Source organism: Pygocentrus nattereri, chromosome 25 (genome assembly GCF_015220715.1).
Source record: "Pygocentrus nattereri isolate fPygNat1 chromosome 25, fPygNat1.pri, whole genome shotgun sequence".
NCBI classification, from domain to species: Eukaryota; Metazoa; Chordata; class Actinopteri; order Characiformes; family Serrasalmidae; genus Pygocentrus; species Pygocentrus nattereri.
In genome coordinates this window covers 16,252,463-16,324,551 of record NC_051235.1, presented here as the reverse complement: position 1 = coordinate 16,324,551, position 72,089 = coordinate 16,252,463, and the positions used below count along the sequence as shown (strand labels likewise).

General features: G+C 39.2%; 3 protein-coding genes and 1 long non-coding RNA gene across 9 annotated transcripts; 1 reads left to right on the top strand and 3 right to left on the bottom strand.

Moving 5' to 3' along the window:
* Window positions 1-42,618: 42,618 nt before the first annotated feature.
* Window positions 42,619-46,225, bottom strand: LOC108424925. Of its 2 annotated transcripts, none has more exons than XR_001857669.1 (3): window positions 46,192-46,225; window positions 45,014-45,132; window positions 42,619-42,705 (listed from the first exon to the last, which is right to left on the bottom strand). It is a non-coding gene; the product is annotated as an uncharacterized LOC108424925 (long non-coding RNA). The 2 variants fall into 2 exon arrangements; XR_001857668.1 differs by lacking the exon at window positions 46,192-46,225 and adding an exon at window positions 45,845-45,963.
* On the top strand, window positions 45,632-49,692 carry terb2 (telomere repeat binding bouquet formation protein 2). 2 transcript variants are annotated; one of them, XM_017693257.2, is made up of 7 exons: window positions 45,632-45,764; window positions 46,869-46,950; window positions 47,066-47,205; window positions 47,302-47,354; window positions 47,561-47,643; window positions 48,156-48,244; window positions 49,308-49,692. In XM_017693257.2, the coding sequence occupies exons 1-7, from the start codon at window positions 45,701-45,703 to the stop codon at window positions 49,436-49,438; spliced, it is 642 nt and encodes a 213-aa protein (XP_017548746.1). In that variant the 5' UTR covers window positions 45,632-45,700; the 3' UTR covers window positions 49,439-49,692. The 2 variants fall into 2 exon arrangements, with proteins under 2 accessions (XP_017548746.1, XP_017548745.1); XM_017693256.2 differs by having other exon boundaries at window positions 47,302-47,357.
* A 59-nt stretch (window positions 49,693-49,751) lies between these two features.
* On the bottom strand, window positions 49,752-55,599 carry cnep1r1 (CTD nuclear envelope phosphatase 1 regulatory subunit 1). Its single transcript, XM_017693259.2, has 6 exons — window positions 55,519-55,599; window positions 53,872-53,943; window positions 53,259-53,332; window positions 53,060-53,169; window positions 51,682-51,736; window positions 49,752-51,274 (listed from the first exon to the last, which is right to left on the bottom strand). Exons 1-6 carry the CDS (start codon window positions 55,541-55,543, stop codon window positions 51,233-51,235), a joined length of 378 nt encoding a protein of 125 aa, XP_017548748.1. The 5' UTR covers window positions 55,544-55,599; the 3' UTR covers window positions 49,752-51,232.
* A 1,079-nt stretch (window positions 55,600-56,678) lies between these two features.
* Window positions 56,679-71,562, bottom strand: LOC108424920 (arylamine N-acetyltransferase, pineal gland isozyme NAT-10-like). Of its 4 annotated transcripts, XM_017693252.2 has the most exons (5): window positions 71,468-71,562; window positions 66,728-69,763; window positions 66,243-66,269; window positions 58,112-58,197; window positions 56,679-57,829 (listed from the first exon to the last, which is right to left on the bottom strand). In XM_017693252.2, the coding sequence occupies exon 5, from the start codon at window positions 57,820-57,822 to the stop codon at window positions 56,950-56,952; it is 873 nt and encodes a 290-aa protein (XP_017548741.1). In that variant the 5' UTR covers window positions 57,823-57,829; window positions 58,112-58,197; window positions 66,243-66,269; window positions 66,728-69,763; window positions 71,468-71,562; the 3' UTR covers window positions 56,679-56,949. The 4 variants fall into 4 exon arrangements, with proteins under 4 accessions (XP_017548741.1, XP_017548742.1, XP_037390330.1 ...); XM_017693253.2 differs by lacking the exons at window positions 66,728-69,763; window positions 71,468-71,562 and having other exon boundaries at window positions 66,243-66,369; XM_037534433.1 differs by lacking the exons at window positions 66,243-66,269; window positions 66,728-69,763; window positions 71,468-71,562 and having other exon boundaries at window positions 58,112-64,960.
* Between the last annotated feature and the right edge of the window lie 527 nt (window positions 71,563-72,089).

Genomic DNA, 72,089 nt, shown 5'->3' with positions numbered 1-72,089 from the left:
AAAGAGCCACAGATAATAGTACAGGCTCGGCTCCAGCTAACCGATACTAAATGACAGTAGCTTAGAGGATAAAGACTCATATCTGACAGGGCAAAGTTCAGTGACTGGTGTTGGGGTGAAAGCCAAAGTGTGGAGGTGCTGTGTCCCTTCACTCTGTTCTACTCCTACATGGCCTGTGTGTGTCTGTGTTTGTATATGTGTGCATATGTGTAAGGGTGGACAACATAGACAGGCTGCTAACTAGCTACAGCTGCTAAAGGAGAACCCTACACTGACCACAAACATCTGGTACACTCCTGATCAAAATCTTAAGACTAGTAAAAAAATTGCAAGAAATTACATTTTGCACTGATAGATCTTAATAAGGTTCAAATTGGAGCTTCAGAATGCTAAAAGAAGAAATGGGAGCAAGAGAAAAGATTTTGAGCAGGCAATTTATTGACATCTGCATTTACACTCAAACATACTTTTTTCAGCTGATCAAAAGTTCATGTCATTTTCTGTCGTGTTCACACTGTCTAGACCTCCTGATGGCAAAAGCAAAAGCAAAAAAGCAAAAAGCAAAACAAACAAAAAAACAAAGCTCACTGACCTTGAACATGCTAGGATTGTTGAGCTGCATAAGCAAGGCTTCTCACAGCGTGCCATCGCTGCTGAGGTTGGATGCAGTAAGACAGTCATTTGGTGGCAAGTGGCAGATCCAAAAAAATTTCACTGGCTGAGCCACAGGATCCAATTGGCTGTCTGTCAAGACACAGGACGATCCTCGACCCAAATTAAGGCCATTACTGGTGCTGACTGCAGCTCAATAACCATCAGACGGCATCTGCAAGGGAAAGGCTTCAGAAACAAAAAATTTATTCAAAGGCCACATCTCCTTCAACGCCACAAAACTGCCTGTTTGGACTTTGCAAGGGAGCACCAAACATGGGACATTGAAAGGTGGAAGAAAGTTTTATTCTCTGATGAGAAAAAATTTAACCTTGACGGTACTGATGGTTTCCAACGTTACTGCCGTGACAAGGAGATCCCACCTGAGATGTTTTCTACGCGGCACAGTGGGGCCATCATAATTTAGAGTGCTTTTTTCCTTCAATGGAACACTGGAGCTTCAGGTTGTGCAGGGGCATCAAACAGCAGCTGGCTATGTGGAGATGTTGCAGCGGGCATCCCTCATGACTGAGGACCCTCGTCTGTGTGGTAATGACTGAGTTTTTTAATAGGACAATGCTGCAGTTCACAATGCCCACCTGACAAAGGACTTCTTCCAGGAGAATAACGTCACTCTTTTGGACCATCCTGCGTGCTTCCCTGATCTAAGTCTGATTGAGAACATTTGGGGATGGATGGCAAGGGAAGTTTACAAAAATGGACATCAGTTCCAGAGAGTGGATGCCCTACGTGAAGCCATCTTCAACATTTGGAGCAACATTCCCACTAGCCTCCTGGAAACACTTGCATCCAGCAAGCCTAAACAACTGTTTGACATGATCAACAAGAATAGTGGAGCTACTCATTACTGAGTCCTTTTTTTTGACACTTTGATTCCTGTTTTGAGGGAGGTTTGGGTTTTTTTTTTAGCTATGGTCTTAAACTTTTGACCAGCTGATGAACAGCCTATTTCAGTTAAATTGTTGTTTTCAATAAATTGCCTGCTCAAAATCTTCTGTCTCTTGCTCCCATTACTTCTTTTAGCATTGTCAAGCTCTACTTAGAACCTTAAGATCCAATAGTGCAAAATGTAAATTCTTGAAATTTTTTAACTGGTCTTAAGATTTTGATCAGGAGTGTATTTTTACATAAATTGTTAATAATGCGGTGGGTCCACCAGACCACTGATAACAAAAACATGAACACCACATAAGGAAAACTCATTAAACTCATTGACATACCATAAGCACATTGACAGTGACCCTCATTCACAATGTAGCCAAGCATCAAATATGTTCTGCTAAACATTCTTATGAGGTATTTTTTCTGGCTCTGATTTTACCCCATCTTTTTATCAGTACTGGACAGTACTAATCAGTCAGTCCCCCTTGAAATATGTTTAGTTGGCAGTTTCGTTGACACCTCGTAATTTAAAAACACCATCATTTTAAAATCCCGACATTTTTTAATGCTGTGGTGCACCTTATTACCCCTAATAATGCCCATCCATTAAGCTACCCTTCTTAAAAATTTTCCTTATTCATGAGCTGATGATGGCTGGCACTGTCATTACAAGGCAACATAAGTCTTAATATATTTGTACTCCATCTTGTCTTGACAGCAGTGAAGGGGAATGCAAATTGTTCTTGAGGCAAGCCCTATGCCTGCAGTCATTGGTAAATGAACTGTTTGAATATCAGCTAGGGCTGTAATGATTACTGCTACACTGTACTGTACGGTAGCATACTGACCACTGTGTTGGGCAAGTGACCACCACAACCACATATTTTCATGTGGTTTCATTTGCCCTTTATATTAGCCATGCATGACTAGCACTGCAACAGCAGGCATTCATGTGCACTGCATGTCTTTCTGTATAATATAAGTGAATATATATAACCCCATAGCCCCACCACCCAACTCATATCACAATGGTACCAAAACATAATTTGCTATCACAACATCCCTAAAATCATGAATGCATTCAAACAGAATAAAATACACTGCAATCTGGCTAAAAGGAAAGAAAAAGTTCACTGCTCATCTTATTCATTTTGAATGGTTGATGATTGAGAAGAAAGGACAGAGAAAGATTTTACCATGGAGTGTAATCAAATGTTTGAATTTGGAGTTGAACTAAGGGTGGTTGATATTATTATTATTATTATTATTATTATTATTATTATAGTAGTAAGTAGTAGCAGTAGTAGTAATCTGCAAATAAATTTGAATCTTTATGTTCTGAAAAATCTTGGTCTTAACTCTGTCTTCTCTACTTCTGGTCTTGGCCTTGACTATAACACTGTTAACAGACACAATCATTTGGAAGGTCAAGTTTAATTTGGTGTGCAGGAGGAATTGGCCTGTCATCATTTTAGGTATTTCAAAAATATTTCCCATTGCTTAGAACAGAAAAAGAATACATGGAATATTTTGTTTGTTGTATGCAACTACCATATGAGGTGATCTGTACCTGATTATTTGGATGAATTGGCAATGTATCTTTGTATTTCAATCATACGTGATCTACGAAACAATAAGTTAACTTGTGGAATGATGACTCAAAGTTAAAGCCCTACACAAATCTGTTTGAAATATTTCCATATCGTGACTTAGATTGTGCCTTTTCACTTAACGTGAGAACATCTATCAGCTGCTTCCATGCCCATCCAGGTTTGGTGGGGCCAACTCAAGCAGGATGTTTGGAGATTTTCGGAATCAAAAACCATGAATAAAAAGCAAAGGAAATTAATGCAACTAATGCAAGTCACAAAAAATATCCAGAAATAGTGACGTCAATATATAATAGGTATAATTTGTTGCTTATACTCATATCTAGGTATGTGCTGTAAACTACCTCATACCACTTAGTTCAATACCTGCTCTTATGTAAATACAACAAATCTGTCTTAAATGCTATGTAAATATGCAAATAGATATACTTTAACTTATGCCTATTTTTATTTATTATTTTTCTTTTTATTTCTGCCTAATATATGTAAGTTTATCTGCAAATATATATGTCTTGCTACTGTAACAATGCAATTACCCTTCAGGATCAATAAAGATCTGTCAATCTGTCTGTCTGTCTGTCTGTCTATCTAATAACAACAGTTAAAACAGTAACAATACATAAAATAATAAATGATAATATTTTTCACCTGATTTTTAAAGTGAATCATACTTTGTTTTCCTAACTCTTCTAGAATATTAAAATTTTGAGATAATACTTGATAGTGACAGCCCTCATTTCAATAAACCTGCTTATGTTGTTTCAGACAAACAGAATAAAATACACTGCACTCTGGCTAATAGGGAAAAAACAGTTCACTGCTCATCTTATTCATTATGAATGGTTTATGATTAAGAGGAGTTTAATTTGGTGTGCAGGAGGAATTGGCCTGTCATCATTTTAGGCATTTCAAAAATATTACCCATTGTCAATTCAGAATTTCAGTATTGACTAAGATATGCTTGTATGATAGTCACTGTTGTCATACTTCTGCCTGACACTGAGGAGCACTGGATGGGTCAGAGATTGAGAGTCCCCCCCAAGGGCACCTACGCTCCTCATGTGCTGCTTATTACCGGCCATAAATTACACCCTGGGGCAGCCCGTGGCCACGATTAATCACATGACTCCTTGCAATGGGATTAATTCAACGGCCTTGGTCTGTGGCCCCTCACACTTAATCACAAGCATACAAATAAACAAATAACTGCTCACATGTGCAGAGGGTGAGAGGAAGAGCCACACACTCACACCAGCACACCCCATACACACTGTATTGAGTCATACATGAACTAAAACACATTTACTTCCACAGCCACTTTAACATGACTTGAGTAAAGACAGGTATTAGACTGCATGGTGACCCAGGTGCCAGGTGTCAGGAAGTATGGCAGTAACTCAATACTCCACTGCAGCACTCGCTGTCCACTCCCCAGGGGCAACAGAGTGTGGCCGTGTCCATCATAATGCACCATGCATGTTCAAAACAACAACCTGTACAGTCCACAGCAACAGCCTAGCAAAGCATGTTATTTCCACTACATTACATGGATAGTAACACAGCTACAGCAAGTGGCCTTCTTTCACTCGTTTAAGTTTTTTTTTTTTAGCAGAATTAAAATAGGTAGAAATCTGTCTGATTTACAGAAGTCTGATGGCCTATGAGTAAGAGCTTTGTTTGTTTGCAACAAGCTGACATCACTTTGTCAGTAATTCTGTACTTCCGGCATACTCTAAATTCTGTACAGTACACATGCTCACAATCTTGTTCTATAGACATTTGGCATCACATTTCATCACAAGGCTTTCTTGTTACTGTATGAGGATGCTGATGTGAGCATTTTTGACCATATTTGCATTCTCCCATGGATGGATTTTAGATTTTTGAAAACAGAGGGCACAGAGATTTTTTTTTTAAACAGAAAAAAATAGTATAGAATCTAAAATATGGTCACTCCTCCATCTACTGGCATTATTTGACTTTGATGTTTTCAGATTTCCAGAAGAGAGCAACCTGTTCAGTGTGGCCAGATTCCCAGATTAGCATTTTATGTACTTCATATGAAAATAAGCATATATATATATATATATATATATATATATATATATATATATATATATATATATATATATATATATATGTATATATATATTTATATTTATTTATAAATATATTTCATTAGAAACCATGATTAAAAAGCAAAAGAAATTTATACAATTAACACAAGACACAAAATATATCCAGAAATAGTGATGTCAATATATAATTAGGTATACTTTGTTGTTTATACTCATATCCAGGTATATGCTGTAAACTACTTCATACCACTTAAGTGCAGTACCTGCTCCCATGTAAATACAACAAATCTGTCTCATATGCTATGTAAACATGCAAATAGATATACTTTAACTTATGCCTATTTTTTATTTATTATTTTTATTTTTATTTCTGCCATAGTTTATCGGCAAATATATGTCTTGCTACAGTAACAGTGCAATTATGCTTCAGGATCAATAAAGATCTGTCAATCTGTCCATCTATCTAATAACAACAACAACAACCTTCCCAGAAGGTTCAAGCCTTCCCAGAAGAGTTGAAGCTGTAAAGGGTGGGCCGACATCATATTAAACCCTATGTATTAAGAATGGGATGTCACTCAAATTCACATGCACGCGAAGGCAGATAAGCAAGTACTTTTGGCAATTTAGTATATGTCCTAATGCGATATATTAATCTTGCACAAAGCCAATACAATATGTATGAAAGCACTGGGCTGTATATCTGTATATCTTTTCTTCACCCATTCACATCAGCATTGCCTTGTTTTCAAAAGTGATTTATAGCCACAGATCAAGCATAGTCTTGGACTGAATGAAACTCTGGGGGTTTGTATTGAAGATTTATTAATCTAGGACTAATCTATTGCTCTGTTTCTAAGACTGTCCATGAAAAGACTGAATTTGGAAAGGTGGGAATTTGGAAGGGTGGAAGCTATAGTAATAACTAAGGTGGATGATATGGCAAAAGCACAACTTCACAAAACTTAAAGGGATTTTTGCTCTACATAATGTTCTTTTTTTTGAGGTTTGTAAGCAAGTTTAAATGAACAAAATGCACCAGCAAAGCAGTAGTGCTGCATTAAAAAAGGAGAAAAAAAACAATTCATAAAAATAAATGAAGAAAATTACACAACATCATAATGGGCTGATGTTGAGTACTCAGTTAACCTTTTGAGATGACAGTATTCAAATACTGAAATCACTGATCGGGTATTGGTTCTATTTTATCACAGAAATAGGGAGAAAACATGCAAACGATTTAGTGAAATGAGACATTTTAACAGGGTAAAATGCACTTATTTTAACCAAAACAGTGCCAGCTAAAATTAGCTGAAACTTAAAGTGTCCCAAAATGTAGTTTAGTCACTTTTTAGAGCTGTCGCACATCATAGCGATATGATCACTACGAGTTAAATAAACTTTGGCTGAGTGTGTTAATGCACAATAAAATTGTCAAACATATTGCACTGCTGCTGGATTTGCCTGGGATGGAAGCTGACCTCATTAAACACATGCTTATGAAAAGAAATAGATTACTAGTGATTAAAAAGAAACAAATACAGCAAACGTCATAAAGAAGATTACAGAGGAACTGTGCAGAAGACAGTACTGAAGAGCAACTGGAGTGGTCTACAAAATGAAAATTTTGAGCAATGTACTGAGAAAATCTCTCTTGTAGTCACAGTTTTACAAAAATGAACCAGAAAGAAAACTGTCATTTACAGGTTAACCACTTTAAAAATGTTTTCACTCCAGAGAGTGTGAGCAAGAGTGGTTGGGGATTGTGGGGAGAGATAAAACACTGTCTCTAAAGAGTAAATAAACACAATAGACACAGTTTTTCATCACAAGTTTATATATGTATGTCTGTATGTAACTGTATTAGGCTAAAGGGTGAATGTCAGTTTATGTGTGTAGACTTTGTCAACAAACTGCACATAAACATATATGAAAAATGAATGGTCCGGCTTTCTGACTGGCACACTGAAGTACTGTCATTTAGGATATAGCTTTTTTAAATCTACTAGCTTTGTTAGTTTTGTAAACTTTGATGATTTACAACAATTAACAAACATCAAATAAACAAACATTGCTCACCGCCACCCTCTAAACATGTTAACAAACCTCAAATAAACAAACATTACTCACCACTGCCCTTTAAACATGCTACTCACAAACATTAAATTAACAAATATTACTCACCACTGCCCTCTAAAGGTGTTACTGACAAATGTCAAATAAGCAAATATTAAAGGTGGTAAAAGGTGCCCACTAAAGGTGTTAGTAAAAAAAATCAAATAAACAAACATTACTCACCATTACCTTTTAAAGGTGTTATAACACCAGACTCAAAAAATGCGTTTTCAGCTTTTCATTTTATTTACGATTTTCCTTTCTCACACATACATACATACATTTGCCTGAACCCAATGGATGAAAATGTGCCCAAATCACATTGTGTTTGGTGCCATGCTTATAAAAGATAAACAGGCGGAAAATAATTATGAGCTTAAAAACGTGCTTTCATGTATTAACTGATTTATTAACTGACAGGCCTATAGCTAACATTATAAAAGTACTGTATTAACTCTTGCTGCTCACACGTTTTTAATGAATGGGACAAAATATACTTGGGGCAGGTGTCCTTGTACCAGGGCACACTGCCTAAGAACAACGTTTATGTGGCAGAGAGAGAAAGAGAGAGAGAGAGATTTACAATGATTCATGACTACTGTCCATGGGGGAAGGGGAAGAAGTTTGAGAAAAGTAAAAGGACAGTGCCAGGCGGGATGTGTTGCTGCGTTTCAGAACAGGTGGAAACAGCGGGGGCAGTGAGGCAGGACGCCACACAGCGCCTCTTTCTCTCTGTCAACTCTTCCACTCCTCCTTCCACCCCTCTCCTTCAATCTCTTTCCCCTATTACCCACCCCCCTCTCTCTTTCCAAACCACTGGCTCCAACAGCTCCACCACTGATAGAATAAATTAAATGTCATTTCAGGTGTTAAATAAAAATGAACAGGGATCTAAGTGGCAACATATGCTAAATCAGCATGTGACACTAATATTGTTCCAGATGTGTTTATTAGCAGAACACACCTCTTGCCATTGATGTTGCAGGGCAATGCATGAAAATAATGCTTAAAAAAATGCTTCGCCACAAGCTCTGTTTTATCCTGCATGTAAACACGGTCACTACAGTAGCTCTGTCATTTAAGAAATGTTTGAGAACAGCACTGCTGTGTCTGATCCACTCAGACCAGTGCAACACACACTAACACACCATCACCACGTCAGTGTCACTGCAGTGCTGAGAATGATCCATCACCCAAATAGAACCTGCTCTGTGAGGGTCCATGGGGGTCCTGACCACTGAAGAACAGGGTAAAAGGGGGCTAACAAACCATGCAGAGAAACAGATGGACTACAGTCTATAATTGTAGAACTACAAAGTGCGCCTATATAGTAAGTGAAGCTGATAAAATGGACAACGAGTGTAGAAATGAGGAAGTGGTCATAATGTTATGCCTGATCGGTGTATTTCATTAATGTAAAACCAATGTACACATTTGAACAGCACTGTCAAATAAATTCAAATCAGTGTTTTCTTACTGTTCCTTATATTTTACCTGCATTCAAAATAATATATCTATTAATTCCTTATAAATTTTCCTAACTCTATCTGCACAAAAACTAAACCCTAGTTTTTGAGAATGTGTGGAAAATCTTTGGTAGGCTATCCAAATAATCTTGGACCACATTATTTAGCACGCTGTGCAAAGTCCTCTCTAGTTCTCTATTAATTCTCTTTCCCAAAATGGCAGTCATCACCTTTGAAGCATTGTCAAAAGTGAAAAAACCACCTCTTGCCATGGACGTGGCCTGGCAATGCACTAAAATTGACAAAACAAACTCTTACAGTCTGCCGCTAGCCACAATGAAAATCTGGGATGATAAAACAAGACAATATTGGATATTACAGGTACAACCCCAATTCCAAAGAAGTTGGGACATTGTGTAAAACAAATAAAAACAGAATGCAATGATTTGCAAATCCTTTTCAACCTATATTCAATTGAATACACTACAAAGACAAGATATTTAATCAAACGGATAAACTTTATTGTTTTTTGCAAATGTTATCAATTCCACGTTTTGGAGTATGAAGTCTCTCTGGATAGTGGCAAGGCAATGAAGATAAGAACTCACAGATTTGCTAGTGTTTGCTCATTCAGTGCTTATAGTCCAAATGAGACAATTCTTACTGCTGTGAACACTGTGTCATAAAATGGTTTGCGGGAATAGAATCCTGAGATTTCAAGGTTTGTAACAGCATGCTGCATCAACAGACTGCTGGACGATTTGATGCATAACATGGTATATAAAAAAATGGAAGAGAACATTTTGACGGAAGGGTACCTGGAACAGTGATCTAGAGAAGGTAAATAATAAATATTTCCAAACATAACTGCCAATCGAGTTTCTCTGAAAATGAAACAGGAATGGGTATCAATGTGCTGAATACCAAAATTTTGCGAATGTGTCCTCAATCAGAAATCACAAAAGACCTTGCTACAACACTGCAACCACTGAAATGTAAAATATATGTATGTTTGTTGTATTAGTCCTGAGGCCACCACACAATCAGGAATTGCAGAAATATACCACAGCTGCTCCAGGGCCAGCTTTGAATTTGAAGAAACCTGGCCTAAAAGATAGTTTTAAGTATTCCCTAGTCAGCTTTCTCATTTCTCTTATCATAATTATTCTGTGTAGCCCAGAAGAAAATGTGTTCTCCTTCTGAGTCTTGGTTCTTCTCAGTGTTTCTTCTTCTTCCTCTTAGGGATTTTGTCTGACAATGACGCCCTCAGCTCGCTCATAAAGGTCTGTACTCAGATTTACATAAAGCTGCTTTGCGACAGTGTCTGTTATAGGAAGGACAATACAAATAAATTTGACTAGAACTGATCTGAATGGCTGAAGAGAGCCCGGAACTGGTATACGAATAATACATAAAATCAAGAAGAAAAAAAAGCGCCAAAGCTTAAAAACTGATTAAAATGATTTTTTCTCTCTGAAATAGCTTTAAAATGTGGATCTTTAGTTTCAGGACAGAAAATGTCACTTTTAGACCATAAATGACAAAGGAATAGCAGCTGTGTTGGGTTTAGAAATGAAGAGCAGAGGAACTCAAGCGTTGACTCCGAGCACGTTTAATTTAACACAGATCAGTCGGTGCTGGCTGGTATGGTGCCTTTGCATGTGCAAGGGTGTCGGATCCCAATCTGACAGTGTTTCCATGGTGATAGGAGAAGGGATTTTCTTCTCTTCCAGTAGTGCTGCGGAAATCCCCTGTGGGGGTTCAGCATCACTCCTCAGAGACAGAAAGCACTTGGCTGGTGTCCATGTCCACTCACATGCATCGTCAGTCAAAAGTTTAGGAACTCTTAGCTTTTCAAAATGATGTTAATATACACGTTTCCATTTTTGGTTTGCAAAGAATTAACATACTAAAGACAAAGTTAATAGTGTCCTCTGTATGCCTCTTTTTCCTTTCTTCCATGCTGTTAGGGAAATTGCTTTGAGTTTTTTGTTTTTTAAGATATCAGGGATATTTCAGGAATAGTTTTTCAAATCTCCAAAGTTCAGTCTTAGATGTTGGTTGCATTCCCTGTTTGTCACAAGCCAAGCAATTCCAAATACATTGTGTCCATCGCTCTGAGAATAACAGCAGCTTCTTGATTTGATCTTCAAACTTCTTTTTGTCCTTTTCTCATTCTAGGCCTCTTAACAGATAAACATCTGGAACTTTCTTCCCTAGAATTTTCTCTCTTTCAATTTAAGGCTTTAAGTACTATTTATCCAGACAGATTTTGGTAATCTACCATATCTTGCACAGTTGTTAGGAGTCCCGTTTTCACTATATCTTTAAAAAGTCTTTCCATTCATTCTCTAAGCACTGGCCATCTGGGCTGGGGGCTGTTTTCTAAACCACATTCTTGACTGCTATTTTTTTTTTTGCTACTACTAGCAGTATCTGTAAGAGACACCAACACTTATTGCTTAGTGTGATGTGTGGCTTCACTCCCAGAATTGCTAATAAGGAATCTTTGACTCTTTACTCAGACTGCCAATGAAAAGCCAGAAGAGAGCCTTGCCAAAAACACAAAATCTATGCTTTCTTGACACTCTCTCCAGCATCCACCTGTCTGCTTCAGACTTATGTTTACCATAATTTGTGGAGCTCTAAAGAATCTTCTACTGAAACTCTTTCCAACAACTGGAGCTGGTAACTTCTCACTCCAGCTTGTGCTTTTAACAATAAATAAAAAGAAAACTGTCAAAACACTAAAGCACAATGCTTTAGTACGTAACTGCTAATATTACAGCAACAAAACCTTCCTTTCTTAATAGAAAAGTAAAAGTAAAAACCAAAATGTTATTCTGAAAATGTGAAAAGGCAGCAAAAAGTGTCCCCAAACTTTTGAAGGGCATAGTACAGTACAGCAAGTGTGTGCATGCATGTGACTAAGCTGGTGGTTGTGGGCAGCATTCTGTGTCACTAAATGAATGATGGTCTTTAGATTGGCGCGGTCACTCAGAATGATTGCATGTAAGGCTGTTTTCAAGAGTTGTGCTGTTGCCATGGTACCTGGACACCATGGGCACCACAGCCCAAGGGCTGAAAACCTCAACACGATTCTTCTCTCCATCTCTGTATTTCTCCTTATACTCCTCTCTGCTCTATTACCTTCATCTACTCTCTCCTTCTCTCTTTTCCTTTCTCTCCCTCCTTATTCCCCTCTTTCTCTCTCTCTCTCTCTATGATCAAGGGAGCGATCATTCCTAAGCCTGGCCCTGCCGCCCACAATCACCACAGCTGTCCCACAGTCTAACACGAGAATCCAATGCAGCAGCAAATCATCCAACCATGCTCCAGTACTACACACAAGTGCGCCTGAGTCAACTCGCAGTGCCTTTGCATCAGAGTGAATGTGACACATTAACCACTTGAATGTAATTTTATATATGTATGTAATTATATATGATATTACATACAATATTAAACTATAATATCATTGCATTTTATGTTAATATATAAGATAAAAAAGTTTTATATTATATATATGAATATATTGTTTCAATCAACAAATAAAAATTGTGCACCAAAATATGCAGAAAATGCATATTTACATTTGTACATTGTAGAGGATGCATTTTTTATTTTTACATAGAACATCAACAAAATATACTGTTTGACCAGGGGTATTAACATTTTTGCTTATGTATATGTTCTTATGTATATGTTAGCTTCTGTAACCTTACAATTAATTTGGAATTATTGATGTCCAAAAATTTTGGGGAAAAATTTTGTTCTGTATCGACAGGTGTGAGTGTGACCTTTTCTGACTTTTTTCAGTTTTTTCAATGTCAAGAAATGACAAAAACATGAAAACAACTTAACAGACAATATTGTATTGCCATAAAAACAAGGCCAAGATAGCTCCTCTTCTACTTATGAACACACATTAACTAACCAGGCATACACTAGTGGAAGTAAAGTTGTTATTTACTGCTATAACTGCTTTTCATTATCAGCCTGTGAGTGGGGAAAAGTCTGTTGTGGTGTTTGTGTGGCTTGTTACCTTCAGATTAACTGTACAGAACCTGTTATTGTTTAATAACTGGACCACAAAGAGCCAGGATAGCTTGGGGGGGACTGACACGCTTTTCCCTGCTTTACAGGAGATTAGCATAGGCATAAACTCCCTAGTTTTCTCATAGAAAGGAACACACACCTGTTTTTGGTATGCTATAGGAGGTGCAGTTTCTGGTACGCTGTTCTGAAATGGAACCGCACCAACCTAGCTTGCAGTGAGTCTTTTTGTTTTCCAGAGATATCTAATGCTGTCTTCTACTGATTATGAGCCTTCTGAGTTTGAGTGATGATTTTGCTACAGACAGCATTAGGCATAATGCAGCAAAAAGTAATGTATTACAGTAATGTTATTCCTTTTTTATGTAATGAAGTGTTACAGTTGGAATTCTTGTAATCACAATGTAGTTCACAGACTTAATAAGAATTGTTACTTGCAGTACTCATATATTTCTAAAAGGAGAATATTAATGAATAATTTAAATAATACATTTACTCTATACAGAAATAATAATTAAGCAGCCAGACAGTTAAAGTTACATTATGAGTGAACAGTCTTTTGCTGAGTGATGAGCTGATCTATGTTTAGCACTAACATACCCTGTATTTCCAAAAATATTGACTCACCCATCCAAATCATTGAATTCAGGTGATCCAATCACTTCCATGGTCACAGGTGTAGAAAACCAAACACTTAGGCATGTAGACTGCTTTCTGCATTTGTGAAAGAATGGGTCGCTCTCAGGAGCTCAGTGAATTCCAGTGTGGTACCTTGATAGGATGCCACGTTTGCAACAAGTCCAGTCATGAAATTACTACTAAATATTCCACAGTCAACTGTCAGTGGTATTATAACAAAGTGGAAGTGATTGGGAACGAGAGCAACTCGTTCAAAAAATGTAAAATGTAAAATGACGGGGTCAGCGGATGCTGAGGTGCATAGTGCGCAGGTCTCCAACTTTCTAGAGAGTCAATCGCTACAGACCTCCAAACTTCATGTGGTCTTCAGATTACCTCAAGAACAGCATAGAGAGCTTCATGGAATGGGTTTCCATGGCCGAGTAGCTGCATCCAAGCCTTACATCACCAAGCACAGCATTGAATGCAGTGGTGTAAAGCACCGCCACTGGACTCTAGAGCAGTGGAGACGTGTTCTCTGGAGTGACTAATCATGCTTCTCCGTCTGGCAATCCGATGGACAAGTCTGGTTTGGAGGAAGTGCCAAGTGTAAAGTTTGGTAGAGGGTGGATTATGGAGTGTGGTTGTTTTTCAGGAGTTGGGCTCGGCCCCTTAGTTCCAGTGAAAGGAACTCGTAATGCTTCAGCAGACCAAGAGATTTTGGACAATTTCATGCTCCCAACTTTGTGGGAACAGTTTGGGGAACGGCCCCTTCCTGTTCCAACATGACTGCGCACCAGTGCACAAAGCAAGGTCCATAAAGACAGATGAGTGAATTTGGTGTGGACGACAGTCTTGACATCAACCCAATAGAACACCTTTGGGATGAATTAGAGTGGAGACTGAGAGCCAGGCCTTCTCATCCAACATCAGAATTTGACCTCACAAATGCACTTCTGGAAGAGTGGTCAAAAAAAGCCTTCCCAAAAGAGTTGAAGCTGTTACAGCTGCAAAGGGTGGGCCAAAATTATATTAAACTCTATGGATTAAGAATGGGATGTTACTCAAGTTCATATGTGTGTGAAGGCAGACGAGCGAATACTTTTGGAAATATAGTGTATTTCATGCTGGATTCACCTCAGATGGACACTGTATCGTGATGTATTGGGAAACACATTAGCTAACAGAGCAGCAGTACTGTATGCACACAGAGCACTGTGGAAACAAGAATACTGGGCAAACAAATACTGTGGTTATAATTCTGTGTCTGATAAACTACATTTTTAACTGTAGATTTTACTTTGAAGACGAAGAAAGGCATTTTGTACATGTTTTGGGATGTTTCATTTCTTGGTTTATTTATAGTGCCTAAAATGTAAGCAACTGCCTTCAGCTGTAGGAGGGAGCTTTACTAGCAGTCCATGTAAAAAATCTAATCTAAAAAATCAACCATGCTATGATGAAATAAGAAAACCTCAGTTGGACCCTGAACACCAGCTTCATAACCAAGAAAGCCTAGCAGCGTCTGTATTTCCTGTGCAAATTAAGGACGGCTCATCTCCCATCCACCATCCTTACCACCCTCGACAGGCACTATAGAAAACACCATGAGCAGCTGTATTGCTGCCTGGTTTGGGAATTGCACCGCCTCCAACAGCAAGACCCTTTAGTGGATAGTGAGGACAGCTGAAAAGGTCATCGGGGTCTTTCTTTCCTCCATCATGGACATTTACACAACACACTGCATTCGAAAAGCCATCAGCATTGTAGGTGACACCAAACACCCCTCACACAAACTACTCTTTCTTCTGCCATTCTGAAGAAGACACTGCAGCATTCGTGCCCTCACAGCAAGACTGCCACAACAGCTTCTTTCCACAAGCCATCAGAGTACTCCCACAGACTGAATTGACAGACACACACAAACACATCACATATATATATATATATATATATATATATAAAAACACACATACACACACTTAGACAACAGGTGGAAATTATTGGCAATTACCAAGACACACTCAATAAAGGAGTGGTTCTGCAGGTGGGGACCACAGACCACTGCTCAGTACCGATGCTTTCTGGCTGATGTTTTGGTCAGTTTTGAATGTTGGTGGTGCTTTCACACTCGTGGTAGCATGAGACGGACTCTACAACCCACACAAGTGGCTCAGGTAGTGCAGCTCATCCAGGATGGCACATCAATGCGAGCTGTGGCAAGAAGGTTTGCTGTGTCTGTCACACACCAGGAGACGTGGAGGAGGCCGTAGGAGGGCAACAACCCAGCAGGAGAACCGCTACTTCCGCCTTTGTGCAAGGGAGGAACAGGAGGAGCACTGCCAAAGCCCTGCAAAATGACCTCCAGCAGGCCACAAATGTGCATGTGTCTGCACAAACGGTTAGAAACCGACTCCATGAGGATGGTATGAGGGCCCAATGTCTGACGTTTGGCAGTGGGTCAGTAATGCTAGACCTCATGTGGCTGGAGTGTGTCAGCAGTTCCTGCAAGATGAAGGCATTGAAGCTATGGACTGGCCCGCCCATTCCCCAGACCTGAATCCGATTGAGCACATCTGGGACATCAGGTCTCGCTCCATCCACCAACGCCACATTCCACCACAGACTGTCCAGGAGATGGCGGATGCTTTAGTCCAGGTCTGGGAGGAGATCCCTCACGAGACCATCCGCCACCTCATCAGGAGCATGCCCAGGCATTGTAGGGAGGTCATACAGGCACGTGGAGGCCACACACAATACTGAGCCTCATTTTGACTTGTTTTAAGGACATCACATCAAAGTTGGATCAGCCTGTAGTGCAGGGGTGGGCAAACTTTTTGGCTCAGGGGCCACGTTGACTTCTAAAATTTGACAGACGGGCCGGGCCAGCTCCAGGTGCATATATGTCAAACATAAACATATAAAAGGCATAACATTGTTAAAACTTAGTCACCTTTAGTGGGAACAGTGTTGCTGGTGTTAGTTTTGTTGTGGCAATTCTCAGAACAGATCTGAGGTGTTCATCACTCAGCTGGGATCTGTGGGGTGCTTTGTTGGTGTTCATCACACTAAAAGTCTGTTCACACACATATGTAGAGCCAAACAACACCAACATCCTCTGTGCCATCTTCCGGATGTTTGGAAATTTGTCTGTGCTTAATGAAGCATAAAACTCATCCAGTTTAAGAGAGTTGAACTTCTCCTTTAAGACGGTGTCACACTGAAGATCAATCAGTTCCAACTGCAACTCCTGTGGTGCCGTTTCAGGGTCCTGTGTGAACGGACAAGACACCAGGTGAAGTGACTTGTCAATTTTTCCAAAATCAGAGAACCGACGGCAGAATTCTCCTTGCAGGTCGTCTAGTGATTTTGTGTATTCTTTCACATGTTGAGGGGCCTCTTTCAGCGTAGCCAGCGTGGGGAAATGAGTGAATGTCTTGTTTGACATTTGCTTTGAGAAAAGAGCTAGCTTGGTTTTGAAGGCTCTCACGTTTGTGTACATTTCATGCACAAACTGGTCTTTTCCTTATAGCTTCAGCTCATTCATGTGCGTCAGTATGTCCACAGCAAAAGCTAAATCACAAAGCCAATCTGTGTCACTCAGCTCAGGAAAATCGTCACCTTTCTCAAGTAGCTCCAAAAATGAGATAATCTCCTGTTTGAGCTCCCACACTCGTTGACACACTTTCCCCAAACTTAACCAGCGGACATTGAAGTGGTAAAGCAAGTCCTGGTGATCAGCATCAGTTTCTTCAAGAAACTTAATAAATTGACGATGCTGAAGGCCCCTCGCTCGAATATAGTTAACGACTTTTACAACTGGCTTCACTACGTGGTTAAGCTGCAATACGGATTTACACAGTGCTTCCTGGTGGATTATGCAGTGTAGGAAAATCACCTCTTGCTCCGGGTTGTCCTCTTTCACTCTGTCCTGGATTCTTTTGAGCAGCCCGACGTTTCTTCCAGTCAGATTTGGCGATCCATCTGTGGTAACATTGGCGAGCGCTCTCCAAGGTAGCTTGTGCCTCTCCATGACAGCCGACACGCTGTCGTACACGTCTTCTCCCCGTGTTGTCCCCTTTAGGGACTCCATGGCCAAAAACTCCTCTGTTATCTCAAAACTGTCATTTATCCCTCTGATAAAAATTAAAAGCTGAGCAGGGTCCTTTATATCATTACTTTCGTCCAGTGCCAAGGAATATAATGTAAACGACTCAACTTTTTTGTTTAGCTTGCTAGCTAAGTCTTCGTCAATTAGCTCAACACGACGAGTCACTGTCCTGTGTGATAAGCTAATTTTTTCAAACTTGTTCTTGCTCTCAGGACACAAGATATCTGCTGTCTCAACCATGCACTCTTTGAGAAACTCCCCTTCGGAGAAAGGCTTGCTGGTCTTTGCTAATTTGAATGCCAGCAAATAACTCGCCTTCATGGTTGTTTCTTGGATGGCAGTTTGTCGGATAAAGGTGTTTTGCTGAGCCTGCAAACCAGCTGCCAACCTCTGAGCAGTAGCTGTCCGCTCTTGCGTTGACAGGTTGTTAGCATAATTAACGTGCTTGGTGGAAAAGTGACGGCTAATGTTGTATTCCTTTAAAACTGCAACGGTTTCGTGGCAAATCAGACATACAGCCTTTGATCGGACTTCAGTGAAAAAGTATTTAGTTGTCCATTCCTTATAGAACACTCAGCACTCACTGTCGACTTTTCTTTTCTTTGGCCCACTCATGGTTACAGATGGGTTCAGAATTATGATATGATTGATTTGAACAATTCTGTACCAATCTTCCGCGGGCCGGATCAAAAGGGCCAACGGGCCGGATGAGAACATTTCATTCATTCATATCTAGGATGTGTTATTTGAGTGCTCCCTTTATTTTTTTGAGCAGTGTATATATATATATTTATATATATATATATATATATATATATATATATATATATATATATATATATATATATATAAAATGACACCATCTCATATAGAAATTAAATATTATTCCTGTGACACTGTGTTTAAGTACAACTACTGCATTTCATACTAAAATATTTCACTTAATATATTTCATATCTGACTGCTTGCAATTTTGCACATTGTTTTCTTTAACAATATTGGCTGCTAGAATACTGAATCAACCAAATAATCAGTTACTACTCTGCTGGGCTAGATGCTAATATGTCATACATCTTTCTTTGCACAATCTACATAATCTCAGTACCATGTGTCTGCGTTCTGTTTTTGTATTTATTGTAAGTCTTCCGTATTTATTGTACTATAACGTCTGCCCTGTGTATACTGTATTGTTTTTCACTTGTGTTCCTGTCTTGGTACTGGAGGAATGTGTTGTCATTTCACTGTGTACTTGTATATAGCTAAAATGACAATAACACCTCTTAAACTTGAACTCTTAAACCTGAAAACACCAAAAAAGATTCCAGATAGGGGCCCACTAAATAACTGTGACCAGAGGCCTATAATTTTTTGATCCAGGCCTGTGTCTTGCCCACAGGCAGAAAGAGTGACAGCCTTTTTAAATGATGTTTACTGTGATTGACTATTTATTTAAAAAATGCTTAGAGGATGACTGGGTTTTGTACTTTCCAATTGATACTTACTGGTTGGGTTTTACAAAGTAACACAAAATTAAAGTAATGAGTACTGAGATTACATTTTTCAGAAAGTAATCAGTAATCAGCATGGTTTGAGGGAAGTAATGAGTAATTTGTAACAAATTACATTATTAAAAAAGGTGGAAGGATGATTTGGGAGTAATCAGGAGATGCTGCCACTCAGAAAACACCTCTCAGTCAACCACATTGGTTGGAACATTTAGACACTTGAAAGTTTAAAATCTATACATTTGACAGAATTTCTTTATGTTTTTCAGTGATGTACGTGTGAGAAATGATACTCTAAATGTGAGAAAATGCATTTTAACGTGCATACATCTTGGAGTACCAAGGAGGTTTTAGGCTCTCTTGTGTCCTCCTTTGAACCCAGTTACACTTACAGTGGATCAAAGCACAATATGCCTCACGTAGTTCAGCAGAGTGAGCGTGTGGCCATAGGGAAATGTATCAAAGAAGATAGATAATCATCTATTTGTCCCCTTAAGATGTGTAAAGCAAAGACACTGATGCTACTTGCCAGTGTGAGGAGCTCAGAGCAGAGCAACTGTTACATAGCCACTAGTGGAACAACCACTAGACAGACACACACACACACAGCTGCCATCGGCATTCAGGCCCTACTCTCACCTCTAGTGGTGTGACAGCTTGGGAGAGAAAGGCCATGGCATGCAACAAGAACACAGGCTGTGAAATGGAGACAGATCCTTAGAGTCTATTTATAAACTCCCACAAGGAACAGACTAGGAGGGGTAAAGGTGTCAGGGGGTAAAAGCGTCTCTGCACCTCTTTTTATACTGACTTTGAGCTCTATACCCTGGAGAAAGGAGCAATAACATTACCATGAACTAATCAATAGCTTAAAAAGACAAAAGTCTTTTAATGTACTATTGATTAGCAAGTAAAATAAAGGAACCTTTCTTTTAACCCTTGGCCTAATTCCCATCCATGCTCTAAAAAGCACAAGACTGTCCTTAATACAGTGTGTGTGTGTGTGTGTGTGTGTGTGTGTGTGTGTGTGTGTGTGTGTGTGTGTGTGTGTATTGCTGCACAATATATCATGTGCTGATCATTATGAAAATATTGGTCACAATATGGAATAAAGAGGTTACTTTCATGATGCAATGCACTAGTATTGTTATTCAACATTTCACATAGTGTGCTGCACTAAATTCGGTTAAACAGGACTGATTACGCTCTGTTTGTAATGAAACATACAGTTGGTCAGTGTTCTTTAAGTACTACCGATATCTACTACATGCTTAGAAATGCATAGTGTATCAGTATAACAACAATCATCACAATAACGATGAAATATCATGTTCCCACCCCTAACCTAGACAAGATAGCAAAAAAGAAACACTATCTCTGCCTTTAAAGTCACATCCATAAAGTCACACTCATATTAAGGCATTCAGATTTCACATTAGTAAAGTCAAAAAACCCTTACTTACTCATAAATATGAGCAAAATTGACATTTTGTCCTGTTATAACATAAATTTGGCATTTCATTGAATTATATTCCCATAATGAAATGTAACCAATATTCAAATAGTGATTTCAGTGTTCAGATAGTCCAATGTTTAAGCAATACACCATATATGAGAACTCTAATGCAAATGATCCTCTGTCAATGAATTTTTACTGCATGCTCTGAGAAATGTTTAGTTCAGTGGGCTTGATAGTGCATTTTCTGTACACATCATAAATGCAATATACAGCAGTGTAATTGCAATGTGTTATTTTGTCCATATCATACAACACTATTGTGTGTGTTGACAGAGGCACTTTACCCTGCTGATGGGCCCTGGTGCTACTGGGAGTAGTAGGCCCTACAGGTAAAATGCATAAAACAACTTTAACTCAACACTTCATAACTCACTTCCATCCTTACTGATGCAAAGAGGTAGTTACAGGGCTAACAAGCTGCAGAACTAATGATTAAATTTACCACACACCGGACAACATGCAGCATCCAGAAAACTGAAAGCTTTGTTTTCAATGAAGGTGTACATGCTACCAATGACATTCATCGACTTCCAGCACTGCTCAGTCTCTGAGCAACACAGCATCTTCTTAAAATTAACCTAATCCAGGAAACAGACCACAAAAGCCATAGCAGGTCATATGTGGTCTGAGATTTACACAGAGAGGTCTTTCATCTGTTTTCACCTCCACTAACATTACTAGCCTAGTCACATAACATTTCACCTCATAACTTTTAGTTTACAATTAGGGAGTTTGTGAAGACTTATCTGATACCACACAATAAATTTACCAAATGATGTTTAAAAAGTTTTATTCTGTTAAAACTATGAGTATAATAAAGCACAATTTACAATGTGACCGTAACCTGAATTTGAGATGAGTTTGAACTTGAGCTTGCAATGCTTCTTATGTGCTACTGTGAGTATTTTGCTCACACATTCAATACAATTCTTTGGTCTGACACAGCTGCCAATCAGGATCTAAGCAAATGTTCTGAATAAATCCGCCAATCAATAGTCTCATATGTAAAAGGGATAATCATCGGTGTATGTGTGTGGGTGGGTCGAGGTTAAATAAGTAAATCTAACTACTCCCTCCCCCAAAATTGCCAATCAGTGTCCCTAAACTACTTGAATTACCCAGGTAAGTCTACACATTAAATCACTGGCATTAAATTGTGTGTGTGTGTGTGTGTGTGTGTGTGTGTGTGTGTGTGTGTGTGTGTGTGTGTGTGTGTGTGTGTATGTGTGTGTAGTTTCTTTGTTTACAGAATCACTGCTAGTTCTGAACTGGTGCCAATATTGGACACAAGAAAGATTGAGTGTATTTTTACTGCACTGTATGTGTGCGTGTGTGTGTGTGTATGGAGGGGTATATTTCTGCTGTACCGGGCACTTCTGCATGGCCCAGTCAAGGTCAGCCAATCAGTTGTGAGCCAGAGCCTGTGGAGGAAGAAACCTGAACCAGCACCATAACACAGTATGGTTTGAACCATAAATTTTCCACAATTCAGAAACAAACTTGGAGTAAGTGTAATGTGGAGTGTGTGGATGTCATTATGTCAATATTATTAAACTCATGGACCACATCTCACATGCTCACTCAAATACATTAGTAATGTTTGCAGTACTTTCTATGAGCCAAAGTTGCACTACTCAAACATTATTTACTCTCCGATGGGCTAAACTGGCAATTAAAACAGCTTTCAAAAAAGTTAGGACAGTAGGTAAAACGTAATTTACAACATAAAGCAGTGATTTGCAAATCCTTCTTGTTATAATATGCGCAATATTCTTATTAGCTCTACACAATATGCAGTGCAGAGCGAATTTGCAGTGTCATGCACAGGAATAGGCAGTTAAGCAGCACAGTCAGAGTGGCAGCAGGACAACCTGGGTTATTATAGTTAACTAAAACCATTTCTAAAAAAAAACAAAAAAAAACAAAACAGCAATGAAAAAATGTTACCTGTAATAAAGGTAAAAGTTTTCAAAAGCAAAAAGATTATATCCACTGACTAAAATGAAATACAAGTACTTTTGTTTTTTCAGTGCATGAACAAGAGTCTAGGAGTATTCTGTGTTTGGCTGGAGCTGAGCTCAGTCAACTGTTAACTTTATTCTACTGTTATCAAACACCTACTACCACAGTGCTCATCAAAATTCAGAAAACTAAAACTAAAACTGAAACCAAATTAAAAAACTGAACTAAAACTATTAATGTACCCTTAAATGTGTCAATCGCCCCACCCCCAGGCATGGATGACTGCAGTGAGAGAGGGCGGAAAGGTGGTGCCTGTGGGTTGGGCTACTGGAATACTGATTGAAACTATACCGAAAAACAAAAAAAAAATAAAAATAAAAATCTGAAAAATGAAATTGAATGAAAATTGTAATTAAAACTAGGATAACCCCGGGGATAACACATATTTACAGAAAAAATGTGGAAATTAATGAATATCCTAAATGATAATGATCAATAATTAGCATATATACATAATATCTAACATCAAAATACAGAAAATCAAAAAACAAAATTTTAAATGGTTGTGAAACCAATCATATGAACAGCACATGAACATTACAAGGATTGCTTTCTTGCAGGCTACAGAAACAGTGGTGCCTTCAGACATTCAGACGTAGACAGCTGTGGAAAGTGCTCTCAAGAAAGGCCAATACATGGCAACAAAGCTGAATAAAGACAAGTCTGACATGTGGCAGCCATTTTTGAGTGTGATTACCGCAGATGGAAAACCAGTAATGCAGGACTGTGGGAGAGAGCATGACAAAATGTTTAGCTGGTAGGCAAAAGTGGAACAAATGGTGCAGGTTTTCTGCTGGTTCAGGTGTAAGTGAGATGAAGTGGCCAGGAGCAAGACGAACTTTTTGCAGCTTGGGACTGAAACATTGGTCCCATGCAGAGCTCTACTCTGAAGTGTCTTTTAAGCCCAAATCGAGGGGTAATCTGTCTGCCTGAATTCAGCCAAAGATGTTTTATGCAACCAAGTCTCAGAGAGTCTGTAAACTATAAGCAGAAAAGGACACCCAAACTGTGTCTGAGGATGGATCTTGTATTTATTAAATCTGCACAAGTCAGACTGCTGATCTAGGGTCAGTGTTTCCCTTTCATAATCCTAATGAATTTGATTATGTGGACTCCAAGAACTGATCCTAGATCAGGGCTTTTACTCAGTGCCCTGGAGAGAGTTTGCAGAGTTGAGTGCTATAGTTTAGAGACCACTCTGGCCACACACCAAAACCAACCAATAGCAACATGGGATAGCAATGGCAGCACGCCACAATTCAGGATATAATCAGATTCAGAGGGACTTTCTAGGCTTCTAGGCTTGGTTCCTCCCAAGCCAGTCAGGTCATCCAAGACTACAGTAAGCCCATTACATAACTCAATACTATGGCAGTATCCCACGATAACATCTTGCCTTTTTCATGAGAAAGCGCAAGCGCTGAAGTGCGCTAGCATATCTGGATGAATCAATAAGGCTGATTAAAACCCCAAGACACGTCAGCGCACACACGGGACCCATTGATACTGTACATGGCCTCTTTTCAATCAGGGGCTTAACAGAACTGGTAAAAATTAATGAAGGAGGGAAACGTTTGATATTTCCTGTGGGAGAAGTGAAATATGGCACTAATCCACGAGTGAACAGTCTTTTATTAGATCAAAACCAGAACTTGGCCAAACACATTTTAAAGAGCTTGAATAATACAGATCACTCAGAATAAAACACAGATGTAAGTCTTTTGAAATTTCAGATGCCTCGTGCAAAGCACCATCAATAATGAGAAGGAAATATGCTGTATGAGTGTTGGCCAGCCTAGCTCCCCCCTGTGTACTCCATAACGCAGGCTTTTCCAAACATAAACTTTGAGTAAACTAACTCAAAGCATAACTCATTTCTTAAAATGAACAGAATACGTGTCCACCTAATTTTATTCACCCATATAAAAGTTAAATATATTGAAATGCATATAAATTAAGGCATGTGCTTGTAACAGAGTCCTCATATTTTGTGTAACAGTTAAATTGGGTTGGGAGGGTATTTTTCCCTTTATTAAACTGTTTTTTCCTGAAGTACTGGAATAGTCAGTCATTCTCAAAATCACCCTTTAAAAACAATATTATTTCATTTGTTTTTAGTCACCTGTCTCATTGAATAGATATGCTTCCCTTTTAATCAGTGTTTCAGTTCACACGGGCAACACTACAGCCATCAGCTTTCACACAACTGAAGTAAACCTAAAAGAAATCCAGTTAAATCATACATTCCACTTATCTGTAGTGCTCACTCATCATCATCATTTAAACCGCTTGTTCTCCAGGGTCACAGAGCACTCTGGACAGGTAGCCAGCCCATCACAGGGCGGACACAGACATACACATTTACATTTTGGGGCAATTTAGTATCTCCAACTGGCCCAACTGAAACCAATGCAACACAGAAGTGCAATGATCCCATAGGCAAGCTGCAAAATAGCTCCTCCACCACATTAACGGTGTTTTTATCTTTATTTTATTGTTATCTTCTCTGATAAAGCGGTAAAAACTTGTGATTTTAATTTTGCTGCAACAAATAGACCTGCTGGTTGTGCTGTCAAGCCATTATAAAACTGTTTAATGAAAAAAAGAAAGCTGACATCACTACACTTACATATTTGAGATGTTTCCTCAAACTTGTTATGCCCCCATGGTATACTAACGCCCATGCTATACTAACTCAGAGCAGATTTTCCACTGAGCATTTGTCTTATAATCTGATCATCGTGTGCTCCAACACACGATTTCTTCAGAGGCATCTATGCATTTTTAGTTTCAATACTCACATAGAAGGCAGCGCAGTTTGCTGGTGACATGACAGCCTGGAATTTATGAGGTATTCAACTTACATTCTCACACACACCCCCACACACATATATACTTTCCAAGCTGCTTAGGTTGGAAGTCCATCACAGGGCAACTTGAATTCAATTTATTTATATTTTTAACATTTTCAAATGTCAACAATAACTGTTCTAACTAAAGACAGGATACGAAATAGAATGTCATCATAGTAAACAAATACAGCATTTGAATTACTTGGGCCAACTCTACATGTAGCAATATGTAGGTTCACTATTTGTTTTGGATAGCAAATTAAATGGCTTTATTTGCATTGTAGACATCATAACATCTGCTTCCCATCACCACCACTGTAGAGAAATCTGAGTCAATAAGGTTCACTATACTGCATATTTTTGTGACAAACAACACTAAATGATTAAGATATACAAAATTTTTGAACAACATGTAAATTTCTCCTCCTACCTGTTAAATGTTGCCCCATTTTTGCCTGACACGGCATACCCATATAAATTAAAGGAACACTGTTCCCACAGTCATGATCTACGGTCATGATCGCGGTCTTGATTTTTGGTCTCCTCTGTTAAAAAGCTGAAAGACACGTGTTTTTCAATTGTAAATTTTTCTTTGATTGCTAATAGAGCTCCTTATGCAAGGTGGTGTCTGCAGTGAAAGTCATAATGTACTTTGATCAATTATATCCTACATAGTGCTCGTTCACATTATTTTCACAGGGAAATTCAATATTTTAAACAAGATATTTACAGACTTCATTCCAATTCTAGGTAAATCATACAGTTCTTCATAAACTTTACTACAAAGTCACAAGAGTCATCTTGCCCTTGATTTAAAGCCAAATGACCAAAGCAAGGCTGACACAGACTGAATCACTGAAATACCCATGCTTATGTTATCAGGCATCAAGCCTCAAAGCTGTCATCCACCCTTGTCATTCGTCTGTTTACTGCTTATTCATTCAGGATGCTCATACGGAGACCGTCAGAGACAGTAGCCCAGGAGAGTGCACCAACTACTATGAGCAACCAGCTCAGCAGATACAGGCTGTCTACACACAGCAATGGCCTTATTGCTGTATACTCAAGGACACTTCATGATCATGGAGGCAAAGTCTTGACTGACAGCTCACTGATCCAATCATAAATGTCCCTGAGTGTCTCAGAGGGCTGACCCGGAGTGTCTGAGTCATGTGGCCTCTCAGCTAGCAGCAGTCAAGAACTGTTTAATGGTCTTCTGAAAATTTGCATCAGTTTATCCCCTTCTTGTTTTAACCTCATGGCTAGGACTGGAAAATGGTAACATGGGCTGACAGGCCTTTTCTCACGCTTCATGTTTTGGCTTGTCTTTAGCCTGAGTGCTACCTTCAGCTGAAGCTACCAAGAGCCCAGAAATCTCAGTTTCCAGCTCAAACATTTCCCCTGCCATGAAACAGACCTGGCATCTAGCCCGGCCAAACTCATGTACCTGGCTTGGATGATACACACATTAGGATGTGATTGGAAGGCTAATGTTGGCTTAATTTTATGTGGACAAAGGAAATTTCTCAATTTTCAAATGCAAAAATGCACTAAATTCAGATACCAAGTCCAATTGATATAATAAAGTGACACAGTGGTGTGTAGCAGAGGCAAGCTGGCTCAGGTGCCAGAGAATCAGCGTATAGCTCTAGTCTCCTAGCATCTAGTTTATAGCTGGCTTTAATTAAAAGAACTTCTTGGTTATTAAACAGGAATTCCAGAGATTTTTCTAAAAGTCTGCATAATTCAATCACTGAGAAAATCAAAAAAATTACAACCCAGAAGGATAAATGGTTTACAAAATATTTGGGTGCGTGCGCGCACGTGTGTGTGTGTGTGTGTCTGTGTGTATTTTGATGTGAAATGCTCCATTCTAGAAATGTATCAATTCAGAATTCTTTACAACGGTGATTTTCTACAAAACAAATGTAGCTATTTCTTTTGCTATTCGGAATGACCAGCAAACATGCACAAGTCTTCGGAGTTTTTATATGTAATGTTAGTAATGGTAAAGTAGTGGAAAAATAAATTCACTTGATGTTCCGTTATGACTGCATGTACCAAAATTAACTTTTAAATGAATGAAATGAATTTAGCACTACACATAGCACAGGTCATTGTAACAATGTCCCTATGACATGTGAGTGTTTGTTTTGACTGTGCATTTCACTGGGTTCAGCTCAGGAACTAAATTATGCTAGTTAAGAACTTCAGATCTAAGGTAGCAGTAATTTTTAGAATTTAAATTTTAGTAATATATTGTCACTGTCCAATGAAAAATGAGTACCTCCAAAATAGAAACTTTACAGGAGAGGGCAAAAACGTTCTTTACTTTTAATTTAAGTTAAGGGAAAAAGTTTTTATTCCAAGCAATTTTGAAGCATTTCTATTTGTCCAATCATTATGAAATTTTCACACAATGAAAGGACAACTGATAAGCTCAAATGATGCAGAAAAGTAAAAATCGCAAAAAATAGAGATACATGTTTTTCACTGGACAGTGACTGGACAGTAAGACAGTACACAAATAATCTGGAAATAATATAAAGAATTTGCAACAGGAGACAACAGGCCTAGTTACAATCAAGAACTGAAATATATGCAGAATTCAGCAGTGAATGTAAATGTGAACATATTTACAAAATATGTGTATTGTGATAAGTTAAAGCATGTATGTGCTGTAACTACAATAAAGTGGAAAAGGTTCTTATTTACAGGGAGTGTAATAAAGTGCATGTACAGCAGTTTGAAGTAGAGATATGTGAGAATGCTCTTGTTCCTCATCCTACATAAGTAAAGACCTTCAAGGGTGGAAGACCAACAGCTGATGATTTTCTCTACACAACTCAGTTTTTTTCTACGTAAGTGACCTAAACTTAATCAGAATCTAGTGCTTTAAGAAGTAGTCTGTCAAATGTCTCATCCCTTGGTTCCAGCAGCCCTGATAACTAACACTTAACTATTTACATGAGAATCCATCATAAACCAAATGTAATTTCCTCCTTAGGAATAAAAATTCACCATGCATGCTTTCAAGGTGGTTTTACTGAGGCTGCAGTCTAAGTGGAACTACAATGAACAGATGAACAGATCTACAGTCCTGAGCAGAAGTCAGAGACCATCTGTTTGTTTATTTAACTTCTGTTCAAAACAGCCATCAAGTTATTTTTCAGTATCAGAAAAAAGCAGGAAAATTATTTAACAGAGAGTTCAGAAAGGCCTCCAACACATAGTATAGTATTAAATTCATCTGTATTTAATTTGTCCACTCTTCACTTTAATGCACTGCCACTTCTCCCATTCGTCCAATCTTAAAACCAACCAGTTACGGCTGCAAACTCCCAAAAAAGGGTGTTCCCAAAGGTCACACAAACAACTCATCTTAGCTGTCATTCTTTTTCACAAGCATCTAAAATGGCTAAAGGAGGTATTTGTGAGGAGATTAGGTATATGATAATCTACATGCTTTAAGAAGGGGAAAATCAGTGAAAAAAGTTTCCATAACTGTCATTCAAAAAATTATTTTACGGATACAGACAAAATGTGATTCCTAACAACAGTGCAGGACATGCAAGATCACCAAAACTCAAAACAGGCTCCAAATCAAGTTCCACCCCTGCTGCAAAATAAATTAATTAATAAAAAATCCACCATTTCTGTCAATCCTTCCACAACTTCACATTATAGTTATGAAAGGATGTGTAGCTGTCAAGAATCTGTTATTGAGAAAAAGAAACAGAAAATGAAAAAAGGTCCTGTAGAACACCAAAACTGGACATCTGAGATGTGAAGTAAGGTTTTATGGACAGATTAGTCAGCATTTGTAGTTGGGATTACTTGGTTTGTGAGAAGCCATAAATACAACAAACTTCTAAGACTAAACTTTGGAGGATAATGGAAGTTGTAACAAAGGCAAAGTGTGGATTATATTCAGTTGTTGAGGCTTCTGTGCTATTTCTGTAGCACACATATTTTTTGCTTATTTCCTGATGCTAAAAAACAAATGACTTGTACTTAACAGCTGTTTTGACTAGAAATGAAAAAATAAAAGGTTTGTGTCTGACATTTGCACAATATTACATGTCCAGAGGTCTTTCTCTCTTCCTAAACCTAAGATGTAGAAGAAATAAGAGATGTAGCCAGTGTAACAGAAAGATGAGTTTGGGTGGTGTAAATGTCTGTCTGTGTGTGTGTTTGGATAAGGCTGAGGCCGTTTAGTGAGCCCAAACCAGACCCCTGTGTTGGAGTATAGAATGATGGAAAGCAGATGCAGTGAAACATCCTGATGTATTCTCTACTATGTCTTGGCCAGGTACAGGAAGCAAAGTTAGTTTCTGCCAGAGTTGACTAACTGCTGTTTATTTTCACAATAAGTCTATTGTTTCTTTTGGAGGAATTTGTCTCGTAACATTCACTCATCAGTAATGGTTTTGATTAGGCCACTATCTTTCCAGTTATGTATTCTACAACTCTCTGATTATTACATTTAACCAACTGAAGTTCAATAGTTAAGGAATGTCTTCTAAGGTAGCTCTCCCTGAATTACTGAAGTACCCTATTCACTCCATACCAGTCATAAGAAACAATAGAATTGTGTCCTCAAACTACCTCATCCCTCTCTTCTATCCATGAAGACACACAGACAGACACACACACGTTGTTTATCATCTGGCCTAAGGGAGAGGCTAAAGGCGTCTCTGTGTCCTTTGCAACCTTCTCTTAACGGTCTGAGGAGCAATGTGCCCCATAGTCGCTCACTTGTGCACTAACCACTCCTGCTAGCCAGGGCTGCTCACACAATCCACACGCGTCCTGACAAGGGCTTCCAGCTCCCACGGCGCAATAACTAGTAATGCTATGCTAGCTAGTGATAACATTCTGGGGCAGCTGCCCCCTCCTGTTGCTATTTTTCTCCTACATGCTCTGTGAACAGCAGGCTTTGCCTTACATATTAGCATGCTTAAACATATAATTTTGCTGTAAGGCACTTTGCTGTGAATTCTTAAAATGTAATTGCAATCATGACTTTATTAAGACTCCATTAAATTTACTCACTATCTACAAAAAAGTCTTGCAGTTTTATTTTTTTCTTCCTTGCTGCCGAGGTCATTGCAAAGCATGTTCTGTAGTGACACCGTCAGTAATACAAATACAATCTTCTGACAAACACAAAATTCTGAGTACTTTGCTTACAAGTCACCTCCTAACTTGACCTGCTTCCATTGTTTTGCAAAGACTAGTGTGGCCGCCCGCAGGACAATGTGGAATCTGCTATTGCTGGCTCTCCAAAAAACTCTCTTGCCAGAGTAGGATCATTATAGCTCCAACTTAAATGATTTAGTCATGATGTCAACTGAAAATTCTTCTAGGCTAACCACCTACAACTGTGCCCTATGCTGTTAAAGCCCTTTCACATTATTCAGTTCTGTCTTCTGTGTCTTGGTATAGATAATCAGGCCATGATTAATGGATGGAAGAATGGGCCAATGTTCCAGTAGCAGGAGCTGCCTGTCTAGATCCTAGCTAATATTAACTTTTCTTTTATGAAAAAGTCTCAGTGGATCCAGTTAGAAATCTCTGTCAACCATGCAGGTGTGCATGGAGGACAATTTACAGACCTTGTAGAGTCCCTACCCATAACACCACAACTGAGCTCTAACGCTTGCCCAACTCCCATCACATGTTCTAGGTTACTACATCAGCAATATAAAATCACTACCACATCAGCAGTGACAATGACCTTTTTTTAGATATTCCTCTGAGGCACAATCCCACAGGTGTTGGTTTCCACTGTTATATGCTTGAGAAGTGTACAGTATCTCACAAAAGTGAGTACACCCCTCATATTTCTGCAAATATTTTATTATATCTCTTCATGGGACAACACTATAGAAATGAAACTTGGATATAACTTAAAGTAGTCAGTGTACAGCTTGTATAGCCATATAGATTTACTGTCCTCTGAAAATTCAACACACAGCCATTAAATGTTTAAATAGCTGGCAGCACAAGTGAGTACACCTCACAGTGAACATGTCCAAATTATACCCAATGTCCCGTTGTCCCTCCCTGGTGTCATGAGACTCGTTAGAGTTATGAGATTCCAGGTGTGAATGAGGAGCAGGGCTGTTAAATTTGGTGTTTTGGGTTCAAGTCGCACATACTGGCCACTGGATATTCAACATCATGGCAAAGAACTCTCTGAGGATGTGAGAAAGAGAATTGTTGCCCTCCACAAAGATTGCCTAAGCTATAAGAACACTGCTAAAACCCTGAAACTGAGATATAGCATGGTGGCCAAGGTCATACAGTGGTTTTCCAGGACAGGCCTCACCAGGGTCGACCAAAGAAGTTGAGTCCACACGTTCAGCATCATATCCAGAGGTTGGCTACAAAAAATAAATGCATGAGTGCTGTCAGCATTGCTGCAGAGGTTGAAGAAGTGGGAGGTCAGCCTGTCAGTGCTCAGACAATGTATTACCTCGGCCTGCATGGCTGTCTTCCCAGAAGGAAGCCTCTTCTGAAGCTGACGTACAAGAAAGCCCGCAAACAGTTTGCTGAAGACAATCAGTCCAAGAAGATGGATTACTGGAACCATGTCCTGTGGTCTGATGAGACCAAGATAAACTTGTTTGACTCCGATGGTGTCCAGCATGTGTGGTGGTGCCATAGTGAGGAGTACCAAGACAACTGTCTCTTGCCTACGGTCAAGCATGGTGGTATCATCAGGGTCTGGAGCTGCATGAATGCTGCCGGCACTGGGGAGCTGCGGTTCATTGAGGGAAACCTGAATTCCAACATGTACTGTGACATTCTGAAGCAGAGCATGATCCCCTCCCTTCAGAAACTGTGCCACATGGCAGTTTTCCAACTCAGTAACGACCCCAAACACACCTCCAAGATGACAACTGCCTTGCTGAAGGTAAAGGTGATGGACTTGCCAAATATGTCTCCAGACCTAAACCCAATTGAGCACCTGTGGGGCATCCTCAAGCGGAAGGTGGAGGAGCGCAAGGTCTAACATCCACCAGTTCTGCGATGTCATTATGGAGAAATAGAAGAGGATTCCAGTAGCAATCTGTGCAGCTCTGGTGTATTCCATGTCCAAGAGGATTAAGGCAGTACTAGATAATAATCATGGTCACACAAAATATTGACACTTTGATCACAATTTAGACATGTTCACTGTGAGGTGTACTCATTTGTGTTGTCAGCTATTTAAAACATTAATGGCTGTCTTCTCCCATCTCTAGCTTGCTCTTGACTTGAATTGTTAGCAAATCCTGGCTTCTCTGATGTTAATGATGGCTGTTGCAAGGTAAGGGTAGCTTAGTCAACCTTCTTCAAGAGCCCTAGGGGTTCTACTTCTGGTATCTGAGCAATTGTTAAATCCCTCAGCTAAAGAGACACTGGAACAAGCAAGCAAGGATCTAAACCCCACTGCTAGCCCTGCACAATTTCCCAGCAATTCAAGGTTCCGGCATCACACTGCAGATGTTCTTGAGTTCAATTAATTTCCGAAACACCTCTCCTCAAGAGACCAATACTGCCGTTCCTGATAAGGGACATGTAGGCAGGCCTCCTGTGTCAGCTGGGAGGCTGTGTATGGTGGCAACTATATGGCTGAAAAGCTCTAAACAGGCAGGCTGGCAGTCATGTCAATTCATGCAAGTTGGAAAGTGTGTTCTGACTAGTGTGCACACATTGTGCACTGGTGCCACATTGTGCTATAATCAGTTCCTTTAGTGCCTGCTGGATAAAGTTTATCATCAGGATGCTAGTAAGTTTAGCTTAGGTGTACATAATTGTATTGCTGCCTTCACTGGAAGTCTATGAGAGTAATTTTTGTACTTTACTTCAGAAGCATGCAGTTTATGAAAAGCACCATAAGGAAAACTGTATAGTCCTTGTGGGAAGACTATTCCTTTGAGGGAGCAAAAAACCTTCCTTTACTCCACTGTGGAATTTGCCCTTACTGCTTGTGTGGTCCTTTGAACAGTAGTCACAAGTGAAAATCACTAATGAAGACCACCTTTCTGGTGTTGATTACTTAAGCATGTGAGAGAGCTGCATGCAATTTTGAAGAACCTATGTTAGTGTTGACATTTTTCCTTAAAGTCTTTTCCCTTCTCCCCCCTCATGGATACACAGAATGCTTCACTCTCTTTGTTCAGGATTTGAGGTATTATGTGGTCTTGAAAGCTGGCATTTCTATATCAAGGCAAGCGCTGAAAAGTGAACGTCCCACAGCAGCTACTTGGTCACCACACTTTCTTCCTACTCTACAGAGTCAATCTGGACTTCAAACTTTGTGGTGGTACTTGGGGCTGCCTCAGGCTCACTCTAAGAAAGTCCCATTATTTGAGACTTTATATTCAGCATACACTACCTCTAGTGGTCAGAGGGAATGAAGCAGCAAGTGGTGCTTGGCACCACCTCTGGTGGTCATCTATTTTTGTGACTAGCAATGCCTGCAGGGGCTTCAAAAGACCTGTTAAAAGCATTTATATGAAAAAAAAGTTCTTAAAGTTCATTAACCAGTAAAGTGTTTGCTTGCTATTTCATCTTAGTACAGCAATTTTAAATGTTCAGTTACTTGGTTAACTTATCCCCCTAAAGTAGATTTTACTGCTGGTTAGGAAACTTGACAATGGACTAGACAAAAGAACACACATCTCTACAAAGCTGCAGTCATGCATTCTTGTCACCTGAATTGCTTTATCCTTCCTTACTGTGGAACTACAGATGTTCCCACCTCACTGAGAGCTGTACATGTGTTAGAATTACACTCCCTTTCCCACACAATCTCACTCGAGGTTTAAAATAGAACATTTATTTCAGTGCTCTGCCAAAGCTGAGAATTTGAGCCGGGCAGAGTTACAACGGAAAGGAAGGCAGGTGAAAGAGATGATGACACTTCAAAGGTGAGGGGGAGAGAAAAAAAAAACAATCCTGCAGTGGCCTTAATCCAGAGACACCTGCCATGAAAGAGGCTCCTTTGAAGCCGTTCGGTGAGCGGAGGGGAGAGAGGCTTCGGCAGACGTTCCAGAAAGAGGAGACATTGCATTTCCATTTGAAACACCGAGCCAGTTCTGCCTGTCAGTCTATACGTATAGATTGTGGCTTGATAAAACCTAGTCTACAACCCTACTCAGTCAGACAGACCTCACGGGATCTCTATTAGATCCTGACCATTGAGCAGAGCTACAATTAGCTGTTTTTGACCAAGAGACAAGCAAACCAAAGCCGTTTCAACACAAAAGACACCTGGTGTAGAAGCTAAACTAAAAACACCTTTAAAAATAGCTCTGTCCTGAAGCGCTCACTTCCTTTGTGGTTTCCAATCAATGTGCAATGGATTCAGTCTGGCTTATTTACCAAACAGTAATTGCTTAAACCAATGACCCTGCCCCTGCTTCCAGCACTGCTTTCAAGTCACTTTGATGGAGCTCACATCCAGTATCCAATCTATTAACAAGGACAATGTAAATTGATTGGTAACAGGCAACCAACGGCAACCAATAGTTTGAAGGACTCCCTCATTTAATTAATTTCCAGTCTAAATGGCCATTAAGCACAAGTTATTCATTTTTAGCATCAGAAAAAAAATCTGCAGGAATATTTTTCCACAACTCAGTACAACAAGTTGGTACATTTACTGCTTCTCACAATCCAAGTAATCTCAAACACTTCCAATGATGGTGAGGTCCCTGCTGAACCACCCGCCCCCCCTTTTTACCATTTATCAAAAACTTTATTACATGATCCTATTTCCTTGTTGCATTTGATATCTCTATTTGACAGTAGCACTGAGCAGGCACATGCACAAATCAAGTCTACTTTTTGCTGTTTGCCACTTGCAACATGCCACTAGAAAGAGCTGGTGTAAAGGCCAAATGCAAAATGTCCACTTTACCACCCACACACTGTGCTGTGTTGGTGCAACTGTTTCTTTTTCGCTCTTCTGGAGCACTGTTGGACAAAACAGATATGACATTAAGACAAGGTAAGGCGTGCCAGCTGTTAAAAACCCATCCAATGACCAAGTGTGGAACAGTGAGCTGACTCTATTACATAAAAGAGAGACATTATTTTAGACTAGCTAAACAAGAGCACTTAAAGTGCAAAATGGAATTGATGATGAGTGGGGAGGTAACAACAAACAGGAGGAGAGGTAGCAGATCAGAACAATGAAGAGGTGGTTCCATTAATTGGAACTGATGAAGCTACTAGAATGCATACTAGCATTTACACAACAAAGAAAAGCTTTCTCCTGCTGTTTTGTCTAATAAAGTTAAGAAAGAACCTTGCATCATTTGTTAACATTTAAAAATGATATAATAAATATACATTATTCTTGTTGTGTTATTACTATCAATTCATTGCTATTAGTGACATTTTTATTGATATTGTTACATCATTTTATTGTTGTCTGTATAGTGGGAAATAAAGATATTGAGTTCATGTCACCCCTAGTGTAGACAACTAGATTCCTTCATAATTTAACTTTAATTTAACACATCACACAACTGACACTCATGCAACACTGTTGTAACTTGACATTTGGAAAACAGAGGTCAAGTGTCTGGTGCTGATAATAAGTTGTTCTCCCAGCTGATCTATGGGTTGATCTGATGCTTGTCTGAGCTGTGATGCAGTAGGTCATGTAATATGGCTAGAGCCATCATTCCCATAACTCTACCTTGACCTTTCGGCCTTCATCTGCCCCAACAGACACACATCCAAACATCTTTATTTTTATAGCACTCCTCTATACCATTCAAAAAAGCCAAATGCAAAACATGGGTTTGCATATTGTAAAAATATTTGCAAAAAAATTAATAAAAAATCATGAGGTCACGTTAATAACAGCATGCAACAGAACAGTACATTGACACTGAAAGTAATTTAAGGGCAAGATTTCTAAAACAACACCACACAACAATGTAATTTTGTCACTGAAGAGTGAACATTTTCACTACATAAACTGCATCTAGGAAAGCACTAGCTGCCATATCCTGAGAGCTCTTTAGAAACACTGTGCTCGTAAATCTCAGTATGTCCTGTTGTTTATGACAGTGAAATTTTTGCACCAAAAGTCACATTTTAAAGCACAACAAAACATACATCTGACACATCAACCCACTGATGTACTCTAAGCTTACCAAGCATCAGATTGTGCTGATGTAACTGGCTTTATTAAGCCTATAGCCACAAGCTGAGATTAAATAAGCGAATGCACAACAAGCAGGATGTAAAACAGTTAAAAAAAAAAAAAAAAACTGAAAATGTGCTTGCTTGCAGTCAACATTTAGAGAGAGAAGCGACTCTATCCGGTGTAATAAAAAGGCAGTGGTGCATGGCTACTGGAAAATATACACTATATGGCCAAAAAGTCTATGAATACCTGATCATTACACCTATATGAGGTGGGCATTAACATGGAGTTGGCCCCTGTTTGCAGCTATCACTTCCTCCATTCTTCCAGTCATTCTCCATTCAGAGTCCAGCGGCAGTAGTTTTTTTTACACCACTCCAACCGACACTTGGCATTGCACACAGTGATGTTAGGCTTGTGTGCAATTGCAGTTCTTGTGCTAATGTTGCTTCTAGAGGCAGTTCGGAACTCCGTAGTTAGCGATGCAACAAAGGACAGGCCATTTATATGCATCCTTTTTACAGTAATAACATTTTTTCCACAGACTGACTTGTGGTAAAGGTGGCATCTTCTGATAATGCCACATGCAAAGTAACCAAGCTCTTCAGTGTGATCCATTTTACTGAAATGCTTGTCTATGAAGATTATATGGCTGTGTGCTTAAATTTTATATACCCATTACAGATCGTTGTAGCTGAAACATCTGATGCTGGAAAATTATGGGGTTTAAAACAAAACAAACTCCACCCTAAAACAAGTAAAGACAAAGGTCTTTACTACACAAAGATTAATTTATTTTGCCATTATAATTAAAAAATATTAAATTACTGCCATCTTTCTATTAATGAATGTTAATGAATGTAGCTGCTGTAATGTGATATCACTTCATGGAATTATTGATAGACAGTATTAGATGTTGTAGTACATAACAATGAGGACCTTTCAGACAGCTGTGGGTGCACATTAGAGCACATATGAGCTGTACATTAGAAAACTGGGATCTGCAGAAATGAGAAGTACAAATACAGTATTCGGCTGTATACAGAAATACTGTAAAGAACTGTAATTTTATTTGAAAATGTACTGTACAGAAACAACAGTAAAATTACAGTAATTTTACAATGTATTCAAAGTTTCAATATCAGTATTGGTATTAGTACTGTGGCACCATGCCATCTTTACTTGCAGTAAAACTGAAGAAGCAGTGGGAAGAACACGGCCAGTTTCGTACTGTAAGTTTTCTAAGCAATTTTAAAAATGCATGAAGAGAAGAAAATGAACAACTCATATCACATGCACGTGCACACATGCAAATGCACACACACAGACTTTGCCAAGAATAGAATCAAGCAGTTTTCAAGTTTGAATGATGTCGTTCCCTGTTACAGCTGTGCCACGCTGAACAATTTCACTGTGGCAGAAAGAAAAGCTAAAGTGCATGCAGATTCAAGAACTGCTTAAAACATTAACCACATGCATTGTCTGGTGGTAGCAAGCTGAAGACAATGCCTCTGATGGTCAGACTCTAAAAATAGCTCCTCTTAGACTACATCATTGTTTCTTTCCAGAAATGTTCCAGCTCACATTTAATTCAGCATGTCTTTAATCACTGTTGCTAGAACTGCAACTCAGTAGACAGGAGACAGCATAAAGATCTTTTTCCAATCACACTAGTCAAAGTGGCTTTTATCGTTCAGTGTTTGTGCAAAAAAGATGTCCAATTCCATCCACGAAGAGGGTCTCCCCACTATCTCCACTATCACGGGGAGGGGGAAAGCTACCACATGCTTCCTCCAAGACTAGGAATGGGCATTTCATTCAAATTTGATATTTGAATTTGTGTGACATCATTAAAAAATGTATTTAAAAAACAAAAAAAAGCATATTAGATACATGTGGTAGACACAAGCAGAGACAGTGACATCTCTCAGCATCTCACTGTTCACTGTATTGTATTAGACGCAGTGCCAAACCACAAATCCATAATAGGTGATGTGTGGCTTGACATATACCCCCAAAAAGGTGTCCATCTGAAGTCTTTAATGTGAACAGATCAAACGGTAATGGTGTTTCCGCATCACTTAACGCCACATTTCACCTCACGGTATTTAGCTCAAACAGTAAGGAATTCATTCAATCCAGTACGTATATTGAATTTGAATGTCTTGTTTATCTGCTCTTTTCTGCAATACTTCTTATATGCTGTAGCTGCTTTTTGTACAATCTGCTAGCTGGCTCAAAAGACCTTCTAGTGGTACAGCATGGAGTCTCTTGCACTGTGTGCTGTAGCCTTTAGTGGGTTCCAGTAGTCTTCCTAAACTTTCTTCTTTGGACTAAACAAATACGAAACTCTGACCAAAACATAAGATGCAGGCTCTACACAGCGCTCTAGTGGAGAAGTGAGTTCAGACATCTTATCTCTCAGCGTATAACCTTAGACAGAAGCTAATTTGCAAGTTGCAAATCCTAATTAGCTATTCAGTTTTATACACTTTCATGACTACTTGAATACTCAAAGATTCTGACACATGCCCATCAGAGATGCGAGAACCATCCACAACATTTTTTCCCGTCTCCCTCTAATGCAGCATCACTAGAATATGCTTACCTTAACTAACTGATTAGCATCACTCTAACTGATAGGGGGAGAGGAAGGCCCATTATGCTCTCTTGAACTTCCAGCCACACTGGCATTGCCAGAGAATGAACTGGCAAGCTCCCAATGATATACCCAATAATAACAGTTGATAATATCTTGATTAACCTAGTAATTGACCTTATCAAACAACAACTGGGTAATGTAGTACAGTCAATATCATATTTGCAGTTGAACAATTAACCCAAATTATCTCTTGTGCTTTTACTGTTTGTGTAGGTTAGAACTTGAGCAAGGGAACTAGGGATGCATCAATATTGGAATTCTGGGCCAATGCCAATATACACTGTATGGCTAGTGTGTACACCACTCCAACTGACGCTTGGTATTGCCCATAGTGATGTTAGGTTTGTGGGCAGCCGGAAACCCATTTCAGAAAACATCTGATACATAGCTCTTGTGTCCATTAACGTCACTGAGCTCTTCAGCATGACCCATTCTACAAACAATGTTTGTCAATGCAGATCGCATAGCTATGTATCTGATTTTCTACACCTATCAGCAGTGAATGTGGCTGAAACTGGTAAAGTCAATAATAAGGATTACTTTAGGTCACATAGTGTAAAATTATTTGTTTACATTTGTTTACATTGTTTACATGCAAAATGTAGAAACTGTGACTACACCTACCTGTATTAGCAATACAGAGGAATATAACATTTATTTGTAGAGGGTTACAAGTGCAGCAAAATGAATAAAATCTAGACATTTTAGTAGCCCGGCATCACCTAAACATTCTGCACCTCCACAGTATGACAAATATATTAAATCTCTGTTTGAAATATGAGTCAAATCTAAACATCTGTCTGATGTCGATTTTTTTTTAAAGCTTAAAAAATCAATACTGATAATTGCATTACCATCCTGCATCATGAAAAGGAGCAGGTCCTAGGTCACTGTAAAAGAACAACCTCTAGCTGGAGCTCTTAAAAATGTCGGTTGTATTTTATTTGAGCTGTGACATGAGCAACTCACCAAGGCATGACCAATCAATTACTCAGTAGGCAAGATACTGTCCCTCTGCCCTATGCTTATAGCGTTCTAAACTGCCTCGCATGGACATAAACCACAAGGCTACATGACATTACTGCGCTCAAAAACTAGGAACCAATTTGGCACTATTGCGTGCGCGTGGCAGCTAGCACTAAATAAACCCCTGACCCTGCCAGCTACTCTCATACAGAGGAGATAATGAGACACTCCAGCCATGCGCTGCTGCGCCCTAAAGGCTTTGTTAGCATACGTGAAGTCAGTGATGGTGATGGCACCAAATGTTGCTGCTGCATGTGCGAACTCAAGGCACTGTGTGAAAGGAAATAAAAATACATGGCATACATGGCTGAGACTGTTGCCAAAAATTCTCAGAAGCATAATGACCACTTACAGGTCCAAATATATAACAATGTGACAAATAAAGAGAGGCAGGAAAATTGTTGCGTAAAATCAATTACTGTTTTTGGCACATAAAGCACACAAATATATTAGCAGACGTCAAATAAAAAAAATTAAATACAATAAAGGGGGTAAGATATGAGCTTTTTTAATGTAGTGATGCCTACATGCATGCAATATGTGTTTTATTCCCCCTATTTAGCCTATGTTCACTTAAAGATTATGGTTCTTCAGTGAAGAAAATAGCTCCATGAATACTCCAAGAACCCTTACCATGATTAAAAGGTTCTTTGTCTCGTAAAACAGTTCTTGAGACGGTCCTGTCAATGATTCTATAATATTTTGAGAAGTGTTCTTCTATACTTATTATGTCAAGCCTGTAACAATAGATAAACCCTTTTTGGTGCTACATAGAACCCTTTCCAAAAAGGTTCCATATAGAACCCTCTACAGCACATTCTCCATCAATCTTAAGAACTCTTTCAATGCAAAGAACCCTATAATCATGCAAAGGGTTCATGGAGTGTTCATGGTTCTATTTCGAACCAATTTCTTTACAAAACAACCCTTGAAGAACCAGCATTTTTAAGTGTGCAGCATAGAAGTATAGCAAATGTATCTTTCAGTATCTCTCATCATTGAGCATAAACAAATTGCAATGATGTGATATAAAGGAAAAGCCACAAAAGATTACTATACAATTATACTGGCCACTATTTTGACTATTTTCCCATTCATGGATTATGGATGCTAAGACGTGAACATGAAAAGCTTTCTCTCTCTGTGGTGTTGCAGCTCATTCCCATCACAAATGGTGTGAATTCACACTAATTACTCAAAGGTTAATCCACATTGCCAACCATGTGACTAGCAATGAGCTGGCAGCATGCAATGTATAGTGTGCAAACTGTCAACTCAGTGAGATAAAAATATTAATGCGACTAACGTGTGAAAATCCTGCAGCCACAGATCTTCTCTGAAAACTGGTATGGCAAACAGAGACATAAGGCTCATGGCTCCAGTTTCTAAAAAGGTTGTGATTTACCCTGCATGAAGTAAATATTCAAAACTAGCCGCCTATATAGACGTGGTGGTTGATAGCAAAACAAATCAACCAATCAATATGACCACATATGCATTAAGACTTCCCATTAACTATACACACAAAGTGCACTGCAACAATGAAAACACACCAATCTTGGTCAACAACTGCCAAGAAATCATTCTCTGATATGTCTTTAAAGATCCTAGATCACAGTAAACTTTAATTTTCCTCCATTTCATTTCAGAAAAAAATTAGCTATAGTACAGAAACATTGTTAAAAGTTTCAAAACATCTCATTCACTGCACAGATAGTCCATATAAGCAATGTTTGGAATGAATTGTTTTTGTGATGTCACAAAAGTGACATCTGTCTATTCAGCCTACAGCAGTTTAGCTCTGCTCAGTGATACGGATGCAATAAAAAGTGATTCAGTCCGATCTGCTTTTTGAATGAAGCACAATGCAGGGCAACCAATCAGAACAGAGGTCATTGACAAGTATGTGTCTTAATGGCATGGTAAGTAACATTTTGTTTCATTTTAAGGAAAAAAAGAGAGTTGAAGAAATAGTCTTGTAAAAATGAATTCTAAACATTTTGGTACATAAACCACATAAATCTTAAGAGTGGACCTCAGAGGAAAAAAATAATTAAATACAAGAAAAATTAAGGATATGGGCCCTTTAAAATGGATACCTGGCTTCACTGGACATTGCAATCTTAGTGAGCACAAGAAGACACTGTGTGAGCGCCTTAAACCTTGAAACAATACCCTGCACAATATTTAGGACAATAGCCTGAATTCAATATTAAATAATTATTATTCATTTTTGCAGGAGTCTGTGGGGATTTTTTTGGCTCACCTTCAGTATCTTCTTCTTTTCTCTGTTTTTTCCTCGTTCTCTCACTCTTCTCTGCCTCCTTCCTCAGCGCACCTTGTTCTCAGAGGCCTGGAAAAAAAGAACGATGTTTTCAGTTAATTTGATTGTCCTTGATTTGTTTGCTTTTCTTTTCCTTTGCCTAAGCATTTATCTGGCCAGTCCTGTCCCATTCTGCCTTATTACTGTCAGCATAGAACAAAGTCCCCATGTTTACACGCTCTGCAAATATCAAAAGAAGAAAAAGTAATTGGTCACTAAATAATGAAATAATAATGATACACATTTTCAGGTTTGACAGGTTTTGCTATTCTGGGGCTAATGTTTGTCTAATAATAATAATAATAATAATAATTATATATATATATCAAGACAAAGTTTAAGACCTGAGAATCTTGTGCACCTGCTCTTTTTCGGTTTTGTCCTTTGACCCAAGTGCTCATGAAGAGATTTAACAACCTGCTAATTCAACATTAAATGCATTAGTGAAGGTAAACCATAAAAACCTGAATATCACTACTAAATCAGTTCATTTTTGTTGTCTGAGACTAGTTTTGCAGTTTCTCAAAAAAGACAGCATTGGCCCTAGTAGCTTTAAAGGTCTATTTACAGTGTTTGAGCTGGAAGACGATTATCTATGAGGCTGCTTTTAGTCGCTGTAAACACAAAGTCTGCAAAGACATTTTCAAAACAGTGCTACACAAACAAAGTATTTCACGCACCACAGTGAAATGCTCAATTGTTAACTACTGAACATCTGCCAGTCTAAAAATCTTCATTCCATTTTTGCATCTTTTGTTAGTTTTTAGAAAAAAATTAAGCCAGATTAATTAAAAAGCATTCGATTTATTTTGCCACAAATAAAACAGCCTGTTGTCAAAAAAGGGGTGTACTGCTTGAGAGTGCATGGATTATGCTTGTAAGAGTTATACTCACAGGAAGACAAACGAATAGGCATAGTGTTGCAACTCTTTCTACCACACAGCACTAATGAGCCACCCCAAGTTTTGCCCTGTAACTGGAGGGTGCAATAACATTTCCACATGACTGCAACACTGTGATGAATTTGGAGAATTTCTTTGTCCCAAAAGCACTGTTAACTATTTCTGTCAGTTACATATAGGCTGCATAAGCAAAACTGAGGATGACATTTCTGAGTGTTTTAAAAAGGCTTATTTCTATCCCACTTTATTTATGAGGAAATTTAATTGCTAATTCCTTTTTGGACTTCATTCAGTGGGACTGCTTTGCTGTTGCTCACACCTCTCACTTTCAAGCTATCGCATTTTAAGCCAAAATGTTCCTAAAAAGAGAAAAATACAGCCTAACAAATCTCAGCTAAATGCTAAAAGATGCTGGATGCACTAAGACATTCCCCTGCAATTCTACAGGAAATTCAGCATTTTGTTTTTTTGGTTTTTTTTTTATTTCTACTTGAGTTGTTATTATATTGAAGTAAGCTAACAATACTTTAACAACCCACAGACAGGTAAATGTCTAAACCAGCATGCCCATCCTAGTCAAGCAGATCTAGCCTAGTCCTGGAGATCTACCACCCTGCAGAGATCAGTTCTAATTATAATCTTAATACATCTGATCCAGGTAATGACGGCCTTCAGGCGCATCTGCATATTAAAACCAGGTGTGTTGGATCTGAATTTTCCACAGTAGTAGATCTCCAGGATCAGGATTGGGCACTCTTGGTATAAACAAAACACTTTTTGGTTACTACACATGATATTGGCCCCATCTATTGGCTCTAAGTGCACATTACAAAGGATTTGCTACACAGTGCGCCCCCCTCCTCCGTCAACACAAACATTCAACCAAACTTTAACAAAGTTATTTAGGTTACTTCCTAAAATGTTTAAGCATTACAGAAAGATGTGTTTCAGAAAGAATCACATTCAGCACAACATCAAACTGATATTAGACTTGGTAGAGAAAGCCTGAAGAATAATTCCAGCCAGACTGCACTAAGCTTACTGTAAAGCCCAGAAGTACAAACACCAAAGTCTCAGGCTGTTAATCGTGGTGTCAGTGAGCTTGTGTTCACTGATGGAATCATGACCTCAGATGTGTACAAAGGCATTTTGGATGAAAATGTACACATGGCAGCAAAAAATAGCTCACATGATCAGAATCTGAGACACCAGTTTCTTTTTTTGAAATAATACTTTTCACAACTGCATTCAGATTTATGGCAAAGTGGTGCAAAACCATCTGCACTGGTCTACAGAGAAGAAGGTGAAACAGTCAGACACGTCTTTCTTCGCCATGTTGTCCAGAAGTGGGGGAGTGCTGGCATGTTTTGGGGCCACTTGTCCCCTTGGAGTAAAAGCTCACTGCAAACGAATACAAAGTTATTCTGACTGATCACCTCCAGCAAAGTTCCACACACTGCCAAGGCGCACTGGTGCTGTTCTGGTGGTTCTTGGTAGTCCAACACCTTACTAACCCGCTGCTGTTTTGTCCTTTGTCACCCATCTATGCATCACTCTGAAAGGCAGAGTAACAAAAACATCCAAATTTACTCGAAGATAAACTGGTACAGAGCCCTGCTGGTGACATCCCGTGCGAATAAAGATAAAGACTTAGTAAGGTGTGGTAATCACTCATGCAAAGAGTTCAACAGGTTAAAATAAAATAGCTACCAAAAACACAAAACGCAGGATATCAGCCCTTAAACTGTATTAATGTGGTATCGCTCGGGTAAATCATCACACCAAATGGCAATAAGGTCAAAGTAAGGGATGTGCTTAACTGTTAGACGTGTTCCACACTGGCTAGATCAAGTTATTGAGTTCATTTACGTTTATACGTTTTTAAAACCCATGTCATCATTTTCTTTCCTGCTTTTACACAATCGTGTAACGTAGCTTTCTAGCTAAGCTAGCTAGTATACAACAAAGCTAAACTGGTTAACTAGCCAGCTACTTAGTCCTTTTTCTTTTATCCTGTAGCACCGCGTCGACATGAATCCCTTGACGGAGTATACTATCTGAAATCTAGCTAACAAAATAGCTACAATTTGACAACTGCTGTATTTAATCTCTTTCAGCTAAATATGTTTAAAAACAAAAGTGCTTGGTTTTCAAACAGCGTAAGGAACGACATTTCTAGGTTTTGGGGTAAGTAACGAACGTTAGTTTAGCGTAACCGTCACGGACCCTGACTGGTTAGCACTGCTGGCTAACTAAGCTACGCTTACTTCGTTTTCTGAGAAGTTACTTATCAGGTGTAGACTGTGTAAGGAATTCCCATGACTGTTCGTCCTTATAAATGTTGAAGTACTGATTCATTATCAAGCAGCTAAGGTTGGCTAGTTGGTAGCAGGGCCCGCCTGTGGACTCCAGTGATCTACAAGTTTTCCATTGGTAGTCTAGTTAGCTGGCTAGCTACGGTTTACTGTGTAATGACTATGCCAAATAATCAGCATTACTTGAATTAGTGTTACACTTCTTAAGACGTCGAGTCTGTTGTCTAGCAGTAGGTCTTACGTTTTAGTCTCACTGTTTACATTACATTAGGCTGACGCTCTTATCCAGAGCGACTTACAATTTGATCATTTTACACAATTGGCCTGACTGCATGTCTTTTGGACTGTGGGAGGAAGCCGGAGAACTCGGAGGAAACCCACGCAGACACACATGCAAACTCCACACAGAGAGGACCCCGGTCGCCCGGCCGGGGAATCGAATCCAGGCCCTCCTTGCTGTGAGGCGACAGCGCTACCCACCACGCCACCGTGCCCCATGTTTAGCATTTAACTTAACATTATAAACACTTATTGGTCGGTGCCAATCTGTTAAGAATCCTTAGAAATACTGTTGGCTGACATTACCTTAAGCTAGTTAGGTTAATAACTTAAACAAATGTTCATTTTTAAACACATTCATCAGTTTCTTTACAACTATTCAATTAGTTATCATTTCAGGCTAGGACATGATGCACAGATGTAATCCACGATAAATTTCCTTCGGGATCAATAAACTGTCTGTCTGTCTGTCTGTCGAAGAGGCAGCTGTGTTTTGTTTGTGCAATAATTACATCAAGGTGACTTCAAATAAATCAACTGTATGCAGAGCACGTTTTGAAACCCTTGTGCTTTTGAAAGAAGCTGGCATTTGTGCCATTGCGCCTTGGTTGTCTGTGACTCTGGCTGTTATACACATGGCATGAATCCACGCACCTTCATAGTTAAATCCCATAAACATACATTGTGATGTGGTCAGTGTCTCAGGGTGGCGTTATATCCGGCTGGAAAACAGCAGATTACCTCTTCAGTGACGATGTTTCCTGTCCTGAGACTGAAAGGTATTGAGTGTGTTCATGCACATCAGAACGTTGTTTTATTCTGCTTTGGAAGAGTGACGTTCATTAGCCTAGTTATATCTTCACTTTGTTTAAATATTCCCTTTGCTTATTTCAGGATACATGTTAGTGATGTCTATGCTATGGACAGACTCACAGTGTTCCACAGCGCCTATCTCTCAGCTTGCCGACTACGACAGAGCACCAAGTCTGTGCCGCTGGGTCACTACACGCTGCCTCCTGCGTCTGTACAGAGAGGTGAGCTGTATGTGTCTACTATGAGAGATTTCACATCTTGAATGTTGCATACATAATTTTTCATGTTTAAGCTGATAATTGGCTGAATATATTTAGAGGTGAGAGCCATGATGGGAAGATTCATTTGGGAGCAGGATGAGTTGGAAAAGGTTGTAAGTATGATGTGTATGAAGTGGTTTTTTTTTTTCCTTCAGTTGTTTGAAGACTGAGACTAACTAAATGAACAAGTGCAATCAGATGTTTTTGTACTTGATAGGGACAGAAACCTGTGGCCAAACTGGCCCTTTGTGGAGATTATTGGCAACCAAAATATTAGACTTTGGTGTCTTAAGTATGGTGTCTATCTTTATTAAAGACGATACATGGAAACAGAAACCCAGAGCAGACTGTGAATGCTCTGCCTGAAGGTGGAAGTCTGAAGAAGAAAGGAAAGATAAGGTTTGTAGCACTTTCTGGTATAGTGGTACGCTTCAGATATCCACATCAGCTTGTAACAGCAGGAAATTGCCCTTTTAACAGATTATAACTACCAGTTGTTTGTAGTTGGGTATAATCACTAGGTTAAGTGGTATAATGTATATTATTTACATGATCCGGGTAGCCCATGTTTGTTGACACTTTGGTCTGCTGTGCTCATGTGGTATCAGAAAATGCACTGGCTGGTGATGCATCATAAACGGGTAAACTCGGGTAACATAAACCTTTCCCGAGTTTACAACTCATATTTACGACTTGTTTGACAACGTGTTTCATGAGTTTGCTCGGAACAGTCTGAATGCATCATTTAACAAACATTTAATTGCTTATTTGTTAGTTGCTTTAGGTCATAGAGGTGTAAACTCTAAACTCTGGTACAGTGGACCTCAAAGGGACATTCTCTGTTGCATGCTAAAATAAATAAATAATAGTCAAATATCAGTTAAATTATAAGATGCTTATGTGTCTCTTAGCCAGGAAGACTGCATGAACCCATGTCCATCAAGGGATGAGCCAGCCTGCTGTGACGTGCAATTCTATCCTGTAAACAACATGGTTTCAGGTACTGAATTAACATAGTTAATGAAACGAAAAACTTTCATTTGATTGGAACAGTCAGGGCTGGCTTCCCAGAAATGGATTAAACTTGGTCTCGCAGATGGTGAATCACCACTGAACATTGTTTTCACTCTGGTGTTAATCTGGGTTTGGGAAACCAGCTCTGTGGCTCAGTTTTATTTGTTCTATTCCAGTTCATGGTATTTTTATACAGGACTGCAATAAACGTGTTTCATTCCAAAATGCAAATTTGTAAGAATTTTGGAAATATGCTGACAATATGCTGACACATAAGCAAAAACATTTTTTTTATAATAATAAAATAGAATTAATAATTCTCATATGTGTAATAGCTCACTTCCAACAAGATATATCTTGCTGAAAAGAAGATTCTTGAAAGTGGCCTATAAAGCATTTTGGAATGAAACCCTTCAAACCCTAGTTGTGCACTTTGAATATACCAGAGGTATTCAACTTCAGTTCTGGAGAGCAGGTGTCCAGGACAGTTGGGTAAGTCCTCTACTCAAGTCTGCCCATCATACCTGGCAATTAAAAGTTGAGTTGAATATTATAAGTTTAAAGAAGGAAGTTATCAAGTTGTGCATGACACCAGCCCCCCAGCACTGGCATTGAATACCCCTGATCTACACCAGGTGTCTTGAGGAGTCTCTTTAAGATGTACCACCCTACAGTACTTAGATCCAGTGTCATAACATAATACTTGGTCAGATGCCAATGAAGGGCTTGATTAACTGGGTGGTCCAGGTGTGGAACATTAAGGCCAGACCTGAACTCTGTAGTGTGGCACATTCCTAAGAATAGGTACTGCTGTAGCACTTTTTGGCTGGTTTCCCAGCCATGGATTAAACCTAATCTTGGACTAAATTGCTGTGCCAGTGGTGAATTACTATTGTACATTTGGGTCTGGGAAACCAGCCCTGTTTGTTGGTTTTGTGGTATTTGGACCTGGATTGGGGAAAAAGTTAACTTTTTGGGGTCACCACAAACATGATGTTGTCCAAAGCTAGGTGTTTGAGACTGACTGTTCATGTTTGGATCCTTTATAGGATACACACATATTGACCAGCTCGAGAAGTACTCTGGAGAACTACATGACTTCCTTCCATCCCACACTGGTTATTCAGTCTCTATTACACACAGGAGACATCCTTATCAACACAGGCTGGGGCAATTTTAACACATTTTAATTTATTATTAAGGGTAGAAACTACTGTTTACCATTTTAATGCTCTTGGGGACATTGAGATAAGACCTGGTTATAATCTTATGTTAATGAGAGTTTGTGATTCATTTCATGGTGCATCAGCATTATGCAAGCTTCACAGATCCAGGCAAAATAAAGTACACCATTTGCAGATGTTCCTGTTGCAATGCCAAGCTTAATTTCAGATATAACCAGATGACTGTAAATAAATTAATTCTGCCTAAGAATTCTGTCTATAAGTCTGCTGCTCTAAGGCTCCAAGGCAACAGAGCCTGACGTGACTACATTTCAAGTTCTGAAATGTGTAATTTATTCAAATGAGATTACACAACCCACATGAACCAATCCAGATAATTTATCATATAACATGCAGGCCTAGTTTTTGTTGTATAAACCAGGGGTGTCCAGTCATATCTGCAAAACACTGGTGTAGTTGCAGGTCTTTATTCCAACAAAGCAGGAGTTGTTTATTCCAACACATCATCAGTTGTTTGAAGACTGAGACCAACTGAATAAACAAATGGAATCAGGTGTGCTCTGCTTGTTTAGCAGGAAAATCTACAGCTATCCTGGCTTTTTGCAAATGAGAAAGGACACCTCAACAGACTAAAACACAAGTGTTATTTACAGCTCAGTACATTTGAATTTTGCACATGGTGACATTTTTTATTGGCTTTTTTTGTATTTTTGGTTAATCAAATAACTGTCTCAGCAGACACATTTGCAGTGTAACTGGGAATTAAAGAGAATAATAAGAATACATATTTTCTAGGGTGCAGGCTAGAACTTTCATGCAAGGTTTTTTTTTTAACCCACATTGATCACTGTAATTTCTGAAACTGGCATATCAATACCATTCCATGTTACAGTATATCATCTGTGTGTTGGGTGTAGCTGGTACCATACGTCTATACACTTCACAGTGCTTTTAAATTAAAATTAGATTAGGTTCTTTAACGTGGAGTAAGCAAATAGAAAATGTTTCCCCTTTTACAAAAAACAGGCTTTTGTAAAGTGCAAATACCCCATCAACAAACACTATAAATGTTCAGGGTGTATAACAGGCTTTTTGTGCAAATTAAATAAATGCACTTAAAATGTAGTGGGACTTCAAAATGCATTTATCTGCCATAGTTATCAAAATAATGGAAGCATGTGCTGTTTGAACCAGTGCTGTACCACAGTCACCACAAAAAAAGCCATTTTATTATTTGATTTCAGAAAAGTGCTTTCAAAACCTACAAATATAGAAACAAAAGCAGCAAATGTTGTACATACAGAATTTTAAACAATGCATACACTAATAAAATCAACTTCAAGGAAACATCTATGATAAAAAAAGCCAGTGAACTGTGATATTTGTAAAGATGGTTTAGTTGTACATTATATTTATGGTGTTAAAACCCACTGCTCAAACCCAGTCTCTTTGGATCTCTCAAGTTGTCACAACAAGAGATCTGTGTTTAATATTTCTTTTGTTCAACAATTTGCTTAAAAAAAAAAAAGCACTTCATCTAAAATAAGAGAATGGCATTAGAAAGACACTTTGAGAAAGTAAAAGTTTTACCCACCAGGGATGATTTGCTTATAGGTACAGCTTCTAAAACGGCAGCAATAGTGATTTTCTCAAAACTTTTCGAAATGGCGAAACAGGCGTTCAAGAGAACATTTCCCCCATTCTTGATCTTGACGGTAATCTCTTCTTGTGCTGTATTGTTTGCGATCCACATGGTGATCAATATGAGATTCCTTACAGTCCGCGTGATGCTACTGGATGTGGGGTCGTGGCTTTAGAATAAGTTTCCCTGTCTAAAACAGAGCACAAATAGCCATCATCAAAACTAAGACTGGTTCATGAAAGAATTAAGCATATGCAAAGCAGTTTTGCAGCAGTCCACATTACAGGACATCCAACTGGCTATTTGAGAAGCAGCAAAAATCTACCATGTGTCTTCGTGAATTACTGACAATTGCTGGAAAAAGATGTTCGTAAGAAGAAAAAAAAATCCTAACAAACAGAACTTTGTATATTTACCCACCCCCCCAAAAACGGTGAGTCTCAAAACTCATATCATTAAGGTGAACTGCATAATTAGACACTGTAACCTTGCCCTATGCATACATATAAACATTTGGGGGGAGAGGATTTCCATTTAAAAAGCACAAGGTCTTCACTGTTGTCAAGATCATTAATTACAAACGCCTTCAACACTTACATCATCACAGGACATGTTGTATTCTGCGAGCACTGTCCGGCAGCGTGCAGCAATACTGAAGCAGTCAAGGAAAATGCCACTCTTGGTAATAACTCACAGGACAGGGAAACTGAAATGAAGTGGTGAATTTACAGGGAGTAGAATGGAGGAGGAGGAAGAGTTTTGGGTGTGACCTTTCTCCAAAACTATTGATAACTCCCTGCTCCTAATACATCCACAAGGTATTTGTGAATTAGCTGATGAGTTCAGTCAGGTGTGACGGGTGCAAGGAAAATCAAGGGTATTCTAGGGGTCTGTCTCATGAAAGCTAACTTTAAGCTTAGCTCAATCTAACCCTGTGTTTCTGTTTCACGATGATGGATAAATTGTATCAAGCTACATTACCATGTCAGCTTATACAGCACACTAATTTAATCTGGGGCAGATTTGAGATTTCAGATCATAAACAGCTCTTGGACCAACCAGGTCTGAGCTTCTAACCTATCAGGAACAGCCTTCTGAGAGGGGGTGAACCCCTGCAGTCCTTTTTGTGTCACATTTTTCTTTGAAATGTCACATCATGTGACAAATGGAGCTTTTCAGCAGAGAAAAATAAATATACCATGTTTATCAGAAATATAAAGCAACAGTTACTCTAAAAAGCATTGCTCTTTACAGATATAAATGCTTTACATAGTACGATTTCTTTTTCTTTCTTAAAAAAAAAAGTTGCCACTTGACTCTAATATTTCATGAATGGCTGTTTGCCATAATACTTAATGTGCGTGCACAAGAGGATTATTCTTGGCCTGAGTATCTAAACCTGCATTAACAAAGAAAGTTGTTAATTGCTGTTGTAAAATAAGTTAATCACGGTTGCACTTGTTAGGTTGTGAAGCTGAAAGCCTGCCCAAGTTTAATGTGCTTCATGAGACAGGACCCAGGAGCAGAACTGGGGAACACACGTTTCCTAAAAAAGTTTGAGAATGGCCACTTTGTATGTTTATCTTTAAGGTGGTTCCAAACCTCTGCTCAGCCCTAATAATCAGAACCTGATACTTTGGCTGACACCAGTTTATTGCCTAGAATGCAGCAATAATTAAGAGACCTGTTGTTGTTGTTGCATCCCAAGGATTCAAACTTGCAATATTCAACAGTAACAAGGAGAAACCTTAGTCCAATAAGACTCAGATCTTTTAACTACATCACAGAAATACAGGCTGAATTAGTACATCTGAAACACAAAAAACAAGGTTAAAGTAACACATATGTACATTTAAATCAGCTGATATTAATAATCATATTTTAGATTAGTTTTCATTCCTCACACCAAACTCTAGCTCAAGTTTGTGCAAGACATGTTAACAGTTAATGCATGATCTCACATAAATAAGGATACATTGATGGCGCAACAACGCGCTTGTGTATTCCAGCAAAGAACAGACCGATGAGAGTGACACAGCTGATGGTGAAAAATGGATGGTTCCATAAAGATGAAAAGAAAGATACCTGTGGAAAGGACAAAAAAAACAGTCAGTTCTGAAAATATAAGGGGCACTGCAGGCACAAGAAAAACATCACAAAACAATTTTCCCCACCTTCTGAGTGTCTGGGTCTATTAACCAGTTCCAAGCTCCAGTTGCTGTGCAAACTGACACTACAATCAAAATCACTGAAACAAAACAAGACATGTGCACGCATGCTGAGGTTAGGTAAGATGAGACATATAGCAATAAGCATTCAATGTTGCATTTCCTCTTTTGTCAATAACATGTTTAAGACAAAACGGTATATATTAATAACCCCATGTGGCATCCTTTACAAAAGATCATTGGCAAGAAGAACTTCAGGAAACCTTACTAATACTTTAGTAAGATTTCCTGAAGTTTGTGTTGCTAATGAATTTCAGCAGCTGTAAAAACGAACAGCACAGAGTCCACATGATACCTGTATGTATATTTGCTGAAAGAAAAGTTCCGGCTATGTTTTTGACCATGTTGTGTTCTGTTCAGGCGTATTTAATGATGAGGAAAGAGCAGCATCTCTAGGGTACCCAAGCTTTAGTCTACACGTTCATCCCCTTCAGGTATATCAAACCAAGGTTTAGATTATAAAGACAGCATTAACAATAGGAAACACAGCAAACAAGATAACAACTCTGTGCGTCTATTCACTGCTGTCTAGCTACTATTTTTGGGATAAAATCCTTACTTCGCCACCGGCCTGTGGCTGGCTGCAGACAGGACACATACTCCGTCAATCTCCTCTCAAAGGCCTTTAGATCTACACAAGAAGGAGAACACCAGTGTTTAAAGATGTTCTGCAGACAGCAGGACATAAATGATTACATCAGTTCTCTCATCTTTACTTGTCTTCACATATTTTTGTGGAACCAGACATTCTTTTGTTATTACACTGTTTGCATTAATGTAAGTGAGCCTATATAATTGTGATAAAATGTTTACCATGGTAGAATAATAGAATGGTTAGAATACAGAAAATTAAGTCACCTGGTTAGATGTTACTACTGTTATGGGCCAAAAATACACAGAGCATCTTAGGGCAAGAATTTGATTAGATTTTTTTTATGACTAAAATGAGTATACAGAAGTCAGGAACCTGGTCCTAGGTCAGCATTACTGCTCTTGAGCTACTTGTGAATATAAGCACAGATATATACGTGTAGACGTAGGATAAGAACATGATTTAACTTGCCTGATTCAGTCTCGTCTAAAAGTCATAGACATTTCATAACAATAATAACACTATTACTACTACTAGTAGTAGTTCTATGAAAACAATTCTAATAGTAAAATCCTATCTGTATTGGCAGATAATTAATCAGATGTTTAGATGTGGGAGATAACCAATACTTGATTGCATGTGTATTTTGGAAGAGCACAATGTTTAGGTGAAACCGGGCTACTGTCCTAAAATATATGCAGCTTATTCATTTTACAGCATCTGTAACAACTTGTAGATGTATGTTAAATTTATTTGTAGTGCTAATCCAGCTGCATGTAATATCATATTCTACATTGTGTAAATGTTTATTGGGCAAATTCATATTTTAAAAACGTCAACGATTCCCCTATCAGTGCATCACTAATAATGCACTTTGTATCACGCCCTTCCTGTACAGAAATACTTAAGGTGCTTCACAAAAAGTGTGCAAACAAAATAAGCATCATCAAAAGACAGAAAAAGAGACAAAATCTACTGGAAAGTGAATAGACGGGTTTTAAAAAGGTGAATAGAAGAACAGAAGGTGCCTGACAGAACTAAGATGGCAATGAACTCCAAATCCTAAAGCAAGCTTCATCATCACTTCTCTATTTCTAAACATGTCCAATAAGCCAGCATTTGATGAGCTTAAGATCTGAACTGGAGTCTCAACTATGATTCCTATTTCTCCCGATACAGCGCACCGTATTAATGTTAAGAGCTCTCAAACTCGCAGGCTTTGATATTTTTTGACATGACAGCAAGTTGCCTCACGTTAACACATTACAAACCAGCCTAGGCTGTTCTTCCATCGCCGTGTCTGAACGCTTCTACTCAGTTCTCAACGAGGGAAATTTTGTACCACATACTTAAACCTGGGATTTAAGTCGTTCGTACTCTGTAAGACTGCTACCGTCTTCATAAATAACGGATATCACAAGGCTAAATACATTAGCTTGTGGCTAACTGCTGGGTGTGTAGCTTAGCTTGGGAGACTGCTAGAATGGTAACTGCCCGCTGTCATCACAAAGTAAACTTATTTTAGCCAAACACTGACATTGTAAAAGTAATAAACCCATTCACATATACAAATAAATGAACAACATTCCCAAACAACGTTAATTTCAGAAATACCTTCGGCTTGTTCTAGTGAGTTCATAGCTCTCCTCCGGTGCAGGCCGCGCCGCCACTCACAGCGCTGCAGTGGAAGCTCGATTCTCATTGGCCGAAAGGCCGTTACGTAACACTTTAAAGAGCTGCGCGTGCGTTTGAGGACTGCCGGGCTGACTAAGGCCGAGTCTCAAATCGCTCCATGTTCCCTGTGTAGTGCACTGCAAAGGTCATGAAATCTTGAATTCTGCGCTCAAATAGTGCACTAAATCGGAGTCGGACCCCGTGATGGAGTATAAATTACCTTTCATTGCAATAGGATGCACGATTGTGGTGTAGAAACCGTTATATTATGACCTACATTGTGCACTACCTAGAGATTACGGAGCCATTTGAGATTCAGCCTTACTTTGTAGAAAAAAATATAAATAAATAAAAGTTAAATAAAAAATAGATCAAGATCATAGACGCGCAGTTTTCAAAACAATTCTTTAGGTTTTCAGGTAAATCCAGCCTGAGCAGCATGCCTCAGAAGCTGTAGTGAAACAGAAATGTTTGTGCCGGTTTCTCTTTAATTTACCCAGCTCCACATGGGCCTTGACTGCATGTGTGTGGACTGTGGGAGGAAACCGGAGCACCCGGAGGAAACCCACGCAGACGCGGGGAGAACATGAAAACTCCTTAGTTTAGGAAAAATGTCTTAGTTTTTCACTTCTCCTGTGAAGTTACCATTTTGGAGATACAAGATTTTCTTCTGACAACATCATATATTACATTTCTAATATGATTTTTTCCCCTAGTACTCCAATGAAGCTTGCATGGCACTGGGTTAAATACAATATGAGTGCATTTACATGTGATATATATTTTTGCCACATTACAGCACTGCGTTAATTGGTTATTAGGACTGATGCTCAAATACTTTGTTGAGTTTTTAGCCCACTATTTGCAGAGCAGTTTAATATCTATAATTCAACTTATTTTCATTGTCCAATGTTGGAAGTTCTTGTCAGATCAGATCTCCATGTCTTTATATTTAATGCAGGGTGCTGAAGGTTTTCCAGTTTTTCAAACTGTGGTGGCCTCACATTCATTTGCTTTCATTAAGTACATGAAGTTTAAAAATCTCAAGAATACCACTAGATGGCAATCACCCTTCATGGAAGCTAAAAAGAAGACACTTCTCAACACCGTCATTAAGCTTTATTTTTGTGATTTTTGTTTGTTTTTTTGTGAGATTACAACTGAGAATGCCACATTAAACAGATCAGCACTCATCATATAAACATTTTCTGTGGTTGTAAGAGACATGATTATATCATACATCATATAACACTTTTACAACTGACCTATGAAACAATGTACATTCATTCATAAAATGTGGAAAGTCTAGTTTATTAGGTATACGCATAAAAACTGTGAGTAAAGCTCAATATATATGTATCAGTATATTCCTTATATTTTATAGGAAGCTTTGTTGTTTATAGGTGTCAGTTTATTATGTAAAGTTATTTTAAACTTTTCCTTCAGTACAGTCTCTATCTCACTGTCTGGTATATCCCTGATGTCCATGATGTCTGTGTCATCTTGAGGTTTAAATGTGACCTCACTGTAGGTCCAACCAATCAGAGCTCTGAAACCAGTGGCTGTCTGAAGGGAACAGATGGATTTCTGGGTGAACAAAGAATCACAACTGGTCTGGAGGTACTCGATTGTGTTCAGAAAATGGCCAGCATCTCGTTGTATTAAGAAGAAGCTGTATATGGTCTTCGTCTGGCGCTTGTCAACGAGGCTACAGGTGACCATGGCCTCGTTCTGGATCAGCGGCTTCCTCCCTGTCTTCTCCAGGGTCCACCTCTCGCCATCATTCAGTAGACGGAACACCCCTGGGGGCTGAGTTTGGTCTTTACCTGCAATCATTTCTAACGGCTGCCAGATTTGGCACGACACCCCAAAACTCACATCAGCAATATAAGGCTTACCATCAATCTCTACCAGGTTGATAAGATGTGAATCCATAGGATTGAAGTCGTTTTTGAGCATGTTGAAGACCCTGGCCCCAAGTCGGGTGAATTTATAGCCCATTTCTCTCAGCACCCAGGAGAAGAGCAGGTTGTTCTCACAGCACCAACCTCCACGATGGTCGAGCACAATCTTCTTATAGATGACCTTCAAGTCCATAGTGATCTTCTCTCCACAGTGGATACTGAGGTTCTCGAAGGGAACAGTCATCACATGCAGCTTGTGTATGGTGCACAGAGTGGGCAGGTCAGCTTTGTCATACAGACCAGTGAAGCCAATCCTTTTGAAGTATTCCTTAAGATCCATTGTGCTCCTGCAAGACAAAAGTAAAAAGACTGAATAGCTTTCGACTGCCACAGAAGGCTAATCTCTTCAAAAAATTCAACACATTCTGAAAAATACTGTAATACTGTAAAAATATTAGTGCTACCAAACACATGGAAACAGTTGTAGAAGTAAGCAGACCAACCGATTGCACTTTCACTGCAAGTCGTTCCAATAAAAGTGCATGTGAAGTCTTGCCATTTAAACGCATTTAAATCATGCTTTCAAAAAACAGGATCTGCACAGCATTTCTAACTGTTATATAACTTACTTTTGAGCGGAAGTCAGAGAGAACAGTTGTGCATGCCAAGGCGTTGAAAGTTGCCAGAAGGGGTGAGTGCAGGGTGGCGTGACTGGCTAGATAAGAGCAGACGTTAACTCTTGGAGCACCAGGCTGTGGCTAATGTTTACATACACTGATTACTTATTTATTGGACCAACACGAGTACAAGTCATAGATGGTGCAATATTGGTGGGCAAATTAAAGTGCAATGTGGGTTACAGCTGCTAAAATGTGACCATTTGGTGTTGCTTTAAGACTTAAAGTCAGTTTCCCAGTGTTGGGAATGTAAGGGGTTAATGTTTTGGGGACGCATTGCATTATGGATATTGTGGTGCCTGTTGTAGTAGTCGTCGTGAGCTGTATCCTCAAACATTATGTTGTAGGGAAGCGATGTGCTGGCAGCTGATGCATATGTTCTGGTTACGTAGTTACCACCCCTTAACCAGGACCTATTATCAGGGTTGGGATAGCTGCTGAAAAATTAGTCATTTAGCTACTTTTCCAGAAAGAGTTGCGGCTACTTTTTAGCTACTTTCAAAGCACGATTGTCAGAATGTTTGTGAATCTCTACCTGACACACCAAACAAGCCCAACTGACAGTGTGAACAAGACACTGCATTTAATCATGTGCCGGAAAGAACATCCTGCATTCTTTCATTTAACACGGCGACTCGGTTCATTTCTGCGTTATGCTTAAGCTGTCTGCAATAAACAACTAGGACTTCGAGGTAGTCCAACCCTTGACCCGTCCTTGCGGTGGAAATTAACCAAAGTTTGGGTATTACTCCATAACAGGTAGAAAGCAGACACCGTTCTGGACCAGGAGCTGGCAGGTGAAGCAGCTCCTCTGAGTCCTCGCGACCACAGTCGAGAGGCAGAAGGCAGGAAAAGGTAACACCAGACCTACATAAAGTCTATGTGTAGAGTGAAAAGAACTTGCAATGGTGATTCACAACTGGCCTTGCAATTTCCTAGCCTAAACTTTAACTAAATTAGGTTTTAATAGGTGGAGCACCATTAGAATGACAGTTTAGTCAAAGACTGGGCTTAATCCGTGTCCATAAAACTGGGCCTTGTGTTTAGCAGAGATCAGACAGAAGATCAGTGTGGCACAAGCACAGAAGCTGTGACAATGGCATTATAGGCCCAACACACAGTATGCTCAGGTTCGGTCACTTCCATCCAATTATGTCACTGCTCATAGTTCTGCAGTAAAACTGAACCACATTCAGATGTCACTGCAACAGTGTGATCTCATCAAAACCCAAACATTTCAGACCCTTCGTATCTATATTTCTGTCTACTGTGAGTCTGATCAGCCCAGGCCTGGCTGGCAAAGATCTTCGTGGAGATGTTTAACTTAACCCTCCTATTATGTTACGGGTCAAATTGACCTGTTTCAAGGTTTGAAGATCTAGGAAAAATAGTTAAAAGTATTTTTTCAGCATCAAACTTCTTCTGCTTGCCTTAAATTGTGTAATCAACATATAATATGAAAATGGTTCATCTCACATATTTGTAACCACCCCCTGCATGTTTATATCACATAGATACTGTTCGGGTCAATATGACCCAGCAGTCAAACTGGAGGTAATAGGGTGTCAAAAATGTCAGAGTATTTCTTTCTTTGCAACTGTGAGACATATTTCACCCCAATCACACACACACACACACACACACACACACAGAGGTGCAGATGTTATGACTTTTACCTTATAGAAACCATTTATGTTCTCGTGGGTAAACTACACCCACATTCAGTGGACACTAAACAGGGGAGGGGCAAAATATAAAATCCTCTGCATGGGAGTACACCCAACATTACACTCTGTCAAGCAGACCAGACCTTTACAAAATGAGCAGCTGAAGCAAAAGGATGACAGTCCAGGAGGCTCTGGAAGTCATCATTGATCATGACAGTGAAACAGAGGAGGATGTGTCTGAAGACGATGACTATCTTGAGCTAAATTCTGATTCTGATGATTCTGATTTTGAACCAGATGAGGGAATTGTTATTCCTATTCCTCCAAGCAAGACATACGTGTCAAAAAAATGGTGAAATACAGTGGTCTTCATCCCCAAATGTGCGTCAGGCAAAACTGTCTGCAGAAAACATAATAAAGACAGTGCCAGGGCCCACTAGGATGGCACTGAGTTGTGTGACTGACATCAAGTCAGCCTTTGAGCTGGTCATGCCAGATTCAATACAAAAAAATCATTCTGGAAATGGCAAATCTAGAAGGGAGGCGTGTTTTGGGGGAGAAGTGGAAGGAGGGGGTCTATAAGTCGAAGGATGAATTGACAGCCGGTCTGTGGGATGCAGAGACAGGCAGGGCTATATTTCGAGCCACAATGTCTATGGAGACTTTTCATATTTTCTCCAGAGTAATTCGATTTGATAATCGAGAGACAAGGGCTGATAGACCAGAGAGACAAGCTGGCAGCTATTAGGACAGTGTGGGACAAGTGGGTAGAGCAACGTCCACTACTCTACAACCCAAGCCCTAATATCACAGTGGATGAAAGGCTGGTGCCAGGTCTGCAGGCCATCTGACGATGTCAAGACAAACATGACCTGTGTGAAATGTGCAAAATTCATTTGCACAAAGCACAGTGTGATGACATGTCACTCGTGTGCTGTGTAGATAGTAGTACATTTCTGGTTCATAGTGCATGCATGTAAAACTATTGTGTTTTTTATGTTGGCATTTCAAAAGTAATAAAGTAGTGAAACATTAAAAAAAGTTTGAACATGCATTTTTTAAAATGAAAAACGAGTGAATTATCCTAATTGAACCATTACCTGTTACAGGTAAAGAACACCATTGCACTAAATATTGGTAGAATAATTAGTAATGGAGTTAGTAATTAAATATTCACACTGCTTGTTAGGATTTTTTTGGTTTCAGACATCTTTTGGGTAATTAAACATGTACCGGGTCAAATTGACCCGGGAACACCATGGCTGTTCCTGACAAATGAACATAACAGGAGGGTTAACAGCTGCTGTTTAACCTGCCTAGCAAGCTGGTTTCTGCACATTGCTCCATTCTCCCAGAATGATTTATAAAAGCATATAAAGTGGAACATTTAATAAGCTAAATGTGCAAATTGAGTCCGTGATATTTCACACCATGAATGCAACTGACTGAAAAATGTGACTGAATAGCATTAATGAATAGCAGGTTCCACTTTCTTTCCCAAAAGAAACATTCAATGTTTATTAGCATGAAGATCTTTTAAAGTTTAAAGAACCCCCATATAATGTAACATCTAATGGTTTTATACCAGTTATAGGTTTTACCCAGAACCGTACATCCAAGCCAAGAACAGTTAAAGAAATTTTACTGTAGTATGGGATTGTACAGCTGACATTTTCCTTGGTAAAAGTTACTTTTATACATTATTTTAATCCCATTTGTCTGAATAAGAAACGGAACTGTCAGTGTGATCAACGGGTTAAATAACAGAAAGATGACCACAATATTTTTGTGTCCTTTTTCTTTAGCACAAACGAGTCTTGGACTGAGTTACAGTTTTTGTGGGGGTTTTCTTCCGGGAATGTTTTGTCTGTTTATAGGAAGCATTTTCTCTATGTGCAAAACAGACCAAGGAAAGACAACTTGTAATTTTATGGGTTCCTCAGCCCTCAGTTTGCTAAGAGTGCAGAGTGCTCTTTTTGTGCTTTCATAAACTGATTCAGTTATTCATGCCCATGTTTAGGATGGTTGCTTTTATATATTCAACCACAGATTACTGATGCCTGCTCTAAAATTTAATTTGTAACATATTTAGATTAGAACTCAAGGTCAAACAAGCTAACATTCAATTGCATATTGAATAATTATTTAAAAAGTGTGGCTGTCGTATATTCAAGTGCACTGAATGCAGTTTGGTCTAATCAAATAGATACTTTCAGGCACAATGACCTGATCGTTGAACAGGCTTTTACATAAATAATAATGGTTTGATTGGAAGAATCAGCCGCTATTGTCTCTTCCAGTGCAACTTTAATACTTAACTTAGCCTTCAGCTGTTACTATGTGGGTCATTCAGCACTGTTGTGTGTGATGTCCACACAAATGTACAATTAATTCAAGGCCATTCTTTGGTAAATTAGATGTAGTAAACTTGTAGTGAGATAAAGACAGTAAACTCCAAACCACATGGCTGTTAATTTAGACCCACCATATGTGTGTATCATCATGTTATTACCAGCTGCTATTCAATTGTGTCCTTGAGTCCTGACACGTTTAATACGGGATACAGCTATAACAGGATTGCAACTTCTGTGGTTCTGTCTGAACTCTGCTTTAATAAGCCAATAAGCTAAGAAAAGCAGTGCGTTATAGTAATTTTTTTTTTGCCCCAATTATGTTTTTTATGACATTAAAGTGACATTACCAGCCTACTATGAACTACTGCCTCCCCAGAGTTCAGGCCCATGGACCACTGCAGGGTGCTTCGCAGCTCACTGGTGGTCTGCAGACAACAGGTTGAGAAACCCCGGCTATAGACTGGAGTATTATTTATACTGGAATGTTTAGGTGACTGAGCTGATTATTCTGCTGTCACATTGATGAAATAGGCTACTTAGTATCACATGACATAGCCTACATTTTAAGACTGGAATCACTACTTATAAACAAGCAATAGCACACAACTTAGAAAATGATATGCGAAGTTATTTATCTAAGCAAGATGTGTTTGTTTGTTCCAGAAACACTAGAATAAATACAAATAAGCAAATCAAAAATCCATTGTGATTTGATGTGTGCTAAACCATTTTCTAAATCTCTCCTGGATAATTTCCAGTGTTTATAGACACTACCCAATACCTAGTTTTTCTAAATCAATCCTCCATTAAATAAAATCAGGGGCTGCTGTTCTTATAATTGTATTCATTTAACCAACAGAATACTGTCAACCAACTTTACTGTCAACCACATAATTTTACTGTATTTCTATCCATTCCACTTAAAAGTATCAACTTTGAGATGTAACAATACTGAATAAACATGCAAATTAGGTTGTCATTGTTTTTTATTCACTGAAAGTTATTTTTATATGGTGAGGGGGCTATTAATTGTTTTTGTACTGGAGCCCACAAGATCCTAGGTACACCACAGATTATTAAAAACTTGTTTTAAAAGTAATGTTTATTTCACAATTAGTTCCATAATAATAAACAGTGCTTTTCAGTGCATGGGTGGTGCTGTGAAGCCAGGTGTTGGAGCGCTCAGCCAAAGGCCCACATAGCTGGGAGGGCTAAAGACCAGGCCTTAGGCACAGGTATGGGCAGGCCCAAATCAAAAAATTATAGACCCCTGGTCACAAATTTTTTGTTGGTGTCTATCTGGAACATTTGCTTGCATTCAAAGTTCAATATTCAAACCAAGTTGTAAATCAGGTTGTCTAACTGTGCCGTTCCCATGCTCCCCACAAATTGCTTGAAGCCTGTGTATGTCTACAGTTTATTATGGATTTAAAATATATTATCTACTAGTTTAGTTAAGCTACTCGTGTAAACAGTTCTAGAAACAAGCACCTTGAATGGAATATTTCTAATGCAGCTTAATGTAAAGTTAAATTGTTCAAAACATACTTGTCCATTTAGAATAACATTGAAACTGTGTTATACTGTACTAGTCATTAAATATAGACATTAATCTGAGCAGGTTACACAGTGCACCATGAGAGGCATTAACATAGTAGTAGATTAGAAGTGCTACACCGTGAGATACTGGCATTGTTGCAGTTTCAAATCTGCAAATGTAGCACAGTATGACAAGGTAGAGCACACCCTCGAGTGTATTACTGCCATTGTGTTATTTATTGATATATCATTTTTTCTAAGTGCACTGGAAGCATTTAAAAAGCAACATGTCTAAAAAATAAGTGCACATTTTGATCATTTACACAGCTTGAGCAAAAGAAAAACAATGGTTGTGCTGACTAAAGCACCTCAGGTCAGAAGAAAGAATGTGAGCTGGGAGGAGTAACAGTTTAGGTAAAAGAGGTAGTTAACCCTTGGGCCCCTGACACGGATGCATAATTGATCTGACAAAGGTAAAACTAGGTGAACAAAGTATGACTACACTTAGTTTTACCATGTTGTTATAATGTCTAATGATTTATATGTCAATATAGGATGACCAGGCATCTTGTATTTCAGTCCATGTCCCAGTGTCCTGACTTGTTTTTAAAGGATATACATTTGTCCCATCTGTCAAAGGAAATGACAGTTTGATAATGATTCACAGCCAAAATGCTTGTGTTTATGCAAAAGGAACACACCAGTTATTTCACAAGTTACATGTCTGTGTACACGTCTAACCATAAAAAGGCCAATCAAGTTTGGCGATTCTCCAGAAGCCTAATATCATTCAGCAACATATTAGCTGCACTTCATCGATATGACTTACTGGCCTCACTCTGCATGAAGTGCAAGAATGAAACTGCTGCATCATTTAAGGTGGAACAGGGTGGAACCACTATGCCTTGTAACTCCAAGGGGTTAGGGTCTTCCAAGGGGTTAGGGAGACACTCAAAAACAAGTGATCAGGGTAAAAAGAAGAAATGGAAATGGGTTTAGGCCTAAGTGAAACTGTACATCATACACCCTCATATATAAACTACTTTTTATTTGTTTATTTTTATAATGGTGTCTTATGTTGTAGGGAAGCGATGTGCTGGCAGCTGATGCATATGTTCTGGTTACGTAGTTACCACCCCTTAACCAGGACCTATTATCAGGGTTGGGATAGCTGCTGAAAAATTTGTAGTTTAGCTACTTTTCCAGAAAGAGTTGCGGCTACTTTTTAGCTACTTTCAAAGCACGATTGTCAGAATGTTTGTGAATCTCCACCTGACACACCAAACAAGCCCAACTGACAGTGTGAACAAGACACTGCATTTAATCATGTGCCAGAAAGAAACACACAATTGAAAAGCTGTGAATATACAAGAAGATCACCAAAAAGTGCAACCAACAATCAAACTTACGCACCCAAATCCAACAAAAATGATCACTAAAGGCAAAGTCAATCATTCCAGGTTTTTCCTAACAAAAATCAACAAAAACAAATGAATAAAAACCAAAGAATTTTGTGCAAAGCATGGTCAACTGTTGAAATAAAACTGCCCCAATTTAAACATTTCAGCAAGATACACTGTAGGGGCTACTACTCGCGACTGGAGCGGATCCGCAACGGACAGGCTTTAAGTCACTCAACGGGGTCTAGCCCTTTAAGAGACTCAAGGGGGGAGGCACTAGTTGGTTTTAGTTGAGTTGTTGTTTTGGAAGCGAGTTGTGAGTTTTCGTTTTTGTCTCGTTAAATTAAAGTTTTCCCTCCGCGGGATTCTCCACTAACTTGAGCCTCCTTACTTCACGACCCGCTTCAACACCGATCAGGCATAACATTATGACCACCTTCTTGTTTCTATGCACATTATACATTTTATCAGCTCCACTGACTATATAGGTGCACTTTGTAGTTCTGCAATTACAGACTGTAGTCCATCTGTTTCTCTGATACTTTGTTACCCACTTTTAACCTGTTGTTCAGTGGTCAGGACCCCCATGGAGAGCAGGTACTATTTGAGTGGTCAGTCCTTCTCAGCACTGCAGTAACACTGATGTGGTGGTGGTGTGTTAGTGTGTGTGTTGCGCTGGTCTGAGTGGATCAGACACAGCAGTGCTGGAGTTTTTAAACACCTCAGTGTCACTGCTGGACTGAGAATAGTCCACCACCCAAAAATATCCAGCCAACAGCATCCTGTGAGCAGCATCCTGTGACCACTGATGAAGGACTAGATGATGATCAGCTCATACTGCACAGCAAGAGATGTCTTCTCTCTCTTTACGTCTACAGTGTGACCCGACAACGCAGGTGCATCTAATAGTGTGGACAGAGTGGACCCTGTTTGGGTGAGAATCAGACCTGAATAATCTCTCCACTGCTGCAGAGCTGCTGCAGCTCCACAGCAAAACTAGAATTTTAGGTAAAATAACATAATAATCCTTCTTTGTTGTAAAATTGTTATAACACACAGTTCTAACACAGTTTAATAAAATAAATGGTCGTTGAATTTAACGCATAACTACTATTTCACCAACCTTTAATGCTGAAGACTGATGCGCAGACTGCTGGACACCATAGCAAGGCAGATAACGAAATGGCAAAGAGAGAGAAGACGTACATAGATGATTTGGAGATGAATGGGCTTTTACATTTATAAATCACTGTGGTTTGCTGATACGTTTAATCTGAAATTTAAGTCAGCTTCTCTTTCTCTTGCTTCTTGTTCGTATTCTCCCGTTCCACCTTAAATGGCGCAGCAGGAAAATGTGGTGCCTCAGGCACCATTTAAGGTGGAGTGGGACAATTTTAACGAGAAGCTGGAGGATGAGAAGCGACTTCATCCTCATAAAAAGTCAAACATTGAGAGACATTTTACAACAAACTCGTAGAGAAGTTTCCAGAGATGCAAGAAAAGCGGCTACAGCTGAGCTAAAGGTTAAAGCAGAGCAAAGTAAGTCTGAGTTTACCTTTATATTTTCAGCCTGTACTACAATATCAGCACACACTGAGACATACTTACAGCCAAGATAGTAAAACAGACATAAGATGATGTGGCTCCGATGGTGGTTTGGTTTTTGCTGAAAGGACAAAACGGCTGTTCTTATCATTTCTGTGGCAACCCCTGAGTTAAGCCTACTAGTAAGGGGTGATCAGCGTGTCAGTGAGCGCGTGCCCGTTTGCTCGAGCTGTCTCAGTCAGGATTACACAGTCACCACCAGCCCAGTGAATGGCCGCGTTCTGTAGTTAAGGTTTTGGCAGGATTGTCTGAAGCCTGTAGCAAAAATTTTTTTACACTGGATCCAGTCAACCAACCAAAACAACACATCACACTCTACTGCTGTCTCTCTAATAAACTCAAAATATCTGACTTCGGCGCTCTCCATTAAGGGATGAGAGGAACCTATGGGTTAAATAAATATTTCCAGAAAGGGTTATCAAACATTAACACAATTATTCCCGAGGTTTGTTCAATTGTACGAATGTCAGATGACATATGTGCAACAAAATAAGGGCTGTTCTGGGCCTTTCCATGCTGGTCTCACAAGACTTATTACAGTTTCTTTTTTCTAGCTGTTGTGCCAGTAAATCAACTACACAAATGAGTGGCTAACTGCTAAAAGACTGATAGCTACTCATACTCCACACATAGATATAAACTCATGTATTCCGTCTTTTATTCCAACTCCAGTCCCTTGGCGTGCTCTCATCTTCTTTATCCTCTACACTGGCGACTGGCCTTTACTGAGGTGGGTTTCACCTGTGACTGTCTAACTACACTAGCATTGGCATCATCCAGCGGGGTACAGCTCAAAGCACCACAGAAGGGTTCTAATTTTATCTTTCCTGTCACTTCAACACCAGATATTTGAATTTCTGATATCAGGCAGTCTTTATCCTCTGCAATTATGCAAAAAATCTAAGTGGTGCAAAAAAATTCCATATTCCAAATTAGTTTAGTTTCACCCCTGATTGTCTCCACCTGTTTCCCCTGTGTTATTTAAGCCCTGTGCTTTGCCCTTTGTTTTGCTGGTCTTTGTTCTGGTTGTCGTGTTTAGTCGTGTTTGTATGTTGGTTCGGTGTTTCTGTGTTTATCATGTTTGACCTGCATTCTGTTCGTGTTGGCTGTTTAAACCTGTACCGTCTTGACCATGACCCTGTATTTGCCCACAATAAAAGTCGCTTATCTGAGCACATGCGTCTGCCTCCTCACTCCCCGGCGTTGCAGAAAGACCAGCCGCCAATGGACGCAGCGAGTAAGCGACACACTGGCATGTGGCTGTTCCGTTGGGACGAAACTCCGGCTGTTTCCATGCAGCCCGAGTTACCCGCATCCCAACGCCGCCAAGCCAGTGAGAATGAATCCCCTGGTGCTGAGGGTACATGAGCTCGTCATTCCTGTAAGAAGGCGAAGAACCATCCCGGCTTGTGTCCTTATGACGAGAGCTCAGGTAAATGCCTTGGTTCTGCCCATCTTGAGCAATGCTGCAGGGAGGAGTGACCTGCAGCGCAAGTCGTGGTTAGACAGCAGGAACATTCAGATAACCCGTACTGTGGTACTCGGCTTGTCCTCAAGTGCCACTGCAAGCTGCCTGTCACTCGAGTGAACTTTCAGAATGGCCGAGAGGGTCCTGTTTCTGTTTGTTCCTCCAGGTTGGAGCAGCAGTGCCCAGCCTGAGTTCCTGATCCCGTGGCCGCACCTGCGGCAAGCCTGATCCGTTCCTGTTCCTGGTGTGGTTTCTGTTTCCATCTCTCCTTTTGTTTCTGTCCCGGTTTCTGTCTGTATGACTGTTTCTGTGCCTGTGTCTGTTTTGGTCCATGTTCCCCTGTCTTTTGCATGGTCTATGGTGTGTTCTTGTTTCCCTCGTCCTGTTGTGCCTCCTGTTGTCCCTTGTTCGGTGTCTTTTGTGTTGTGCCTCCTCGTCCTCCCTCTGTGTTTCGTCCTCGTTCTGTTGTTTTGTTTGTTCCTGTGTCTGGTGTTTCTTCGGTTCCCTCTCCTGTTTCTGTGTCTGTTCCATCTCCTGTTTCTCGTGTCTCTGTTCCTGCTTCTGCTCCGGCTTCCGTTCCATGTTCTTCGTTTGTGTCTGCTCCCGTTCCGGTTCCGCGTTCCTGTGTCTCTGTTCCTGCTCCGGCTTGTGTTCCTGCTTCTATGCCTGTGCCCGTTGTTCCTGTTCTGTGTTTGTGCTTGTTTAGTCATGTCCATGGTGTCTGGTTTGGTTTGGTTCTGTTGTGTTTTTTGGTTTGGCACGCCTCGGAATGCACACCTTTGGTGTGTGTGTTTGTGTGTGTGGAGGGGGGGGGGGTACTGTCACGATTGGCCCCTCCCAGTCCTGTCCATATGTTCGTGTTGTGTTTTGGTTTGGCCCATGTGTTTTTGTTTTGGTTTTTAGTCCAGCTCCCTCGTTTCATGACTCTACCCCTGATTGTCTCATTTACCCTTTGTTTTTTAAGCCCTGTGCTTTACCCTTTGTTTTGCTGGTCTTTGTTCTGGTTGTACTGTTTGATGTACTGTTTGGTTTGGTGTTTCTGTGTTTATCATGTCTGACCTACATTCTGTTCGTGTTGGCTATTTGAACCTGGACCATCTCCAGCATGACCCTGGATTTGTTTAGTTAACTGAGATGTCAGTTTATTATATAATGTAATATTAAACTTTTCCTTCGTACAGTCTCTATCTCACTGTCTGGTATGTTCCTCATATCATAGAGGATTAAATGTGACCTCACTGTAGGCAGAGCCCAACAGAACGCTGAAGCCTGTGGGTGTCTGAAGGGAACAGATGGATTTTTGGGTGAGCAAAGACTCAGGACTTCAGAGGCCTCCAGAAAATGGTCAGCACTACTTGCCATTAAACAAAAGCTGAACATGGTTTTTATCAGGCACTTGTTAACAAGGCTGCAGTTGGCAAAGGCCTCATTCTGGATCAGTGGCTTCCTCCCTGTCTTCTCCAGGGTCCACCTCTCACCATCATTCAGTAGACGGAGTGGGCAGGTCAGCTTTGTCATACAGACCAGTGAAGCCAATCCTTTTGAAGTATTCCTTAAGATCCATTATGCTCCTGCAAGAATAAACAAATTGATATCACTGGGTTACACAGGTTCCAGTTGCACTGTGATACCATGATAAAAATGTTACAGCAAAATTCTCCAATTTGTTTAGAAAGTTTTGTTCTGACATATTGCATTATAGAGAAAATACTTACCAACTCATTCTTTTACAGTGGTGTTGATAGAAACTAAAGGTTGCAATATTTACAAGACAAATGCTGCAAACTAAATATGAAAAACCTTTGCATTGTCCTTAAAATGTCCTACACCTCTCTGTTACGTGCTGGCAGTGCACGTATACTTTGTTTTGTTCTCTCTCTGTCTCTCTGTGAATGTGATGGATGAACATTTAAGAATATTTAACCCTTTGGATGTCTTTTTCATATCAACACCATAGTGAACAATTTCGTTTCTGTACATTTTTCTAGAATGGCACATTTCACATAAAACCACACTAAATGACTGTTTACATCTTAATGATTTTATCCTGGAGAAACTTGAAATTCGCCTTTAATCTCTTCAGAACTTCAATATAGATTACAAAAATGAAGTAATCTTCATTTTTGTAATCTTCTTTTGAGCAAATGGGACATTTATGATAGTAATGACTACTACATGTATAAGTCCAGCTAAATAACCAGCATTTAAAAAACAACATGCCTAAAGAACCTAGGTACACATTTTTGACACTTATACAATATATGTGAGGAGGGAGGAGTGACAGTTTAGGTAAAAGAGGGAGTCAACCCTTGGGTCCCTGATAGGGATGCAAATCTGGGTAAAACTAGGTCAACAAAATATATAGGAAAGATATTTATAGGAAAAAATATATATAGGAAAGCTTTGTGTGTAAATAGGAGAGCTTAGTTAATTTATGCTTATGCCTGTATAGTTAACTGTAGCTCTAATCTGTTATTTAAATTGTTTATATTTTAAAACTTTTCTATTTTATATTTTAACTTTTCTATTTCTATTGCACCAAGAGGGGAGGGGGCTGTAAACCAATTTCGTTGCGCAAATGTACAAGTACAATGTGTAATGACAATAATGGTTCATTTCAAAATGTAATTACACTTAGAGTTATAATATTGTTATGATATCTAATTCTTTATTTAAGAGTAATGACACTGAGATCAACAATCCCGTATGCAAGAGAGCTCTGACCAAGTAAGTAGCACACAACAACGATAATGATGATCAACAAAGAAACAACATCTCCGCCACCACCAACAAAATCATATCAGAATCAAAATCAAGAAAAAACATTCAGACCATACTTTCAGAACATTTACCTGAATATAGCAATTACAACATAAATTGTACAGACACTTATTGCAGACAAATATGTAGGACAAATATGTATTACTGCTGGTAATGGAATAAAACAATAGATAATGGTATCATCTTTATAAAGCACATGAGCATTTAAAACATTACTGAGGTCATTAATGTATATCGTAAACAACAAGGACCCAAAAATGGAACCCTGCGGCACCCTAGTTTAAAAAGTGTACGCTAACATCTGCTTCTAAAGTCATTTCTAAACCAACCTATAATATTCTAAGATAAAACTAAATCTGTGGAATTCCCCTTTACTCTCTTTAGAACTTAGATTACATAGATGCAGCATGTCTGCTTATGAAATACAACTAATAACCAACATTTAAACAGGCCTAAAAAACCTAAATACACATTTATGAAATTCATAAACTTACTTTTGCATGGAAGAAAGGCAATCATTGTGCTGACTGAGGTATGCCGAGTCTGAAGAAGGACTGTGAGTAGGGAGGAGGGAAAGTTTAAGTAGATGAGGGAGTTAACCCTCTGAGGTTCTGCTTCTTGGCATATTCATCTTACAACTGATATTGATACTACACAAACAGAAACTAACAGAGCAGTCTTCAATCATGTGGAACCTTTTCTTACATTTGTGGTTTCTGAGCAGGTTGATTAAAGTTTTTATTAGGGTTTCCCAACCTTTTCTACCTCAAGGCCCACATGTTTTTAAGTACAAAGAATGGCACGCAGGAAATTAACTTTTTAATTAACAGTTTTCTTTTCTTATTCTTAAGTGCAGAAACTGAAAACCTGAGAATCAGATCAAGTAATCCATTATGTCTCAATCTTATGGCCCAAAATGTGCAGTTATGTTAATATATTTGCAGAGACAATAGAAATGTATGAAATGGATGTGGACTGTGTTTTTGGAGCTGCAGTACATCGCAATTTCACTGAAAATACTCCACTGCCTTTGGTCCTGAGATTTATCTTTAGTTTTGGGGGTATTTGTGATTCATTAGAAATAGCCAACTTCAGTCCACTCACTGGGTTTTTTTA

Bases quoted from the DNA above. Each gene is read 5' to 3' on its own strand.
- terb2 (XM_017693256.2), top strand. From the start codon at position 45,701: ATGTTTAAAAACAAAAGTGCTTGGTTTTCAAACAGCGTAAGGAACGAC. The intron at 45,765-46,868 runs GTAAGTAACGAA...TGATGTGGTCAG, and splicing joins CGACATTTCTAGGTTTTGGG to TGTCTCAGGGTGGCGTTATA. The intron at 47,358-47,560 runs GTAAGTATGATG...TCTTTATTAAAG, and splicing joins AGGATGAGTTGGAAAAGGTT to ACGATACATGGAAACAGAAA.
- cnep1r1 (XM_017693259.2), bottom strand. From the start codon at position 55,543: ATGAACTCACTAGAACAAGCCGAAG. The intron at 51,737-53,059 runs GTATCCTTATTT...TGACTGCTTCAG, and splicing joins CGCGTTGTTGCGCCATCAAT to TATTGCTGCACGCTGCCGGA. The intron at 51,275-51,681 runs GTAAGTGTTGAA...GCTCTGTTTTAG, and splicing joins ACAACATGTCCTGTGATGAT to ACAGGGAAACTTATTCTAAA.
- LOC108424920 (XM_017693252.2), bottom strand. From the start codon at position 57,822: ATGGATCTTAAGGAATACTTCAAAAGGATTGGCTTCACTGGTCTGTAT.